The sequence below is a fragment of the Helianthus annuus genome, chromosome 5 (assembly GCF_002127325.2).
Source record: "Helianthus annuus cultivar XRQ/B chromosome 5, HanXRQr2.0-SUNRISE, whole genome shotgun sequence".
Lineage (NCBI taxonomy): Eukaryota > Viridiplantae > Streptophyta > Magnoliopsida > Asterales > Asteraceae > Helianthus > Helianthus annuus.
Genome location: NC_035437.2, coordinates 177,435,040 through 177,506,671, shown reverse-complemented (window position 1 = coordinate 177,506,671; position 71,632 = coordinate 177,435,040). Strand labels below are relative to the sequence as shown.

Below are 71,632 nucleotides of genomic sequence, written 5' to 3'. Positions count from 1 at the left end.
GAATAAATTCTTCAAAGCTTCATGCAACTGGGAAGCTTGTTGGATGTGGTTCTATAAACAGCTGTCTTTTGTCATTAGCACAAGGATGGGGGAGCAAGGAAGAAGGGTTGGGTTTATATTCATGTGTTGTTTCAAACGAAAAGACCCCAGACGATAGTCTTTCCTTATCTCCTTCTACTGATAGTGATAAATCTCAAAATCGCATGAGGTCGACTCTATATTTCGAGTTGCATGGCACACATACCCAAGATGTGGGTCCCTCCGCAAGTGTTATTCACATTCCAGATCTTCATACATGGAAGGAGGATGATCTGTTTATTATGAAGCAACTGGTGGAGAAGTACAACGTGGGTCCCGAACATCGGTTTTTGTTGCTGACTAGGATCAGGTATGCACACGCTTTCCGCTCACCCAGAATATCTAGGCTGTACAGCAAGATATGTCTTCTTGCCTTCAATGTTCTTGTTCAATCTGGTGATTCACATGATGAGCTCGTGTCTTTTTTTGCAAACGAACCTGAATATACAAACGAGCTAATCAGGCTTGTGAAATCTGAAGAAACCATATCTCCAACTATTCGTATGCTTGCAATTCACGCTCTTGGGTCTCAAGTAGCTGCCTATTCTTCATCTCATGAGCGGGCCCGCATTTTGAGTACAGGTGGAAGCCGTGTGATCTTTATTAATGTGCTGCAAAAGGAGATTTCATCGTTAAACAAGTCTACTGATCCACCGTCTATTGCATTCATTGAAGCACTCCTTCAATTTCACTTACTTCAAGTGATAACAACTTCAAGTCCTGGAAACATTATACGGGGTTCGGGAATGGTTTCAACTTTTTTACCCCTGTTAGATGACACCGAGCCCACGCACATGAATCTTGTCTGTTTGGCTGTGAAGACTCTACAAAAACTCATGGATTACAGCAATTCAGCAGTCACTCTTTTACAAGACTTAGGAGGAGTTGACCTTTTGACCAACCGACTGCATATAGAAGTTGTTAGAATGATTGATTCAATGAGAATTGGGGAGTCCTCAGACACAATTGATGATCATATTCATTCACAACACAGGCTTATTAGGGTTTTATTAAAGGCACTTAGTTCAGCTACTTACGCTTCAGCAAGTACTACAAGATCTCAGAATCCTCATGATATCTCCCTACCAGCAACTCTTTCAATGATCTTTAAAAACATGGATACATTTGGAGGTGATATATATTCATCAGCTGTGCAGGTTATGTGTGAGATGATTCACAAAGATCCTACATGCTATGCATCATTAGATGAAATTGGTCTTCCCAATGCCTTCTTATTATCAGTGACAGCTGGTGTTCTTCCTTCTTCCAAGTCTCTTGCATGTGTCCCGAATGGTCTCGGTGCGATTTGTCTCAATACAAAGGGGTTAGAGGTGGTAAAAGAAAAGTCATCATTGAGGTTTTTGGTTGACATTTTTACTGACGAGAAATATGTCCTTCCAATGAATGATGCTATCGTGCCTTTAGCAAATGCTGTTGAGGAACTTTTGCGTCATGTCTCTTCACTTAGAGTCACCGGTGTAGATTTGATTATTGAAATTATTAATAAAATTGCATCAATTGAGGACCGCAAAGGTGCAGAACAGTCGGGAAAAGTCGATGTGAGTAATGTTACGGATATGGATACTGAAGAGAAAGAAAAGTCAACCATGGAAGGAGATAGTAACGAGCCATTCATCCAATCATGCATTTTTCATGTGATGGTGTTAGTTCATAGAACAATGGAAAACGCTGAAACATGTCGGCTTTTTGTGGAAAAAAACGGTATCGACGCTTTATTGAAGCTTTTATTAAGACCAAGTATAACTCAGTCTTCTAAAGGGATGTCTATTGCTTTGCATAGCACAATGGTCTTCAAAAGTTTTACTCAGCATCATTCTGCTGCTTTGGCAAGTGCCTTTTGTTCCTCTTTAAGGCAGCATTTAAAGTCAACTCTAACCGGATTTGATCTTCTTTCCGGATCTTTTCTTTTGGATCCCAAATCCACCCCAGATGCAAGGGTTCTCTCTTCGCTTTTTCTTGTTGAATTTCTTCTGTTTTTAGCTGCCTCAAAAGACAATCGATGGATTACTGCATTGCTCCAAGAATTTGGAAACGGAAGCAAGGATGTTCTAGAAGATATCGGAAGAATTCATCGCGAGATTTTATGGCAGATTGCTTTACTCGAAGATACCAAGTTTGAAAAAAATGAGGATGTTAGTGACGGTGCTGCTGATGTGTCACAGCCTTCAGAATCTGAAGAACAAAGATTGGATTCTTTTAGGCAGTTTCTTGATCCGTTAATGAGAAGAAGAATGTCTGGATGGAGTTTTGAGTCACAATTTTTTGATTTGATTAACCTGTATCGTGATCTCACCCATGCCTCTGGCACACATGGTCCATCAGAACCACGTAGTGGTGCTGGTCAACGGTCAACCCCTTCTGGAACTTCAGACATGATACGGTCACTATCTATACACATCACCCATTTGTTTCAAGAGCTAGGAAAAGCTATGCTGCTTCCTTCTAGAAGACGAGATGACTTGGAGACTGTAACTCCTTCAAGATCTGTGGCTTCTACATTTGCTGCCATCACACTTGATCATATGGATTTTGAAGGACACATGGCATCCTGGTCAGCAAAATGTCGTTACCTGGGGAAGGTTGTAGATTTTATTGATGGCATTCTACTAGAAAAGTCTGATTCTTGTAATCCCATCCTGTTAAATTGTTTGTATAGTCGTGGGGTTATTAAGTCAGTTATGACCACATTTGAAGCCACCAGTGAGTTACTTTTCACTGTCAACAAAACTCCTGCATCTCCAATGGAGACTGATGACGGAGTTTTAAAGCAAACAGACACAGAAGAACCGGTTCATTCATGGATTAATGATTCATTAGCCAACTATGGTAAACTTATGGATCACCTCGTGACTTCATCTTTTATTTTGTCGTCTTCTGCCAAACAATTGCTTACACAACCCCTTGTAAATGGAGGAAGCATTCATCTTCCACAGGATCCCGAGGTTTTTGTTAGGGTCCTACAATCTATGATCTTGAAAACCGTGCTTCCGTTATGGACTCATCCTCAGTTTACGGATTGTAATGATGATTTCATCGCTACTGTAATATCTATCATCCGTCATGTCTTTTCTGGGGTCGAAGTGAAAAATGTAAGCAATGGCGGGTCACATCCGACTGCTCCTTTGAGTGAAACGAGCATTTCGACAATAGTTGAAATGGGGTTTTCAAGATCTCGTGCAGAGGAGGCTTTGAGGCAAATTGGGTCAAACAGTGTTGAGTTGGCGATGGAATGGTTATTCTCACATCCTGAGCAAGTCCCAGAAGATAATGAACTTGCTCGTGCACTTGCTATGTCTCTTGGTAATAATTCATCTAATGCAAAAGAAAGCGTTGCAAATGAAACCAATCAACAGATTGAAGAGGAAACTGTGCAGTTGCCACCTGTTGATGAATTGTTATCCACATGTAAGAAGCTTCTACAAGTAAAGGATTCTTTAGCATTTTCAGTTCGCGACCTTCTTTTTATGATATGTTCACAGGATGATGGTCAATACAGATCAAATGTTGTAACGTTTATCGTTGACCAGATTGCTGACAATGGAAAGAATACGATGATGATATCTTCCCTCTTCCATGTTCTTGCTTTGCTTCTTAAAGATGATAATGACTTGAGGGAAGTTGCTTCCAAAAGTGGTCTGGTTAAAGTTGCTGCAGATCTTTTGTCGGATTGGAACTCTGAGAATGAAAATATACAAACTGTTCCTAAATGGGTGACACCAGCTTTTCTCGCTGTTGACCGCCTTGCTCATGTGGACCAAAAGCTGAATGCTGATATTATTTCAGAGCTATTAAAGAAAGATGCTGTTGTGATTGATGAAGAAAAACAAAATAAGGTTCAACCCGATATAGGGCTTATTGATATAGAAGATCAAAAGAGACTTGTTGAAATATCTTGTCATTATTTAAAGAATCACCTTCCTGCTGAAACAATTCATGCTGTTCTTCAACTATGTTCCACACTTACAAGAGATCATTCTGTTGCTGTTAGCTTCTTAAATGCTGGTGGTTTGCCTTTGCTGCTATCTTTGCCTGCAAATAGTCTGTTTGTTGGTTTTGATAATGTTGCGGCTACTATCATTCGCCATATTCTTGAAGACCCACAAACACTCCAACAAGCTATGGAATCTGAAATAAAACAGAGTGTTGTGACAGCTGTCAATCGACAATCCAGTAGCAGGCTCACACCCCATAACTTCCTCTTGAATTTGACTTCTGTTATTTCACGTGATCCTGTTGTTTTTATGCGGGCGGCCCAGTCTGTATGCCAAATTGAGATGGTTGGTGACAGACCATATGTTATATTGCTTAAAGGCAAGTCCAAAGAAAAAGAAAAAACAGAGACTATGGCTGATGGAAAACTTCCTGAGGCAAATGTGAAGCATGTTAAAGCTCATAGAAAACCGCCTCTGAGTTTTGTGAATGTAATTGAGCTGCTATTGGATTCAGTTATGAATTTTGTGCTACCTGTAAAAGATGAGGCTGTGGCATTGTCTGGAGACGAGGCATCATTAACTGATATGGACATCGATTCGATATTAAACAAGGGTAAGGGGAAGGAACATGAAAATGAAAGTGGTGGGCAGGAACTTTATGCCTCGCTAGCGAAACTTGTATTCATTCTCAAGCTTTTAACAGATATTCTCTTGGTGTATGGTCCATCAGTTCATGTTCTGCTTCGAAGAGATGGTGAAATTACTCAAAAGGGTCATACTAGTATTCGTGGAGGTGGAGTATTTCATCATATTCTTCATCAGTTTCTTCCTTATTCAAGAAATTCTAAAAAGGAGAAAAAGACAGATGTTGACTGGAGACATAAACTAGCAAACCGAGCTAGTCAGTTTTTGGTGGCTGCGTGTGTGCGTTCTGCAGAGGCAAGGAAGAGAGTTTTTGTGGGGATTAATAATGTTTTTACTGATTTTGTTAATTCTTCTATAGTTCCTCAACCACCAGGAAATGATATCCAGGCTTTTGTTGATTTGCTGAGTGATGTGGTGGCAGCCCGTTCACCAACAGGCTCTTCAATTTCAAGTGAAGCTTCGGTTTCGTTTATTGATGTTGGTCTGATAAGGTCACTTACGCTAATTTTGCAAGTGTTGGACCTGGACCATCCCGACTCACTTAAGGTGGCACCTGGGATTGTAAAGGTTCTAGAGGTGGTCACTAAAGAACATGTCCATGCCGCTGAGAAAGGTGATAATACAACAAAACCTCTAGATCATACAGAAAACGAACAAACAGAAAATATTGGTGATATATCTCAGTCTAGAGAAACTGAGCCTGCTACAGATGACATGGAACATGATCAGGATAATGATGTTCCTCCAAGTGAAGATGATTACATGCATGAAACTTCTGGTAACACAAATGGTTTTGATTCTGTGGGAATAAGATTTGAAATCCAACCTGATAGTCAAGAGAGTCTAGATGAAGACGATGATGAAATGTCAGGGGATGAAGGAGATGAAGGAGATGAAGAAGAAGAAGAGGAAGAAGAAGAAGAAGAAGATGGAGGAAACAATGATCTTGAAGATGAAGTCCATCATCATTTGCCTCATCTTGACACAGATCAAGATGACAATGAAATTGATGAAGATGAATTTGATGAGGATATGATTGAGGAAGAAGATGATGAGGAGGATGAGGAGGATGGTGAAGGTGATGGTGATGGTAGAGTTATATTAGGACTGAGTGAGGAAATGAATGGGATTAACATGCTGGATCATATTGAGGTTTTTGGCAGAGATAATGATGACACATTCCACATGATGCCTGTTGAAGTTTTTGGTTCAAGACGTCAAGGTCGTACCACATCCATCTATAATCTTCTTGGGAGATCTCGTGAGACATCAGCTCCAGCTCAGCATCCACTTCTAATCGACCCTTCGTCACGTCCGGTTTCATCTCGACAAGCAGGTAGGATGGTTTTGCAGTCTTGGTTTGTGGAAAATGTATGGATCGGTGGGTTGGGTAATGCTTATTCTCCAACTACTTTTTATTAATTAGTGTGTCAAATATTATTACAACAATGATTATATATCAATAACAATCTAAGTTTTAGTATAAAACAGTTTTGGATGTTTATGCGTAAAAGTTACACTGATATTATTATTTCTTTTGTCTTACAGGCAACACTCGTGACAGAAATTTGGAGTCAACTTCATCACGTTTGGATTCGGTATTTAGATCTTTGAGAAATGGGCGCCGTGGACACCGTTCAAGCATGTGGGCTGATGACCTTCAAACGGGTGGATCAAACCCTTCCAGCATTCCTTCAGGTCTTGAAGATTTGTTGGTTTCTCATTTGAGACCTCCAACCCCTGTGAATCCGCCTGATCATGACACAGGAATAGAGGGTCATACACAAGATGAGACTGCTGGGATGGTACCTGAACCCACCACCGAGAACACTGGTAATAGTGACCCCGCAGTAAATGAATCTCAAACATCCATTAGACATCCTCAATCTGATCACAATTCTGCTGAAGGTGTGAGCCAAGAAAACAATGAAAATGAGACTACATTAGGAGAAAGTCATAGAAGCTTGGATGTGGAAATTGGAAGTGCAAATGCATCACTTGTGAATACAACTATAACATCAGCAAGCGGGTCCCTTCATAGTGTACCTGAGGTATCAGAAAACCATAGTCAAGAAATAGAGCAAGGTGCTGCAGCTGCTGATGCACGGATTGACCCTACATTCCTGGATGCACTTCCTGATGAATTGCGTGCTGAGGTTTTATCTGGTCAATCAGGTCCAGTGACACAAGTTTTAAATACTGAACATCAGAATGGTGGGGTCAATGACATTGACCCTGAATTCCTTGCCGCACTCCCGCCAGATATTCGAGCAGAAGTTTTAGCACAACAACAAGCACAAGCGGTACAACGGTCACAAGAATTGGAAGGTCAACCTGTGGAGATGGATACTGTCTCGATAATCGCTACATTTCCTTCAGAAATACGGGAAGAGGTATTTGTTACCCTAGATGTGGCAACTTCAACTGATTTACATGTGAATGGGTTGATTAAAAAAATAAGCTAAAAGAATGGGTCAAATGAGTTTGAATAAAGCAATCGCCCTGTACTCTATCGTCATACCAAATTGACCTTGTACCAACCTGACCACACATCTTGCCACTTCTAGTTTTCTCTGTAGATTTTGTTTTACTTATTTTGGGTGCAATAGTTTTTCTTTAAACATTTTGGTTCATATCTTTAGGTTCTCTTAACGTCATCTGATGATGTTCTTTCCAATCTTACACCGGCGCTTGTTGCTGAGGCAAACATGTTGAGAGAGAGGTTCCGACGCCACAACCGGACACTTTTTGGTATGTTCCCTAGAAGTAGGAGGGGTGAATCTTCTAGAGGAGGTGAAGGAAGCCTGGATCGAGTTAGTGGGACCATTACTCATCGGTCAACAGGAAGTCAGCCCATTGAAACTGAAGGAGCTCCTTTAGTTGATACAAAAGATCTTAAAGCAATGACTCGTTTGCTTCGAGTAGTTCAGGTAGCAGTCATATATGGCTCTTTTATATTTATTTTCCTGGAAAATCAATTTGATATGGGTCCGTGTATCGCGTATATTGTTTCTTATTAGTATGTTTTTAATGTGTGTTCTGTTTGCCAGCCACTCTATAAACCTCAACTGCAGAGACTGCTCTTGAACCTATGTGCTCATGTTGACACCAGATCTGCTATGATAAAAATATTGATGGACCTTTTGGTTCTTGATACAAGAAATCCCAACAGTGATTTGAACGCTTCTGAGCCCTCCTATCGCCTTTATGCTTGCCAGAGTCATCTCATGTATTCTCGCGCTCAAAGTTTTGATGGTAAAAATCTTTTTTATTGTTAGCTAATGTTTATCTTTCATCATTACACAGTCATGCATTAAAGGGTAATTTTTTGGTCCGGGTGTTGGGTTGACCCGTAAAATTTTTTGTCTAGAATTTAACTGTTCGTAGTTAGTCTGTCAAATACGTTTACAGGAGTTTTATATTTTTTTTATAGTAATTTCAGTGTGTTGGATATAATTTTTTAGTAACTGTTTGTAGTTAGTCTGCCAAATACGTTTACCGAAGTTATATATTTTTTTAGTAATTTCAGTGTGTTGGATATATTTTGTTAGTAACTGTTTGGCTCTTCTGACCCGCTAACTACTTTTTTTTTTGCTATTTATATATTTCTGTTAGAAATAAAATATAACTCTCATCAATATGTATGGTTAGCTCTTAGCACTTTTGTTATTTATAACTAATATTTTTGGGTTTATTTTAGGTGTACCGCCATTGGTGTCACGTCGCGTTCTTGAAACACTAACATTTCTGGCCAGGAATCATAAATTTGTTGCAAAACTTTTGCTACAGTTTAGAATACAAACATCTGATCAGGCTCGTGGGAAAGCTGTTATGATTGTTCAAGATGATGAATCAGAAAAACATCAGTATCATGATGGTGTATTAGCCATAACATTGCTGTTAAGCCTCTTAAAGCAACCGCTTTATTTGAGAAGTATTGCACATCTTGAGCAGGTTCTTATCGAATAAAATACTCTTTATGCTAACATATTCTTAAACAATGCAATTGACTGTTTTATATGTGTTTCAGTTGCTAAACTTATTAGATGTCATCATTGATAATGCCGAACGTATGCAAGTGTCGGTTCCACATGGGGAACCTGTTGCTGAAGAATCTGCTCAAATGTCAACTTTAGATGGCGAAACAAATCCGAATAGTAAATTATCCAAGATTGATGATGCCTCTAAGCCCTCATCCTCTGGTGTTCATACCGAAAATGAATCTCATACTATTCTGCTAAATTTGCCACAAGCAGAACTCCGTCTTCTCTGCTCGTTGCTTGCAAATGAAAGGTATATATAGTTATATACAACTTATTTTCTTTGAAAATGGTCATTATTTTGATTGCAGCTTGGTGCCTTTTTTTTCCTGCTAATAAATGTTCATTTCAGTTTATCGGACAATGCTTACGCTCTTGTTGCTGATATATTGAAGAAGTTGGTCGCTATTGCTCCTCTTCACTGTCATTTGTTCATAACCGAGCTAGCTGGCTCTATGAAAAACTTGACTAAGTTAGCAATTAATGAACTACGCGTGTTTGGTGAAATGGAGAAAGCACTGATTAATACATCTGGTTCAGATGGAGCAGCAATCCTTAGGGTTATACAAGCGTTAAGCTCACTAGTTGCTACACTTAATCAAGAAAAAGACAACGTAGCTCTTGAAAACGAGCAATCTGCGACCCTTGCTTTAGTAAATGACATAAATGCTGATTTGGAGCCGTTATGGATGGAGTTGAGCACATGTATAAGCAAAATAGAGAGTTTTACTGACACTACCCCTGAAGTATCTTCTTCATCATCAATAAACTTAACATCAAGACCTAGTGCATTTCCACCACTGCCTGCTGGCACTCAGAATATCTTGCCGCACATAGAATCATTCTTTGTGACGAGTGAGAAGTTGCATTTCGGGCATGATTCTGATGATGTCAATGTTCCCGAGAGTCATTTGAAACCGTTAGGGACTTCTGTAAAAGTTGATGAAAAGAATGTTGCTTTTGTAAGATTTGCCGAGAAACACAGGAAGCTTCTTAATGGTTTTATCAGACAAAACCCGGGATTGCTTGAGAAGTCCTTCTCGGTTATGCTAAAGGTTCCTCGTTTTATCGATTTCGACAATAAACGCTCGTACTTCAGATCGAAAATTAAGCATCAACATGAGCCTCATCATCATAGTGGTTTGAGAATATCTGTTAGAAGAGCATATATACTTGAAGATTCATATAATCAGCTGCGAATGAGATCCACTGAAGAGTTGAAGGGTAGGCTGACTGTACATTTTCAAGGGGAAGAAGGTATTGATGGAGGTGGACTTACGAGGGAATGGTATCAGTTGTTATCGAGGGTAATTTTTGATAAGGGAGCTTTGCTTTTTACAACTGTTGGTAATGAGTCAACCTTTCAACCAAATCCAAATTCTGTTTTTCAGACAGAACACATCTCGTACTTCAAATTTGTTGGCAGAGTTGTAAGTCATTCTATCTTTTCATATATGTATTATACTGTTAGCGGTCGCAAATTAGGCGGGTCGGGTAATGTGCCAACATGGTTAATTGTTTGTACGGGTCAGGTCAAGTTGGGTTTGCCTGAACACATTCTTTTGTCATTTTCTTAAACTTTGAAATAATCTGTGTTCCGTATGGTTAAAGAACTATAGCATTACAACAATAGTATATTTTTTTATAAAGCGATTTAGGAGAGGTTGCATGCATTTAAATACTTATATGTCAACTTTCAACCGATTTGATCTGTTTTCATTCTAGCGAAAGCTTTTTTTTTGTTTTATATTTTTATTACAATTACTCATTTGACCTGGCTGGTTAGAAATAAATATAACACATATCATCCCATGTATTAGTAGATGCGTTGAAATTATCACCTCAAGTATGTCTTTTTACCTATATTCTGCAGCTCACATTTATAGCATTTTTTAGGTTGGTTTTTTCCTAAATTCTGCAGCTCACATTTATAGCATTTTTTAGGTTGGGAAAGCACTATTTGATGGGCAGTTGCTTGATGTTCATTTTACAAGATCTTTTTACAAGCATATGCTTGGGGCAAAAGTAACCTACCATGACATTGAAGCAATTGACCCAGGTTACTTCAAAAACTTGAAGTGGATGCTTGAGGTCTGTTTTTTTATTGAAATCTATTCCTCATCTATTTGATAACCATTTATCACTAACTTCATTTTTTGATATGCAGAATGATATTAGTGATGTTTTAGACCTAACATTTAGCATTGACGCCGATGAAGAGAAGCTAATCTTATTTGAGAAAGCACAAGTAAGAATTCACATTTACCACAATGTAAAACATGTGTGATTTGCGTATCATAATTTATTTATTTAATGATATAGGTAACTGACTATGAACTGATCCCTGGTGGAAGAAATATTCGAGTTACAGAGGAAAACAAACATGAATATGTCAATCTCATTGCTGAGCATCGGTTAACAACTGCTATTCGCCCTCAGATAAACGCATTTTTGGAAGGTTTTAACGAGTTGATCCCTCGTGGTAATATATCCATCTTTCATGACAAGGAATTGGAATTGTTGATAAGCGGACTTCCAGATATCGACTGTGAGTAACTTACATTATTATCTTTGTTAAATAAATGGTTTGCTTTTTATATTAACTGTTAACAATGTTAATGGTACTTGTTAGTGGATGACATGAGGGCGAACACAGAGTATTCGGGGTACAGTGCTGCATCTCCTGTTATTCATTGGTTTTGGGAAGTTGCTCAAGGCTTAAGCAAAGAAGATAAGGCCCGTTTATTGCAATTTGTCACTGGCACCTCAAAGGTATCTTGTTTTGTATTATCTATGTGGATGGAAACTTTATGATTCGGGTTAACAGGCAAAAAAATACTAGTTTAAAAGGGACAAAATTCACCTAGTGTGAAATAATTTGTTTTTTTTTTGCTCATAGTTGACACTATATCTGCAAAAGATCAGTTAAAAGTCATGACCTGTTAACCCAAGCTGTGTTATCTGTTCATTTCCACCTCGTATGCTGATGCAAAAATGTGAAATAAGAACCCTTACACATTTAAAAGAAGGATAGTTTTTTTTTTTTTGTATTAACTGTTCCCAAATTTGCAGTGTTGACAGAATTTATGTGATATTTTTGAAGCTATATGTATGATATCGGTTGTAATAATGTTGTAGGTACCTTTAGAAGGGTTCAGTGCTTTGCAAGGTATATCTGGATCCCAGAAGTTTCAGATTCACAAGGCATACGGAAGCTCTGACCGTTTGCCTTCTGCTCATACATGGTAACCTCTTTGTTTTACTCTTAATTAATTATGTTTTATTTGCCAAAAAGGTGAATTCTTCTACATGCTGCCTGTATTCATAGTTCTCCATTTTTATTTCCACTTTATTTTATTGCCAAGTATGAATTTGGCCTTTAAAGTAACAAAATGTATTTGTATAATTGTTGGATATGCAGTTTCAACCAGTTGGATCTACCTGAATATCCCTCTAAGCAACACCTGGAAGAGAGACTCCTGCTTGCAATTCATGAAGCCAATGAAGGATTTGGTTTCGGTTAAAAGTTGGAAATGTAAGTAAATATGATATAATAAACATAATAGGTTGAACAACATAACATACATACATATAGTGTACAGTTTCTTTGGTTATATCAACATTATTATTTTTCTAACTTCCATTCTTCTGCTTTTGCAAATTTACATTGTTCCCACTCTTGTTTTTTATGCGTTTTGTGTGATATGTTCCCTTTGACGCCCAACACCTCCAACCTAACACTTAGTCTGTTCTGGTACCACTCTGTTAACTGAGGAATAAATCGATGCCTACGTGTCACCACCTTTCCTAGGGGTTTACAAGTTTGATATGGCAAAGGGTTTCGATTGCTGGATTTATGCCTGAACAAACGCCAACAGAAGGAGACATACCCTCGTCTCTACCCATATGACGGTTTTCAGGTTTTGATATGATTTTCATATGGTAATATCCATGTTGTAGCTGATGGAGGTACAACCGTCGGTTTTTCAAAGATGCAGTGGTGGTGGTTCCATGGTGTGGAGTTTAGAAGCGGCAAGGCAAGATGAGTGTGACGACAATCGTCTATTCCGGTCACTATCCCTACAACTTTCAATTATTAGCTATATTAGACTATGGGGCTTGGGTTGGGGCGTAACCATGGTTGCAGAAATCGGTCTAGGCGGCCGATTAATCGGCGCCTAGGCGCTAGGCGGTCATCTACTGCCTAATTTTGAGCTAGGCGGTCAATTAATCGGTCATGGTAGAAAATCGGTCAAAATCGGTCCTAGGCGGTCAAAATCGGTCCTAGGCGGTCAAAAATCGGATTAATCGGACAATATTAGTCGGTCAAAATCGATCAAAATCGGTCCTAGGCGGTTCTAGGCGGTCCTAGGCGGTCAAAATTGGTCAAAATCGGTCAAAATCGAACCATACTATCTGAAACTTGAAGTATTTATGTGAATTTTGAAGTATTATTTTTATATTATTGGGTATATATATATAATTTTGAAAAAATACATATAAAAATCCCATTCCGATTAGTCCCGATTAATCCTGATTAATCCCGATTAATCCCTAGGCTGTACCTCACCGCCCGACTAGCGTCTAGCGCCTAGCGCCTTCTACAACATTGGGCGTAACCATTGGGGCTTGGGTTTGAAGCCGGGCGTGGGGCGGGCTTGTGATTCGATTCGCTGTCCACCGCCATGTCATAGCGGGTTTGAATTTTAAATTCCAACTGTTTGGCCAAGCCAACCGGTCACCCCAACCCCCAACATCCCCTATAAAAGTAACCCCAAACCCCACCGGCTACCCCATCCCAAACCGTCGCTCTCCACCGGCTACCCCAACCATAACCCACTTGATCCCACGAACCCGCTACCCCAACCATAACCCACTTGATCCCACGAAGAAGAATTGGCTCTCGTCACAAACGTCGTTCACGCTATGAAGGAGCGGCAACCCGGCCAAACACAATATTGGCCGGAAGCATTCGCAAGCTACCGACATAACGTCGGACACGACCGGCACAACCTCAACGCATGCCAACATAAATGGCGCGAGCTACGGCCCAAGCTCGATCGTTTCAAGGCCTACTACGAAGCCGTTCCGAGCGGCGAGTTAAGCTACGAGGACCGGGTGGCGGTGGCGAACATTGAGTTTCGAGGCAAGGAGCGAAAGGCGTTCGACAAGCTCGCCCTTTTTGGAATTTACCTAACGCTCTAGGTTTTTTTATTTTGTAATTTTTAAAAATTTAATAAAATTTTAGGTTTTTTTTTATAAATGTTGTGTGAATTTTTTAAATTTTGTAATTTTTTTTAATAACCTACCAACCCAAGCGGTGCACCCACACCCTGCCATACTCTACGGACACGTCACTAGACGGTGGGGGGACTCGAACTCCACGTGTCAACTCATGCCCCCAACCCAACCCAAGCCCCACCATACCCTACGTTCTTACAATTAGCAAACTTTGAGAACAATAAGTTTATCTGATTGGATCACGTGCTTGACTATTACTAGTCCAAGTGTTATCAGTTTAGTGTCCACGTTGGAAAGATGATCATTCTAAATCGGTTGGAAAGTCAAAAATATTCCAATGAAGCTATTAATACCATAACAAAGATGAGATCTACAAAAATTCAAATGAGAAATATAGAGATCGGAGGGCCATAAAGCGGTAATGTATTGTGTTTGTGATCTGTGAGTTATGTTTCTCACGTAGTTTACGTTTTGGTTTTCGACCTCTTGGTTCGGGGTTGGGGGTTAACCCCTATAGTATTTAGCAAAGAATAATTCACTACATAATATTAAGAGTGAATTGCAAATTTTTTCCCTTATCTATATACCACATTTTGGACGAAGTCCTTTATCTTTAAAATTGTCAGAGTTTTGTACTTATTGTTTTAAAATTTTGCATGATGTGACCTTTAAGCCTAACCTAGTTACTTTTAACTGTTAAGTTGGGGGTAAATTAGTCTCTTTACTCATTTAAAAAGCTATTTAATAATTATATATTATATATAAAATATATAATACCCTCTCTCCCCTACCACTGTTAACAAAACCCCACCACGGATCTATAAAACCATCCATCCATTACCACCCTTCATACAATCTCATCTTCACATTTTACAAAACCCCAAATTTTCACTGATCCAAAATCCCCGGTTCACTCTCACCTCACAAATTCAATCCAAATTTATAATTATACAACAATGGCTACAACATACTCTAAGCAACATAATTAACTCATTTAAGGCAAATTGGATTTAAATAATCCCAACTTTCTCAATTTGGTCGAATATAACCCCAACTCAGTTATTTGTCAATAACCGAGTTGGGATTATTATCGGCCAAATTGAGAAAGCTGAGATTATTTAAATCCAATTTGCCTTTATTTAAGGATCAACCAAAAAAGTAAAGCAAACATAAGTAAAAAAGATTAATTATAACCGAATTCTGGTTAGAATATATTGTTCAGGGTGCTTTTCATCTACACGATCATAAATGAATGCAACTTCTTAAATCGCTCCTAGCCTGAATTTACCGTAACATCCAATAAAAAATTGTCTTGCACCTTTCCGTCACAAAGAATGCAATAAGATATACCTGAATATTTGTCAGATCTTGACACCCACCCAGTTGTCGATTTGGCACACCCGACACAACTACCACCACCACATATCATCCCCTGCCGCGAACCATTCGAATACAACCTCCACCACCAAACCGCCGGAACAATTGTGTCTGAATACCTCCAGATATTGCCGGAACAAGTTGGAGTAGCTTCGTCGTTCACTCGCCACCACCAGCCAACAACGCTCCCCTTTAACCATAGCTGAACGAGGTGACCGCTAACAAGTGATTAGGTGGACGATTGGTTAGGGTTTGGGTTTAGGTTTGTAATTGAAGGTCCAATTTCAGGTTTTAATGGAGGTATTGGAGGATTGGAGGAGTTTCCTAAGAGAGAAGAGGGAGAGAGTTTAGTGAGAGAGGGTGAGGGAGAGAGTTTTTTGGGTTTATATATATATATATACACACACACACATAAATATATATTAGTTTTTAATTAACATATATTATAATTGAATGAGTAAAATTACAAAAGTACCCTCATGTGACATATACATGATCTCACTTAACGTAAAAACAAACTGAGTTAAGGCCAAAGGCCATAACATGCAACATTTTGAAACAATAAGTACAAAACTCGTCAATTTTAAAGACAAAGGACACCGTCTGAAATATGGTATATAGACAAAATTTGCAATTCACTCTAATATTAACTAAAAACACAAGTTTAACCTCGGCATTTTAAAGCTAGAAAGAACTAATAAAAAAACCAAACCAGACAACCAAAATACGGCCAAGAAAATTAGTACTTAATCAACCCTAATATATGTGTTCATGTATATATATGTTTGTGTATGTATACATACATACATACATGGCAGCTACAAACTGTAGGCAAAAGTGACAAAAAACATACCTTAAAACCCTGATAAATTTAAGCCCTAGAAAAAAATAAGCTGATCCCATAAGCAGAGTTGACAAGGGAATCAACATATCTATGATTAAATTTATGGTGAGTATTAATTAAATATGTCCACAACCTAAGCACATAATAATGTACATGTATTTGTTTGTTAGCACATTCACCAGTTTCCAATTTCCTGCAGACAATGAATATAGCGTTTTGGTTTGAAAATCTCGGTATGTCATGTGGATATCCTGTAGTTTCAAATATAGTATAGATGTCAGAACACAAAAATAACAATAATTGTCATATATTATTCATAAATCTGAAAAATAGACCCGTCAACGTTTTCATAACCGGACCTCCAATGTCAAAAACCCAATGACGATACCCCTGACTGCGGAAGGGATCTCCCTTCCCAGTTCACCACCCGACAAGGATCCCTGGCGGCAAATACCCATAGCCATCAAAGAGGGGTAAGAAACATGTTTCGAACCCGAGACCTCGAGTGTCCTCGGTCCGGCTTAAAGCGGGTGTCGGTGGCCACCAAAGTGGCACTAATGGGAATTGAACTTGGGTCTCTATTGGAGAACCCAAGTCACTCCACCACTAGGCCAATGACGATATATAAGTTAAAACAAAATATGGAAACTACTTTTTGAGCACCGGAATAAACAAAATAAAGAGCCTGACGTAATAAATGAAAAAAGCATAATTTTTTTTAAATCCGATTCAACAGGTCACTGGCCAGTTCATATAGACTCAACCGAACCGGTTATGTACAAGTTCCCGGACCGTCCGGTTATGAAAACAGTGCCCGTTGCCCCAATTTTTTTTAGAAAAAAACAATAACTGGATAAAAAAATACCTCATGCTCATAGTAGCTGTTGGCCAACAACCATGCATACAATGATCATCATGTCCCAGAAGCTTTAATTTTGAGGCTCCGGGACACACTAGTCCTACGAAGATGAGGATTTTCAATTGAATAGACAAGAAGACTTCCATCTTTTGTCCCAGCCAAAATACATTCCTCTTGGGTCACAGTCAGTGACGTTATAATCTTCCCAGCACCACTATACCTTCCTATAATCTCAAGTGACTTCATAGACCGCACAACAACCTGTCCTTGATCTCCTGCACAAACCAAAAACTCACCACAACTGCTCAGCTCAATACAGTTCAACCGCCCATTTGATTCACAAGAATTCAGGTGTTTCCCGTTTATAGAATAAAGATGTAAACTAAGATCATCCTCAGCATAAAGTACAATTCTTCCGTGTCGAGATGCAACCAGTTTTGACAGCTGGCATCCAGATGGATGTTGAAGTGATCTTATGTATCTTCCTTTGCGTAACGTATGAAAAACACAAGTCCCGTCTTTTGATCCGCTAATAACCAAATCTAGTTCTACACTTGCGTATAAGCATGTAATGACGTCATCATGTCCACATAATATATGGAAAGGAGTGTCGGCAATCACACAGTCTTTACGGTTGTTGAACTCTGTTGGTATTATGTTGCGTGTTCTTTTTTCTGAGTTTTTTGTACGCAGAATTTCCCAAATCATAACGGTTGTATCATAACTACCAGTAGCAAGGATGCTCCCGTCTGATGTAACTGTAAATTAATTAATTTTTAAAACAAAAATGAAGACTAGATCATAAATTTCAAAGAAAAATAAAAGATCTGAAATAGAGTTTACATACCATAAACACAGCTAACGACATCCTTATGTCGTCTTACACTCTGCACTAATCTTCCATCATTCAAGGCGATGAGCTGAAAACTATTTTCCCAATTTCCACATGAAACGAGAAAATTTCCAGATGGTGTTTGCATTGTAGTAAAGCATTGTGCTCCAAGTTCGATATTTTCCGCCAAAGGACTACCAATTCTACGAGGAGAAACCACATCCGCACCAATAGCAAAGTAGGCTTCCTGTGAGCTAGAAAAGGTGAAGTTGCCACCAGATTGCAATTGGGTGGTCAACCACATTTTGACCGACATTGTCAGCCCCTGATTCACAAGGACAACATTTGAATCGGATATTCCCACATACAACACCGCTGAAGGTAGACTACTTGTACTAGAAACTATCGAATTCAATGTAATAGAAGAAGGAGCAAATCGTAAAGGATGTGTAATTGGAATTGGGGGACCCCTCCTCGGGTGTCTCTTGCGAAAGATTTGAATCGGTGTTTGACCAAAATTAGCAATCTGGTCTTCAATGGCTGACCTTTGCAATTCATCTTCCATTGTTTCTAAGTCAACAGCTCCCTCATAAGTTAAATAATAGAATATATTTGCTGCCTCGACTGCTTGTTTTCCACGTTGCTTGTAACCAAAAATTAAATCAACCCAATGGTGAAGATTGGAACTAACGTATTCACTTTCTAGGGCTTCTCGGTTTATACTTATGAACTCTTCAGGGGATCCCTAAGCCAAAAAAATAAACAAGTTGAAACAGATTTATCATGCTGGGATAAGCATCTATCTATATCATAGTTAATGATAGCGAATAGCGACAAGGTACGTAGCGACAGCGATGAAATAGCCCTGCTATTTCATGTTTAGCTATATATATATATATATATATATATATATATATATATATATATATATAGGGAGCCGCTAGAATGAGAACCACCTCGAGTGGTAAGAACCGCGAGAACTACACCCCACGGAGCGCCGTTCGCCGCGATTTTTTTTTTACAAGTAGATGTGTGCATTATAAACACGGCCGTAAAAAATCACGGCGAACGGCGCTCCGTGGGGTGTACTTTTTTACACCTCAAGTTTGGTGAAAAAAAAAAAGAAAAAAGAAAAAAAATTAAAAAACACCAAACTTGAGGTGTAAAAAAGTACACCCCACGGAGCGCCGTTCGCCGTGATTTTTTACGGCCGTGTTTATAATGCACACATCTACTTGTAAAAAAAAAATTGCGGCGAACGGCGCTCCGTGGGGTGTAGTTCTCGCGGTTCTTACAACTCGGGGTGGTTCTCATTCTAGCAGCCCCCTATATATATATAGAGTAAGGTTAACATACAAAAAGGCTTATCGTACATTATGTAGGCGACGCGCGCAACCGTCGGATCATTGCCCTAATCACGCATCAGACACAAAATAACGCATGGGATCTATTTTTTGGTGATAATCACGCATGAGTATGTTAATCACGCACGTTATACTGGCAAAAAAAATAATCACACACGTTATAGTTATTGTCGCGTACGATAATGTATGATAAGCGGTTTTGTACATTATACTTATTCTATATATATATATATATAGGGTGGGGTTCTAGAGTGAACGCTAGTGTATTTGCGAACTGAGTGAACAAATCCTGACCATTGATCTACACACGTGTATGGCCAGGATCTCATCATCAAATCGTAAAATACACTAGTGTATTTCAACATCAAATCCTGGCCATTGATCTACACACGTGTATGGCCAGGATTAGTTCACTCAGTTCGCAAACTACACTAGTGTTCACTCTTGAACCTAATCCTATATATATATATATATATATATATAGAAAAAGTGTATCGTACATTTTGGCTTAACGTACGAATCGTACGCAATGACAAATTCGCATGTTATAACAAAGGTCACATGTTGTAAAATTTGAAGATCGCATGTTTATAGAAAAAAAAACAATTTTGCATGTTTATAGAAAAAAAACAATTTTGCATGTTAATACAAAAAAAAATCGTATGTTGGTTCAAAAAACCAAACTCGCATGTTATAAAGTTTTTTTCGCACGTTTATACTGGATCTCCTACGCTTCGTAGGATAAGACATTTTGTACAATAACCGGCCTATGATATATATATATATAGGGAGGAGCTCATGCGAGAACCACCTTTATTGTGAGAACCGCGAGAACCAATGTGAACACAACCTAAAATAGCTAAAAAAAACCTAAAAAAAAACCTAACCCCCCCCCCAAAAAAAAAAAAAAAAAACTAACCCCTCCACTATATATTAGTGAACAACCCCCTTGATAGTGAATACTAGTGAACTAATCCTAGCCCTTGAATATCAATACACAAGTGTATACATCAATGGCCAGGATTTGTTCACTCAGTTCACAAATACACTAGTGTTCACTCTAGAACCCCAATATAATGTTAAATTTATACCTTTTTATGTATAAATTAATAAGTTTAGGGACCAAATGTAAGCTAGTGAAAATAGGGGGGTTAAATGTTTAAATACACAAACTAATTTTACAATTCTTATGTAAACTTTTACAAGTTTTAGGGACTAAATGTAAACTAATGAAAGATAGTGGAGTTAAATGTTAAAATCCATAAAGTTAATTAACCCAAAAAGGCTAAAACGCAAGAAAACACAGCCGCTCTTCTTCTTCCTAGTTTCCAACAAGTTTCTGGCAAAAATTGCAGGTTTCCAGCCGGAATCCGCTATAATCATGCTATGGAGTCGCTACTTAACAGATTGCGAGACATGGGCGCTTCGCTACAAAGCGCACGATAGCGAACGCCATCTTCGCTATCGGTAACTATGATCTATATTGTTTGTGTGATCATTATACATATAAGTAAAGCATTTATATATACCTTTGCCCAAGGAGGGAGGCCAACATCATCCAACGGGTCACCATCTTGTTTGACTCCAAAATGGTATGAATTTGAGTTAACAAGAAACTCAGGCATGTAAAAGAACTCAGGAACCAACTCCTTCACATCACTTGTGTTAGAAAGACAGTTCTTATATGTGCTCTCAATACTTTGAAAAAGCCGGTCTGCATGATCAAATTTACCACCCTATAATAAAAGAATTAACATATAAGGATTACTTTTACCTACAAACTTACAAATCTATTAACACCAATAGCATACATCTATGTAGCACGGGGACTCCATTTATGTGGCCGTACCCGTATCGGGTACTTGTCGGGGACGGAAACACCATGGGTACTCGTCGGGGATGTTTCCTAAACGTTTCCAATGTTGGGGACGTATCTGGTAGAAGTATCCAGCCCGTTTCCATTTAATTTTAGGGTTGTAACCCTTTCAAATTCCACAACCGGTCATTAAATAAATGGACCTATCATATTCGGCTTCTCTAATCTCTAAACTCTCAAGTCTCATTATCTCTAATTCTCTGTCGATTGCCGATCTCTCACTAAATGAACCGGAATTTGAAAATGATTTGATTATTGATAATTAATTACCTTTGGAAGATGTAGTATTTTTGGAATTTGTTTAATATATTTTTATTTTTTTATATTTTATTGACGTACCCGTATCTTGAAATTTTGAGTTTTGCCGTTCCTCGTTCCCGTATTGTCCCCGTACCCCGATCCCGTACCCGTTCCAGTGCTACTTAGGCATACATTCAAACATACCTGTAGTGTACGGTGCAGCCCCGTAAAAGGCTCTAGCCTAAGGAGATAATATAGCACAATACCCATGCTTGAGTAGTGAGATCCATAATAGAAACTGCAAACATATCATGGGTATTATTAGTTTATATACCTGGAGCAATGTTATATATAACCTTCTAAAAGTTTAATAATTCATATAAATCCTTTTAAATTTCATAATATCATACTAACCTTTTAAGAACACAATAAAAATCATATTTACCCGTTTCAATTTAAACAAAATAAAATCAAATACTAATAACAGCCTGTTTAACTAAATAAACGAAAAGAACACTATGCAATGAGATGATTCACATTAATGGCATAGTTTTCTCATTTGTTTATTCAGCAAAACAGGCTGCTATAAGTACCCGATTTTCCTTTATTCACTATGGAATAGATAATTATGATAGTTTTACTGTTTGAAAGGGTAAATATGGTATTATCAAAGCACACAAAAAAATTTTAATTGATCATATTTTATTTTATTGGTCAAAAAAGCGTGTTTTAGGCCTTGCAAAATTAAGTAAAAATAACCTGGGTATATCAGGGTCAGAAAAGTTAAGGTATCTATCTTCAAAAACCTGCAAAATAGTTCCCTTAGCATCACCAAACTTGTATCAAGAAAGCATCAAATCTAAAAATCAGACATAAAATTTGAGATAAATAACCTCAAACCGTTTTTGATCCAGTGCTCCAACGGGCTTCGAAAGATCACGAAAAGTAGAGGACTTGTTGAAATCAAGTTCGTCAGACGAGTAATCTGCGAGCACCCATGGAAATACAGGATACTGAGTCAAATCATTATACGATCGGCCTGCAAGAGTATTAAGAATCATCAAATATTCGAAGTTTGTAATGTCTCTTCTTCTCCAACTTTCTTTGGCAGTTTCAGCAAGCTCCATAGAAACACGTCTATCAACAAAGGAAATAACTCCAGACTTGTCTTTGTGTCCCTTGACAACAGATTCATTTCTAGTGGATACTATCAAGCTTCCAACATCTTTGGCTTCTTTATTTGATGAAAAATTGAAAAATATTGGAGCAGATGAATCATTAAAGTAAATCTCTATGGCGGTGTATCGGAGCAAATAGCGAGTCCAATGGACAGCCTTTATCTGTTATCAGAATACATATACATATTTATATATTTCTTATTCAAAAAAAAGAAAAGAAATGGATTACTCAAGATTCAAGAAATTTTTTACCTTGGAAATTTCCCATCTTCTATGGCGCTTGATGTTTTCAGATTGCTTCTGAAGAAGATTACCCAAAACTGCATTTACATTATCAGAGGTTTCTCCTTCTGAAGTTAAATCTAAATTAAGTGGCCATTTGAAAAACTTTTGTTTCTGCATCCCTACATTATCAGTTTTGTTCAAATCAAAACTGGCAGATGCTTGAATGCTTTTAAAAACAGATGAACCCCCTGTTCCTTCAACCAAGAACTCGCCGAAAAAATGTAGAACCTTCTTCATGACAGCCAAACGCCCCGCTAGTTTTCTTTTTGGGGTCACGAGTACACACGGAAGAGACATGAGGACCTCACTATCTTCCGACTCAATTGAGGCAGACGGATGATCTTTCCGCTCATGAAGATCCTTCAGGTCATTTTCGTCTTTTGAAACCTCAGGTAAATCCTCACTGGTAGAGGCCTTTTGCTCAGTGACTTCAGCATCGAGTTCTACGGATTCTAGAAAAGTTTCATCCGTTATCCTTCGAATCCCTTTAAGCAGAAACTGTTTCATTTGTTGTGGAATGTGAGCTGCAAACCCTGATTTAGTTTCAGTTGTAGAAGGAAGGGTCCCGTTAGTTGGAAGAGTGGAAGGAGGATGGCAAAGCTTTTGATTAAAATGGTAATTTTGTCTTAATTTCTGCCTACGGCGCCAAGTGTCCTCTGTTTTGTCAAGCTTCCAGTGTGTAACAATCTTGTTAGGGAAAGGATTAGCTGACCACGGACCTCTCTCATCAATCAGTGTGCGTAGCATATGTATCCAATTTTCCTGTTACAAATCAATATGCAAATGGGAATCACATCCATACAAAAATGCAATTGTATAACCCATAAAGTTGTAAGCTTACAGCAGTCACTTGTTGCTCCTCATCATGAGCAAGCTGGAATGAAGCTCTTCTGCTATCATCGGAGGCAAGAATAACATTTAAGCTACTTTGTATTTCATCTTCAAAAATCCCCAACTGGTTTAAATCAAAAGATGAACTTTCATCCATCCTAACATGGAGTTCATCAATTTGTTTTGCTCGATCCACAGCACAATTTTTTAGATATCTAAACTCATCAGAAACCTGATAAGATCCAACAGTATTGCATTAGAATTTAAATTAGATATTGTATACCATAATAATTAAAGCCACCTGATTGTAAAATGACAGAACATCCCGTGAATCAACTAAAAAGAACAATGGGTGGTTAAAACATATTTGAGTAGATTCGTGGGTATTTTTGTCATTTCACAACTCCTGATGTATAAAATGCAGTCATAAACATGAAGTAGAAGGAAGGAAACAAGACATACAGCAGCAAGCACACGGTCTTTTTGTATAAGATTCTGAATAGTTCCGGTTTCCTTTGAGATGCTACCCATGTCTGACGTGTCATTACTGGTTGCCAACATCAACTTCCCACACTCAACAGCTTCACGAATCAAGTGTGCAATAACATGAAACCGAGCACCATCATCCAACATCCCAAACTTTGATCTAACAGCAAGCAAGGCCCTATATGGAAAGCTTAGCATTGTCACATTCACTAAAATTTAACAAGTAAACAGTTTTAAATACTGAAAAAGAAAAAAATACCAGATAAAAAGTTGTAGTCGGCTTTTGCTTTGGTCATCATCAGCAGTGAGAAGACAAGGCAGTATGGGAATAAACTGTTGAACACATCTTGAAGCTCTTTCAAGTGAAGATTTACACAAATATAAAACCATAAGTCGAAAAGCAATTCTTGAGCATTTTTCTGGCCTTAAAAGCATGGCTTTGTCAATTACTTTGTGTGACTTTCCACCAAAAGCATTACTTATTCCACCCGATACAACCACCGCAGCCATTTCTGCAGCAGGAATATTCAGTGACTCAACCAAACCACGTGCTCTTTGACCAAACGATGGGCCCACGGTAGACGTTGACTTCTGTACGAACCTGCTTGGACCTTTCCCATGCATCTCACTAATGACAACCCATAATTTGTCATATATATCCCACCATGATTCATCAATCTTTTCAACTTTACTGACTGCTGGCTGAATATGAACCTTAGGGTCTCTGGAAGAGAACACTAAAATTTTATTTTCATCATAAAATAAAATTATCTAGAATGGAAGATAAGGATGTAACTAAAAAGTACCTTGAGATACGATCATGATTTTCTCCTTGAAGGGCCTCGTACAAAGCAGAGACAAGATCTTTATCGTTTTCTAACTCAATGCGTTCAGGAGAGAAATCATAGCCACATGCTGGAAACTGTAAATATATCATAAAACATAGGTCCAATAAGGTAGTAATGTGCTAGAACCGTCAAAAAATATGCATGCAAACCACTGTCAAAAATATGCATGCAAAATTGCAAACCATATGGTGGCAATTATACAACAGTTAGCGAGATGGTGCAGTGTATAAATGGAATGGAATGCTAAGCAAGAGGAAAAAAGTGTTACAAGCTATATTATTGATAGTAATCTGGTGCATATGGCTGCAGAGAAACGGAACCGTATTCAACGGCAAGAGGGTATCAATCACAAAGGACTGTGGAGGAGATCAAGGTAGTAACTTTCGAGCATAGTTGTCAATAGCGAGTGTAGCGATCGCTATAGCACGCTACGTAGAGTATAGGTCTAGGCTCTCTATAAGGGTTGTAGCGATAGACAACGATAATAGCGACGGTTTATTTTTTGTTTTTTAAATATAAAAAGCAATTAAATATAGCTAAAAATAGCTGGATTTTAGGTTTTTGTTAAATATACATGTAAAATAGCATATATACCAGGGTATTTTGATATAATATACATATAAAAGTTTTTTTTTTTTTAAATTCTAGTATATCGCTATTTATAAACTAGGCGCCCGCTATTTATCGCTATTCGCTATGTAGCATATAGGCACCTTATCGCAATTTGTCGCTATTCGCCATTAACAACCATGCTTTCGAGTGGGTTCTGCAGCGGTCAAAAATCACTGGTGTCGTCTGGAATGATTGGAGAAATGGAGACTTTTCCTTTTAAATTTTGTTGTAATTATGTTTTTTACTTTCACTGTTACTCTGAATCTTGCTGCAGAGCACTTTGCTGCAGTAAAGATTTGTTTTGTTTTAAAGTTGAATGAAGTGTCCCGTTTGCAGTTCAAAAAAAAATATGTGTAATAGCAAACTCTATATAGTGATATACCTATTTATCAAAATCTAGTAGGTATCTATGTGTAATAGTAGACTCTATATAGATACCCTTCGCATCCCTAGTATAAACACAATAGATATACAATTATCCTTCGTGGTTCAATTTGGTATCAAGCTGTTTATGGACGAAACGGCGGCGGCTTTGCGGCTGTCATCTGATCTGAGGTAGGTGGTGGCGGGGATGAGATGCAGCGGGGATGAGATGCAATGGTTTTCCGAAAAGAGATTTAGTGATAACGGCTGGAGCCTAGAACCGAAAACTTAAGACTTTATTTAGAACGGAACTGAAAACTACAAAAAAGAATGGTGGCCGGATAGGGCAGCGGCGGTGGTAGTCTAGGGCTTTTCTAGAGTGGTGACGGTTAGGGTTTGGTTATTTGTGTGTGTGACGCAGCGGTGATGGTAGAGAGCCTAGGCTGGCTCTGACACCATGTACGATGGTAAAAGATTGAATCATAGTGGTTAAAAGCCATCGCCTCTTGCGCCTAGGCCCATTTTTCAGGCGAGGCGAGGCATTTGCGCCTTAAGTCGAGGAAATTGCGCTTTAATTCTCCAGGTGATGGTTCAGGTGCACATTCCGGCAAGATTCCTAGATTCCGTAGAGTTTCCAGCCAAATTTTCTAAATTTCGGCAAGATTCTAGCCAGATCCATACTTTTATCCACGGAAAACTACTTTTCTACACTAATACACTAATATTTTAGAACTTTTGGTACTAAATAAATGATATAAAGTGTTATATAATAGATTTTGTTTATTTTATTTAAAGAATAGTATTCTTTTTCTAATACATAATATATTTTTTTTTCATTATGCGCTTTATTTTTCTCAGGCCCTTGCTTTTTTTGCGCTTTGCGCCTAGGCCCCAGGCGAGTCCTATGCGCCTTGAGTGCGCCTAGCGCCTTTAATAACTATGGATTGAATGATATTATCGAATGGCTAGGTTACTATATACCCTAGAAACCTAATCGATCCCGTGGGCTCATACTAATAAACCCTAGTATGATAATACAGTCCAATAATATCAAATATCAAGCACTCATTTTGTAGCCTTCATTTTGGTACTTCAATCAATTCTAAATTAAGAGGAAACAACAACCATCCTTTCTAATCTTTCTTTTTCCTTTTTATTCAATTTCAAATTCAGATCTACATACATAAAGGCTATTTACTAATTGATTTATTTCTTATAATATCACAAATATCTTCCTTGGAGTAAAGAAATAAGTATATAAACACAAATGGCATGCAAAGAGAAACTGTGGTATAAATGTACCACTAATATAATATTAAAGAAGTAAGAACATACCGGAAGATTGTTATCAAGTTCAGAAATGAGCATCTCATCAATTAGTTTGAGAAGGTAGAATGTGTTGTCGCGACATGGTTGCAAGGAAAGTACATTTTCCCTAGAAGATAAGTCCACGAGATGCTTCATCAAATCCTCATATATATCACGAAGCATATACCAATATGATTTGCCACCCTGTACAAAAAAGTAAAAACTGATAGATGCAAAATCCTAAATCAAATTAAAAGAAAAAATTCAAGTAACATACATGTTGAGCTTGCATGAGGAAGAAATTGACAGTCTCTTCCAAGTGTTGCCAGCCACCTTTTATAGACTGTACATTATGACGAAGAACTACAGAAAATAAGGTCCTCACATAGTTCTGCTCAACTATCTCACTTTCACTGTGAACTTGTGACTGCATTTTGTAGTTTCTCATCACATCAAGCTTCATAGAAGCCACTAACCACGCATGCCATCCATATTCCATAAATGCCTCAATGTTAGAGATATTTGAATCAAGCAACACAAGCAGATCTCGAAATATTCTTATTCTTGCTTGCACATCCTCACAGCCAGACAAAAACTTAAAAATGAGAACCAATATTTGTGGTACGAAAAACTGAGAGTTGTTTCCCTTCCTCTCAGGCAGATTATGTCCCTGCATGACCTGCAAAATAATTACAAGAGAGCAGAATGTGTAAGACAAAGACAACTTTTTCTTGGGAAATGTGAAGGCACACGGTCAAACTAATCAAAGCATTAAAACTAATTTTCAACCCTAAATACAATATATAATTAAAGAAAGAGAACCTGTTTTGGGCTAGCACCACCAAGAAGAACATCAAAAAATGTTGCACATAAAGCATCTGATTGAGGGAATTTGAAGAGCCTATCTGACATGGCAGAGAAAATGGGTTGCAGCCTTAACATAGGGCCTTCTAGAGGAGACTTGGATCTTCCAATAGCCAAACTAAAAAACTTCGACTCCTTCTTCTCAGATGGTATACCACCCAAAAGTCTTCCCAGGAATTGCAAACCAAGCAATCGGACCGGCTCATAGTTCCTGCATTAAGAACAACAAACTCATAAATCGAATCGAAGTGGAAGAGGCTGTGAACTCAAGTTCACAACTTGACATATTTGCCAACTGTCATAGCAATATCAGACATACATCCATTTTATTTTAAAAACTAATGTCCATATTTCTAATTTAATTTATCCCAAAGAAATTGTCCACTTACAAAATGGATAGTTATATTTTACTAATTTCCCCATTTACACTTAATTACCCATATCATTAAACCTTGTAAGTTCAGTCAGTTGGAGTCTTAAATTCTTTAAGGGTAAAACCGGCATTGTGCTAATTAGAAACAGCATGTATTGTACGCATTTTAAGTTATGTTTTTTTTTTCTTGACAATAATTCTGGTACAAAGGGAATAATATGTTTGGAAATACAATACAATACAAAACAAAATGAACCAAACAAATACAAAAAAAAAAAACCCAAAATAGCTTTGTTCCCTAGTAGATCAAAATGGTTGAATTCATACAAATACAATCAAATATACAATACCTTCATTGGTTGAATTCATACAAATACCATTAGTTAGTTATTCAAACTCAAATACTTTTATGTAAATTTACTATTTTATGTTGATATTCTAAGTTGATGGTTTTATTTAGGCAACACACAGCAAAATGATAGTTGCATGCTCGTAAACCAATGTTTCTCAGGTGTGCTTAAATAAGATATTAAGTTGCAGATATGTGGTTTAGTATATATAAACACCCTATTACAACATATAAGTTATGCAAAAACCGAAAATGGTGAAATATGTCTGCAAATACAAACGACAATGTCACATCACATAATATTAATTTATTTGTATGAATATGACCACATGACATGCATACCTTTGAAGCAGATTGACAAAAAGATGACAGCCACCAACAATATTGACTTGATCAAGAAAAGATGTGAGCAATGACTTTTGAGAAAGAGCTCTAAGAATCATATGTAATATATCCTCAATGCATGCCATGTCTTGACTTGTCTCAAAAAAGGATACAAGTGATTCAATATCTGACACTGCAATATGCTCCCTGCAACATCCACTCATTTTAATTAAACTTTGTATTCCCAAGAGAATAAAAATGGTAATACAATAATAAGAGAAAGTATTATAATGCTGATGTATGATGGGTGAAGAATATAGATACCTGAGACTCATCTCACCAATACTTAGTAAAAGGAGACGTATTTTTTGTATTTCTTCCTTGTTGGGCCTCTCTCCAAAATCTTTGTTTGTTATAGGCAATAGAGGTTTGTTTCCAGTAGTGGGATGTGATGGCATGTGATCCCAGTAAAATTGGTGGATGATATCAAGCACGCGTGGAAACCGGCATAGACTCTTGAGAAGCCTTGGATCATTATCAAATTGCTGAATGAGAAACATGTAGAGCTCCCTTTGCACTTTGTAGTCAGCATATACCCAAATGAAAGGGTTAAGAAATACATGTGAGATTGCATCATTGACAAGTACTTCACCCAACCCTGGAGAGTTATCAAACATCTTGTTAAAAAAAGATGGTAAAGCGAACAAACAAGCAATTATTCCATGAAAATTTTCAAAGGTTACCAACCGCTATTTGAAATAACATTGAGCATATGTTTCAGAGCTGATAGAGTTTCCATATTAAGCTGTTGTGAAGGAACCGATTGCAACAAAAAACCAAGAATCGAAAATCCAGAAAGATTGAGCATCTGTTGTTGGTTAGACAAATTCTCATCTAAAACAGAGGCAATTAGCTCAATGATTTCAGCAGTCAAACGTTCTTTTGTTATGGGTGTAAGCAAATTGTATCCAAGCTGTTGATTGTCATCCCCATATAGGTCAATACGAGTGAAAAGAGGGAAAAAGACAGAAACACCCCCGGCACAGTAAATAATCTGTTGTAACAAACGGCGAGAACATAGTTGGGTCCCAGTTTTTACAGTTGCCTCAAATGAACTCTTGTCAAGCGCATGATCGAGCAAAGGTGAAACATTAAATAACGTCCTACGATTACTGGCCTGTGCATTAAGTCCAAAAATAATTTTGGAGGCAAGACCATCTCTAGCGTCAAGAACTCCAATGGGCAAGGGGTTATCACCAGAAACTACAAATTCATTATCAAGAAACGAGTACATATAACTCGGTCCTAAGGAAAAGATTCCCTGAACTTGTTCAGAAGTGATGACATCACTAAAGAGATAGAGTGGACCGATTTGACCAAAAAACGGATACGACTCTTTGATAGAAGAGGAAACACCGTCTTCTTCAAAAGTATGCAAAATCGGTGCTCCTATCATGCAACTGGTCAAAGGTTCATAGACTTTGGGATAGCTGTACAAATAAACATAAGAAGATGAGCAAAATTATTTCCTAGATATGAGAAGAGAAAAACACAAATATATTTATATCTATAATGGGCAAACTGCATCAAATAGAGAACTTTACTCCTGTCCCAAATTTTAGCGACAAACGTTTGAGTGCGCGCAAAAAAGAAACCAACTTACAATTATTACTAATGTTAGCAACCAACTTTATTTTTTAACTGAATTTACTTGTGAAGTGTAGGTGTTACATCAGCTTAGATGGCACAAATACAAACAAATGCTTATGTGAAAAAAACAAAAATAAAAAAACAACACCGTTGAAAAAATGATCTTTTGAGCCTTATATTTAAAAATAGTTATTAAATTTCAATAGTCAGATGCCATATGGCAAATACATATACAATAAAATGACAAATAAGAGTATAAGACCAACATTAGCAGTTTAAAAAGAAAAACTAAAGAGTGTATAGTTGGTTTTCTATTTTGTGCAATTTGCCCAAAAAAATAAACATTTTTTCTCTAAAAACCAACATAATACATAACCTGCACTTTTCTGAAGAAACAAGAACTCCATCCAAATAGCATTTTAAATGACTCCCTCCTGAGAAAGCTCTACCAATACTATGTGTTATGCACAGAAAATGCCATTTCTTACCAATAAGGTTGATAGGAAAGGAAACACATTGCCGTTTCTGATAAATAGACTGCAAAAATAAAGAACAATTATAATAAATAAGATGCCATCCATGGGTATTGATATAGAGGAAACACTCGAAAGGAAAATAATCATGATATTGATGGACAACGTAAACCGCTGAAGAAAACAAAACTTAAAAATATACAAGTTATACAAACATATCATTGTACCTCAAATAATAACCTATCCTTTGCAAGGACAGCGAGACATCCTTTTCTACTTTCTGAGAGAAAACTAAAGAGCCCCATTCTTCCACTTGTGGGAAAGCTTTCTACACGTACCCAGCAAGAAAAAGAAAATCCCTTATAATTAGGCCACTGCACCGGTGTGTTGATTATTATTCCCTGCAAGAAAAAAAAAAGTCACAATGTCCGTCAAACTTTGGTGGAATGCATATTTGAAGCAGATTAATTAAATGCAAGAAAACTTACAGAATCATGTCCGTCAAAATTGAAGAAGGCAGTTGGTCCTTTTTCATTTAGCATTGAAGAAATATTGGTTAACAATAGTGAGCAGTACTGTTGGCGGGTGCCCACTTTCTCACTTCGAAGTAGAGCAAATATTTTGCGAATTTCTTTCCCAGAAACACTATGTCCACCAGTTACCTGAATTAACTGCCCAATTTTCAAGACAACACTATCATTGTCTTCATAAGGAAACCAGTCGAGAAGAAAGCTAAGCAATCCCACTCGAACACATGAAGCCCTATTTGATATGGAATCTCTTAGTAGATGAAGAAATATGTTCAGCCCTTCATTCCGCATTGACTCACTGCTCTGCCCAGTTTTAAATTTCCAAAGTAATCAGTTAGATCAATTTGTGTAACCAACACATTTAAGCAATAATATCAAGTAGAAGATGATTAACCAACCTTCTCCAATACACTGAGATAAAGCAAGATTACATCTTCATTCTGAGGCCAAAGAAAAAACAAACATTAAAAACAGACGCCGAAGGCCAAACACACACAAAAGTAAATGAAGAAGCAAGATATAAGACCGATTTCAAAATATTTCATTTCCAAAACAAGGTTTGGCAAACATACCCTGATAACAGGACTCTTCTTGAGATCAAATTTCCCATCAACAAGCATATCCAGCAGAGCAGATAAAAGGCCTGCATTTGGTCTTCTTTGACACAAGTCCAACAGCAAAGTTTGCAGTGTTTGATAACCCTTACCAACAAGAGCTCGGAAAGCAGCCTACACAAAATCCAGCTATCAATAATGTTTGTGCCAATAAACAGAAAATATATCATACTTTAGCACGTGAAAGAAAATTAGCTATTATTACAGTCATCACCAGTCAAAGATAGGTTCAACAATCATAAAAATAATAGTGACAATACAGCATATTAAGTGCGGCATCCCTTGTTTTGATAGAAAAAAATGAGGCTTTCAACGGTAATTGTGCAGTGTGCACAATATAACCAAAATTAATGAATAAACATGTGTGTGCAATAGGTTTTCTGAATCTACTTTACAATGGAGATAACTGTAAACGTCAACACTTTAAGGTTAAAATATTCACTTTCACCACATTCTTTTTATGGATTAAAGTATATACAAAAATCATAGCGGCATTACTATTTATGAACTCTCTACCCATCTCTTTTCAAAACAAACGTGACATAATCAACCAAACCTATCGTATTTTACCTCATTACTAACAACCTATGTTGCTAATTAGAGATTTTAAAATCAAGTTTAATAAAAATGCAGGAGGCTAAAAACACAGAATACGCAAACAAGCAATTTGAAAAAAATAAGAAATTATGCACAAAGAAAACGTAATCAGCAAATGGAGCGTATATAGCACGCAATATTATTAGCAGAAAAGTATATTTAAGAGTAAAGAGCTTCTACAATGATGAGAATAAATTTGAGTGAAAGACTAAGGATATAAATAACCAAAAAGACTAAAAACATAAATAGAATAAAAATATGAGTTGTTCATAACTTGTCGATTCAGAACCCACAACAGAATACTACCATGTGAATGTTCTTTCTCAACTCAGAGCTATAAAATTAAGCTTGTCATCATTTGCTTATAAAAAACACAAGGATTAACTAAAATAATACATCAGTCTAGATAGGCAAACTTATGTAAAAGAGCTCAATTCGAGCCGGGGGTCTCACTGGAAGCAGCCTCTCTATTCCTACGAGGTAGAGGTAAGGCTATCTACATTCACCCTCCTGAGACCCTACCTTAGCTTTGCTATTGATGGGATTTACTGAGTATGATGACAATGATGATGATGATGATGTAAAAGAGCTCAATTATGCTAAGTGTTACAACTGCACTGCAAAATTGTTGCAAAAGCGGAAGGGACAGAAAATCCTACACTGTGTATAACACTATAAAAATAAATAAAAAAGCAAAATGAAGCTTGTACCTTTGAAACATCATTACCCGTAAGCAGAGAGGTGAGAGTTTGTAGAACATTAAGAACCAGCTTTTCACCTTCTTCATCTTCAGGGTTCCCATGCAATAAAGATACAACATGCAGAAAACACTCACCCTCACGGAATAAAGTCTGAAAATACTGAAAATATGTACAAAAGCTTGTAAGACTCATTTTACAACTCCACTACGCAAAATACATTATGTCCAAGCAGTCTAAAAAAATACAATGTATGACCAAGAAATATACCAGGCGATCTTTCAAAAGCATGTCTCTCATCCCAACCAGCAGATCAACTGACAGTTCAGCAAAGTTTTTCTCCCTTTCTTTGACTTGTGTAAAGGTTTCCAAATATTTAGAACATAAATATAACTTTGCCTTTTGGTCATCTTCAGAAGATGGAATGAACTACAAGTCAGCCCAGATCAAATACAGTTACATATAGAAACACATATATATGTGTAGATATATGTATGGAATTAGAATTTAAAAAAAAAAGAACTAAATACTCGACAAGAACCATATGACCCAATCAAATTATTAAATTTGAAACATATACGTTGGCAGATTCACAACCATATATCTCCATTAGAGTGTTTGACTGAACATTTGAAGCATTTTCCATTTAAAAATGTCGAAAAAGTCACATTTGTGTATATGTGCATCTGAATTGAACTTGCTGGTTTATATAATTTAAATTAATAAATGTGATTAGTTCTTAATATTACATTGGATCCCTCCCTTAAACGTGTTAGATACACACACACATATATATATTGCGGGTGGATGTGTATGTATGTCTATAGACGCACACACGCACACGCCCATGCCCGCGCCCGCACACACACACATACATAGAATCAGGTTCAAATGAAAAGGTAATTATACATGAAAAAGCATGAGAAGCAAATGATTCACTAATTTTTTTATCATTGATTCACGGTTTTGTGAATCTGTTCAAAAATTTAAACTTGTGAATCGAAGTAACAAAATTAGTGAATGAGTTTGCTTCTCATGCATATTTAGTTTCTAGATGGGTCCTACCCATAAAGACAAAATACATACATGCATGCATAGAGAGAGAGAGAGAACTCTCAAAATCCCAAATGACATGATAAAAGTAATAAATAGAACAAACTGATTACCTTCATCAGGGCAAAGATATAAGAAAGCATGGAACTTCTCATATGTTCTTCCCAGAAAAGATCGAACAAACAATCAATACAAGTAGAGCTATTCAAAACCAAACATTTTGCTTCTTCAGTAACCGAAAAGTACTCTGCAAAGAGCTGAATGCAAACTTCCATACAACCACGCCAACGATGAAGGGACTCTGGTGAATTTGATTTCATTTCACTAGAATCAGTTACAAGTCTTTTGGAATCTTGAGCTTGTAAACAAGCAACTTTGAGCACTCGAGGAATTGCATCGAGTGCCTTAAAAGAGAGAAACGTTTTCTCGGGTGCAAGCTGCAAAACGTGGAGTAGACACTTCACTAGACCAATAGCTACTTCAGGGTTAGAAGCAAATAGCTCAAGAGAATCTAAAAGCACAGAGCATTCAGGCTGACAAAACAAAAACATTACACAGGTAAGCAATATTTTCTGATGAACTTAATAAAAACTAAAATAAGTACCGGACACTAGAAAGAACTCACCATATTATGTGAAGTTGCATCTAGTGTTGCAGCGAACTCAACAACTGAAATTACATTTGTCTGAAGGATATCAGCTTCATTACTTTGTACTTGTTTGTTAAAGGATTTTGAACGAGTATAAGGCTCATTGCTCCAGGGACGCACATCACTATAGTTAATATAAGCTTCAGGAATTACTGTCGACCCACTTCCGAAATAGAAATGCTCTGAAAAGATAAAATCCCAAATCCCTTCTGACCGGAATATATCCAGCAATGAAGGGGATAAAACGAGAACTTTTCTAAATACGAAGAGTATGTAATGCTGCAGTGAGTATAAAAATATCCTGAAAACAGATGAGCAAGAAGAAAAATATTTAAGTGGAAAAAACAATCATCTCATTGAAAAGAATACTTGTGAAAAAAATCATTCACCTTAAGTGGCTTGGAAGTTCAGTTTGATTTGAAAAGGCCTTGATACTTGGAAATACAGTCTGAAGAACCCTCATGATGAACTTTATTGAAAGTTCCCCATATACAGAAGAAAACGGGAAACTGCTTCGGCCAGATGATTGCACCTGATGTGATTTTAAATCCTCTATTGAGAGAACAAAGGAATATAGGGCTTTGCTCAAACTGACGGTATAATTACTCCAATATTGACAACTAGGAGACGAAGAAGAAGTTTCTGGTATTCCACCAGAGGATGGGTTTTCCTGCATAAATCCTTGAAACACAAATGCGGGCAAACAAAAGCTGTTTGCAAACTTGTGCACTCTTCCGTTTTCACAAAGAAATTGCAAATTGTTCAAATTGCCAAAGCTTTAACATGGTTAAGTGCATCAAATTATAAGAAATAAAGTCATAAAAGGTGCAATGATGTGTCATGTAGTTTATTTGATTATTTTTAGCGTTCACTGATATGGCATAAATGAAAGGATACACAGCTTCCCTGAGGACCTCCAAAGAAAGAAGATGGAGCTGCAAAATCCACATTAAAGGATTTCCATCTCTGATAAAACCATAACAGCCAATGATTAGGTCAAATGAAAGATAAAAACAGTAATGATAATGATAATAATAATAATAACCTATATTACCGTCTGTTATCAGGAGAGGAATTCCTTGATTTTAAGGAGTTAATTGAGGAAACTCCTAAATAATCCAACAACACTTCAAGTCCGCCAATGCTTCGAAAATGGTTTTGACCACGTGGGTTATCAGTTAGTGCCAAGTGAAGAGTTCTCAGAGTCAAATACTGAAGAGATGAATCCGTCCGTTGTTCTTTCAAGCTTAACCTTCTAATCACACGCAGCAACTCTACAAAACATATCCAACAAATACTTTCCTTAATACAACCACTAATTTAAACTGTTAAAAAGGCACTCAACAAAAGGTTAATGTCTAAATTTAGTAATGAAAATTCTTATCCTTAACTTGTAACATTCAATTTCAAGATAAGCATCCATGTGTAACTTATGACTATTCAAGTGCAACATTGGCAAGTATTACATCGAGGCAATAATAACCTTGTTTATCTCAAATATTCAGCTTTCTTTGGTTCTCTACATACTAACCAATGAAGAAAGTAAACCTGAAAAGATGCATACCTTACCTACTAACCAATTAAGACCTCCAGCTTCCATCACTGATATGACTGCCTTGTGATGCCACTGCAATCTGTTTTCAGAAAGTGGGTCCCGTGAAGAGGTGAAAGGTTCTGGATTTGTGGCGATTCTTTCAACAGATGCCTCCAAGTTGTCAACGTCTATCAGAGCTTTTCCATGTACATCTACTCGTAAATTGATAAAGCCACATACAATTGATATTACATGTACAAGTATCTTTTGTAAAAAAACAGCTTTTTCTACATTAGAGCTTGATAAAGTGTCATCAGCTGAAAGCGCTCCAGCAATGGTTTTCAATTGGACAACAGCCGCTGTAACAAATAATATAATATTACAGGAGAATCTGAGGAAAAAAAAACTTCTATTTAATGAAAAAAGGGTAAAAGTTAAAAGAGATAGCATACCTTTCATTAGTGCTGTGAGCTTTTGAATCCCACCATAATAGCCCAAAACTTTACAATTTTGCATTGAGCGATTCATGATAATCAAAGCATTCAAGACAGCAAAACCTTCAGATGTGATGATCAAGCTACTTGAAGTCCCTGATATGTCTGTCGGTGATGGCAAACCATATATGTTTATTGAGTGCAAGAAATATGAAAAACAAAGAGATGAGAAATTTCCATTGAATTTAACGAGTGCCTAGGGTAACTCATCTGCTTAATTTAGAAAAGAGATTTGGCTAAGCAATAGGTTCAACATATACTGATTTCACAAATAAGTAGTGAAGATTAATAGATAGACCGTGAAACCTTTGTTGAATGTATTCGTTTATGCGGTTCTAAATGAACTACCCCATGGTTTACCTCTGTAAACAATCTGGCCCTAAATTGACCTCATTCCACATTCAAACCTTCTTATCAAAACATCTTATAGGTGCTACCCTAGTGATGCCATAAATTCTACAAAGACAAATGAATGTATTGGTGGCTAGAGACTATGTGAGGCCTAGCATGAGTGATGACCCCTTGTTCATATCCCTTATTTTTGTTCCAATAATAAAGGAACATTGTGTGTGTTGATTGTAGAGACATTAATAACATTACATTCATATATAACTACCTTGCTCATAGATTGGATGAATAACAAGGTCATTTGTGTGATATTTCTCTCCATAACAATATATTCCATGAAGATTAAAGGGTAATAAATTGCAACTTACATTCAGTGACCATAGATGTGATGTGTGTAACTTCTTCTACTAAGGCAACTATTATTTCAGCAGGATGTGCAGTCAAGCAGCCGACAACAACCTCATCAGGATTTTGAGAGTCCTCCCCATATGAGTCGTCTGAATCAAACGGCTCCCAGTGCTTGTATATTACAATAAACTGTTTAAGAAATATATGAAAAGCCTGTTGTCTTTCTACCTGGAATTTGAGACAAGAAACGATCAGGTGTTGCAAGACAGAGTTCAATATTAACTGATAACAAGATTATGAAGTAATATCACGATTCGTGCTTCTGAAGAACACGGAAATGCATTTACCTATACTTTCTGCACATAAAAATATTGATGAAAAACAGAAATCTGGCTCTTCTAAGAAGATTCTTAATGGAGTACTATCTTCAGTTAGATGATAATTTTAACCGGTAAGGGCTGATCCTACTTAATAGAGGTATTCATGGTGAGCAAGAATGATGGAGCAAAATATTATAAACTGGTGACTCTCTCAGTCTCTCTAACTAACAATCATAATTACAAAATGTAGTGTATCTATCTAGGGATCCTCCATGAAATTATGTAACCCAAATGACACAAAACAAAAAGAAACACACATCACTATAGCGATTCAAAAATAATAAGCTGCAGAGGGGTAGCCTGTTATAATATCAAAGCACAACATGAAACTTTGCCAGGGACACTTTGATATCAAGTTTACAGTATCATACAGCTACCACGAAAAGTGAAAAGTGGCGACCACTAAATAACAAGGATGTTCACAAACGTACCTTATCTGCGGCATTTTGATATCTCTGCCATAGCGCCGCTAAGATTGCCTCATCACCAATGTCACTAAAAATATACAAAACTGAAAGCCTTAGTTTAAAGAAAATGTTGAAGCTAAAAAACGACTTTAAGTTAGAACGAGATAAAGAAGGCTAAAGGCTACACAAAAGCAGCCCTTGTTTATTGCATGTAAAAATCAATCTCTCATTTTACTTCTTTATCACCAGTAGAATGTATCCTGGTCTGGACGGTGAACAGTGAAAGAAAAAGTAAGGCATACTAATGTTGATCTCCCAATAAGGCAACACATTAACTAATTTCACCCTTATTTAGTTTATGGTTTAAAAAAATCGGAGAATAAATACATCGACTTACATTTCATGGGAGGCGACAAAATGTCAAAATAATAAAGAAAGAACATATGCTTGGAGAAAAAATTATATAAGCCATTTTTCCTTCATTAGCGGTACAGAACAGAAACATGTCCATCGGTATGATTCCTAGTAGTTTAGAATGAATCTAACAAAATTTTTAAACAAAAGCTTATCAATTTCAGATAAGCATGTGAGTTTCAAACTTCTGATCAATCACAGAAGAATGCCATGTCTCAATTAAAATCTAAGTCTGATCTAAAACTCCTTAATGCCTGTTAGCATTTATGTTAACATTGAACTAAATAGTACAGCATTTGGCTAACGCTACAACAGACTATAGTAATTTGGTTCTCATAGTCACATGAGGACTCGAACTAGTCTATACTCCTATCGTTAGCTATGGTTGTGTTTCTTTTAACCTAAAACCCTGCAGACAGTGAAAAAGAGCCCATAGAGTCACATCCAAGCTCAAGCAACTCTGTTCTCTTATTGTTATACATCCGCATTTCCACAATGACTCGATTAGCAGTACACTGGCTTGCATCAGTTAGGATGACTACCATATGATATGATCCAAAGTCAACTCTTAAAACCTATTGTGGAATTGATAATATTTAGGAAAATGAATAAGAAGAAGATACCTGAATTGAATTTTAGGTGCTGGAACAGGGAACCTGTGAGAGAGTGAACCTCCTACACCATAGTCAGCGCCATAGCCAGATGTCCTCCGAATAAGACCGGCAACACCTTTAACTATGTTCATCCTTCCAGCAGCGCCCAGCCAATATCATACACAATTCAAGACTATCAAACTTCAAAAAAATATAGAAAATGGATATTAAAAGAAAAGAAAAGAAATCCAAGACGAGTGATGATCAGTAGTACATCTTGAAACAATAGCACATGTAAACCAAACCAAACCGCACAAACATACAGACAACTTTGCTATTCCTACAACGTAAAAAGTTAGGGTATTACTCAAGGAGTCTTCAAGTTATCAGTTGAGATGGTCGGTGTAAGTTAATTTGCGTAAAAAGTAAAACACAAATTGTATGTTTGAATAGAGGAGGAAATAATACCTAATTCGGCGAAACTTGGAAGATGAGGGTCCTTTCCGATTGCGGATCATGGCATGAAGAGCGAAACCATGGAGAAACTGAAATGGTTGAATAGATCTGACGATGACGATGACGATGATCAAAAAGCAAAGGGGGGAGGAAGGAAAGATCGAGGAGGAGGAGGTTGAAGAAGATGGCGTTTCTAATAAGCACCCTTTACTTTCAACTCTTTTTCATTCATCATTACTCTTTTTTTCTTATTTGCGATTAACTGCCTCATCTCTCCCCTTTGCCGGGACGAGCATGGTATCCGTTCGGTATTAAACCGGTACTGATACCAAAAAAATTGAGAAAAGTGGTACCGGTATCGATACCGATACCGAATACATCGGTTTGGTACCGGTGTTTTACCCATAAGTACCGGTACCGAAAAATAGAGAAAATGGGTACCGGTACCTGGTACCAAATGTTCATCCCTACTTTCGCCTTACCTTGCCCACGGTTTAATTTTTAAGTTTTAACCGAGTTACGTGAACCAACGCTTTGTAATGGGCAACGATTTTTTTCAGAATTCTTTTGCATGATTTGACGGTAATTCAGTCGATATCGTATCGAGAAATTCAACCTAACAATTTGTACTTTTATAGTAAGAAAACCTCTGTCTGAGAGAAAAGTGATTAAATAATTAAATTTTAATTTACAAAAATAATAATTTTAAAAGTAAAACAAAAAAAGGGATATTGGCCTCTAATAATCCCTACTAAACATCATTGGTCATTTACAGTTTCACTTTTTTTTATTCCCCTGACAGTCCTATCTTTCAACTATTTTTCCTCCACCGGTTCTCAGTTAAAAAAACTTAAATTCCGAATTACAAACTGACGTTTTAGGGTTTTTGATCAGAACGAAGATACAAGTCGAATGATGTAAAACTTACCTTGAAATTGTGCTCCAAATGACGAAAACGGTGCTTCAATTCGGATGCTTAAACTTCCAATTAACAAATATCAAGTAGATTGGAGCACCATTTTGAGGTAAGTTTTACATCAATAGATTTGTATCCTCGTTCTGATCAAAAGCCCTAAAACGTTAGTTTGTAATTCGAAAAAAAAAAGTTAACTCCGTTAAGTTTTTTTAATTGAGGACCGGTAGAGGAAAAAAATAGTTAAAAGGTGGGACTATCAAGGGGAATAAAAAAAGATGGGACTGCCAATGGCCAATGATGTCTAGTAGGGATTATTAGAAACCAATATCCCAAAACAAAATAGGAAAAAGCAAAAACTCAAAGAGAGGGAAGGGGTAAATTCCTAAAAAATACAGATGTAGTGGGTGTTAGCAATGTTAGAACACGTAACAACTTGTATGGAAATAAATGCAACCAAACGACATTGTCCATGTTGTTTTTTGTTGATTGTTTTGGCTCGTAATTGATACGTAATAGAGAAAAATGCCCGGATAGTCCATGCGGTTGCTCCGTTTTCACCTATAGTCACTACACTTCTAAAATTACAGTTATAGTTCCAAACTTTTGTAAATCCGTTCTCGGATAGTCCCTGAAGCGGGTGGAGGTTATATTTTGGTGTTAAGTGGGTGTGAAATGACTAATTTACCCTTAATGTAACTAAAAAGTTAAAATGAAATTTTTTTAATATATTAATTTACGTGGGACCCACCACCCACTTTATCTTCCACACCCTAAACTACCCATCACCATCTTCACCTTTCACCACCACCACCATCCACCTTTCACCACCATCTACCCACCCCTATCCACACCTTCCCGTTAATTGACTCTAATTGCCCTTGTTTAGGTACTCGATCTCTGTCCAGCATGTGAGATTGAATGATTAAAGGGGTCTTTCGAATTACAAGCAGAAGCTGCTTCGTTAGAAGACAAAAGTAACATCAACTTCATAGATACCAGTTTTTTTAACGGCTAAAGATATTTCATTCAAAAAAACAGAACAAGCAACAAGTTAAAAGCTAAATACAGATCAAATAGAACCAGGATTCAAACTTTAAACTTACAACAATCTTCTCAATCAAATGAGATTTCATCTTAAATTTCTGATAGCTATTCAAAGCAACAGGAAATTAACATTCATTCTGCACCCACCCCCACCCTCCATTTCCTCACACCTCTCTCCGGCACCGGTCATCTTCTCATACGAGTTCATTTTTCTGGCAGCATGTGAAATAATATTGAAAACTTCTTTAAAATCAAAATTCTATCTGTTATAACTCAATCATTCTATTTTTTCTTCTAACTTTACTTCACAACGTCGTTAATTTCTTGGATGTGGTGTTAGGTGTAAACACAAAGAGATTTGAATTGGAAGGTAAAAGATGTAACATCTGTAGTATGTGCTTCTCTACTGGTTTCTCTTCAAACATGGTTGTGATGGTTTCCAATTGAATTTATTTATTATTTTGCAACTAACTTTATCAAGAACCTGAAGGCAAACAGTTAGGGGATTTAATAGTTGTTCAACCGTAACAAGGTTTCATATCACAAAGTTCTTACCGGAGTATGTGGGATTTAGAGACCTGGGTCTGCAAAATAGCATGGTGATGGTGGGTTGCAAGTTGGAGGTGGTATTTGCAGGTGTTTGTAGTCGGAGAAGACAGCGGGCGGTGGCGTTAAGGTGGGGGATGGTGGTTGTTGGCAGTCGTGAAGGTGGTGTCTACGATGGGTTTGGATGGTCTGGTGGTGAGAGAGAATTGCAGGTGAGAGGTGAACGGTGGTGGTTAGGGTGGTCGAGTGGAGGTGGTGACGGGTGTTTATGGTCTGGTTTTATAAAGAGAGAAAGGGACCCCCCCTAATTATATATATTGAATAATTTTTTAGTAAGGGCATTTTAGTCATTTCACACTCATTTAATGGAGAAAACTAACCTCATCCACTTCAGGGACTATCCGAGAACGAATGTGCAAAAGTTGGGGACTATAACTGTAATTTTAGAAGTGTAGGGACTATATGTGAAAACGAAGCAAACCACAGGGTTTATCCATTATCCGCGCATTTTTCTCTATAATAAAAACAAAATCATATAAAAATAAAAAATAAACGACTAATAGTGAGACACATGAGCGGGTGAAAGCAAAGGAATATAGAAACTTTTTTGCTTTATACAACACATGAACAACACAACCATAGAGTTTTAGGTTGAAGGATTACACCATGGTGTTTCATGAGTTTTAAATATGCATGGTGTTTTTGGTAACATAATCACATGCAACAACAAACTATGGCCTTTCATGAGTTTTAAACATGCATGACTTTTTGGTCACTATTAACCTCACTTCTCCACATCCTTCTCTATGTTTGTCTTTTCTTTTCTTGTGTGAGCATTCTCTTCATCTTCTTTGCCTGGACTCTCCACATTGACGTGAGCGGGTGTGCATATAAAAGATGGTACATTTTTAGTTGTTTTTTGCACTAGTTTAAGTTTTAATATTTATAAAAGTATGATAAAATACTATCACATGACATTTCACGTTGGGAAAGTGTACCCATCGTTGGCGTAATATAGTGATGGTAAGATACCGAGATCATCAAAGGATACAACGAGTTTTAGTACCAAGTTCTCGTCGGCTTCTAGTCAAACTCAAAAGTTAAAGTTTAAAAATGGCTCAAAATAAAAATAAAGAGGTAAATAAAAAGGTAGTAATCAATTAATAAGAAAAGGGGGTGTTTAGGATTAACATACCTCTTGATGCTTCGTTAACTAACTCTTACCATGGTCCATGGGGTAATAAGGGCTCGATTATCAAACGAGGAACAATGTGTCTAATGCATAAGGTTGTGCAGTACTCGAATCCTAACACACTCGAGCATGTCGCTTTGAATCCAGGGAAATGCCACTTGAGGCCGGAATCAAACCATAATGGTACCGCCCAATCAGCAAGGAAAGTATGTACCACTATGATTTAGTATTAATTCATTAAATTGTTGAAGGGAATTAAACTACGAGTCATTTGATGAGTTGTCAAAACTGGCTTGTTGGTCAAGGTACATGATATGAGAAGAAATACAAATAGCAAATAGCAGGTCAGAAAGGCCTCCGGATGAAATGGGTAATTTTAGTGCAGGCTGAACCGGACGTGCCGGTTGATAAAAAATTGTCAGTAGTTTTAGAGATAATCTGGATAACTAAGGTGTTAAATATGATTAATAGAAATTATATTGTTACAACAGGTGGATAACGGGTCAAAAAGATTTAGTGCAGGATAAAACCGGATGTACCAGTTGTAAAAAAAATTACACTGTTTTGTTTTATTGAAGATATAAGTAATAAGTTGCTATATATGATTAAAAGACTGTTTAGTACAATAATAATCTAACTTTTTGAATAAAACTCGTAACAATTTAACTAGAGCTTAGGACATTTGGCCAACTTTTCTAGTGGAATTTTATGGTAATTTGAACAGCCCATAATCAAACAACTGAAAAGTTAATATAACATTATAGACCATTAGAAACAGTTTAACTTGGGCTTAGGACATTTGGGCAGATTTTGCAAACAACAAACATTTTTATCACAAACTAACTATAGTTTACATTTATCGTAGCTCAAATAGACACTTCTTATGTCCTTATAATTTAATAAAATGGTTCATCTGATTCGGTGGGTGCTTTGATTAGTTTACATTTATAGTAGCTCAAATAGACACTTCTTAATTCAAATAGACACTTCTTAATTTAACAATATTTATAATTTTAATAAAAGGGTGTGCTTTGATGTCAAATAAAATCAAGTTTTGATGTACATCAAGTTATGTAAATTCACTTGAACTCATCTCCCATCACATATTAATATAACAGTATTTATTCTCCGCAAATTCACTTGACCAAAATTTAAGCATGAAAATGATAGTAGGCATAAAACAGTACAAGAAAGAAAACCCATAAAGAGACTGGCAGTTCTATTTGCAATTACAAAAGAAAACACACTAATAATTACAAGAAGAATCCCTACAATCCCATCCCCTAAAGATAAATCCCAAAAGTAGAAAAACACCAAATAAAAAATTTAACATTGCACCACTAAATATGCCAGGTTTGGCCTGCATGCTACACCTTAAACTAGTAATTTCAAATATAAATACATCTAAGCTCAAATAAAAAGGTTGTATTTTGTTTTTTTTTTTTTCATTTATTATTTCGGTTTGGCGGGTGTGAAGTGATTAATTAGTTTTCTGGCTTATTTGATGATCCTAGATTTGTTGGGATGAGGTGTCGACTAATGACTCTTCAAGTGATTCGGACTCTTTTCGATTACCGCCATCACTTTTTTGGGATGACTGGCCTTTATTATCAACGGTCTCCAGCTCATTTGTCATTTGATTTCGTTTTTCTTTCAAAAAACTGAGCCTGTTGGTTATTTTTGAGAGTGCTGAATTTGTATTAGCTGCCTGTCAAACCACATACATGACAAAAGTTAAATCATGAACCATCTATATTCCTATTCCTATAAAAAATAAAAATAAGTGGTGACAATAGTCATTTGGGTTAAATAAAAAGATTGTATTGATCTTACAGTTGTAAGATCTTGGGTATTTGGGGGGAAAATCTTTTGGGTTGGTTTAATAAGATTTTGTCACCTGTTTTGTCGCTATTTCTTGTGTTGATTTGTATTTTGTATTTGATTCATAAATTTCTACAAATATAAATGACACTCCTAAACTGTTGACAAATTTTCAAAAAAATCATTAAGAAACCAACTATTACCAAACTATATCATGCTAAGTGTAAAGCCTATACAGCCATGGAACCAAAGAAAATCTGAAATAGTATGTATGCTTACCTCACCCCTCGAGTTGGATCTCTTGACCATGATTGAAGTTGACTTGCTCATACTCGGTTCCTTTTTGCGTGTTGATAGAGAGTGAAAGCCCTGTCACAAACAACAAAAGTCAATCTATTTGTTTTACATTACATTTCCAAATTTGCATTTTATCTTATATGATTCGATGAGATGAATTGAGCATGCGATTAAGTTTCCTAAAGATTTGGTGTGAAGAGATTTCGGATGATACCTAGGAAATATTAGATACTTGTGAAAGCAAATAAAATTACATGTGTTAAAGAACACACCACCAGAACTATAACCATGCTGCTAGTGTTATACCTTACTCTTACGTGCATTCGAAGCTTCACGGTCCTTCTCTTTATCTTTTCTGTATAGAAAAAAAACACAAAGATTTAAAATAAAATACGCTAGACAAAACAATAGTCAAAAGGAGACATTTGATATATAGCTTTTTAAAAGAAAAACACAAAAGATGTGGATTTATTGACGCCTGAACAAAATACTATTTATATGCATACATGTTGCACATATAATGTTTAGTGTTCACAATTTTTTGTCAATGAGTTAAAACATATGTAGTTAGCAGGAAATAAAAAAGAAGCTTACACTTTTCCTTGATTTAACTGCATTTCAAGATCATCAAGCTTTTGTTGTAAAGTGATGACTTCAGCCTCTGCTTGAGCAACATCCTCAAGATCTACCTTGGTCTTTAGAACTTTAAGAAGTTAATAATTTACACATACCAACACTTAAAAACAAGATGAGTGAATTGGCTAATGGGTCACTTTTGCTTTATGTAAATGGGTTGGGGTTACCCATAAACACTTTTTTTTATAATCTATCTATAATCAACGTATTAGTTATAACTAAAGTACAATCTTGTTACAGTAAGAATCTAAATCTTTTAAGAAACTAGTTATGAGGTTGTATGCATTAGAAGTAGACTCAGGTGACTTTTAAACCGTTGTACCCTAACTTGTTTACGTTACCCATTTAACGTAAATGGGTCGACATTGCCACTGCTAAATTAGTAACATAATACCTTTTCATCAATGGAGCCAGGTAAGAGTGAGACCTTCTTTGACATCATGAGTCCAGCCTCAAGTACTTTCCTTAATTCTCTCTCCCTCTGCAACTGTTCCTTCAATGTTGTCACCTGCATGCATGCACCTTTAAATTTATCAATCCGGAAAGGAAATTTTAAGGATTGATACACGTTAATTGTTTCTTGTAGTAATAATACAAAAATTAAAGCTAAGGATTCTATCTAGAGGTGGCAATGGCCAGGACAGATGGATCGGGTAACGGGTCCAAATGGTTTGTGTCAGAATGAGTATTCCTGTAGTACGGGTCGGGACCTGTGTTTGGTTAACCCAACTCTGTCCCTGTTTCTCAAATTCTATATATAACTAACGTGTAAAATCCAAAATCGATATTGTTAAAATACTACTTTTTTATTTGTTGAATAAAGCAATCTAAGACGTCGTAAGCAGTTGAACCTTCTTTTTCATGTGCATCCAGTTGAACCTTTAGAGGTAACTTGGTTCACATTTCCACATTCATTAGAATGAATATTATAAGTGTATATATTAAGTACGGCAAGATATTTCTTAGTCGTCCCACTTTTGTCCCTTTTTTCTTTAATTTTATAACTAATGTATTTAATTTGGTTACTAAAATTATATTGTTGAAATACTAATATAATTTACTTGTTTGAATAAAGTGACTATAAGAGATTGCAAGCTACTTTTAACCAAATGGTTTATTCATTTGACCAAATAGAGGTAAATATAACGTGAATCAACCCGTTTTAAGGTAATTGGGTTAAACTCGCCACCTCTATTGCAATCTATATATGATCTACAACGTACCTCCTGCTCAAGAGCTAGACGACGGTCCCCTAAAGCATCTTTTTTGCTTAAGAGTTCTTCTTTAAGAATTGAATTGTGTCTTGTCTGTAGTCAGAATGAGTTTATATTTATAGAATTAGCATTTACTAGATTCAGACTTATCTGAAGAGATAGAAAAGGACATGACAATATTACCTCTTCTTCAACTTTCTTCATTAAATCAGCTTTAAGGCTCTCAAGCCTGAATATTTCATCCCTAGAAACATTGGAATAAAACTGACCATTAAGGAGTTGAGAATGTTAGGATCAAAGAACGCACGAACACAATCAAAACAGTATATCACAAGACAATTTACGTTGTTTGGTCGGTGTGATAAAAACCACCAGTTTTGTTGCTTACAAAAGAGTATGCAATAAAAGTTCACATAACCTTTATGAAACCCTATTCATCCACTACAATTGTTTGCTTTTATCCAATTGGCAAGAAGATTAAAGGTGATGGATTACCTTTCTTCAGCTATCACTTCGACGTTGTCAATGTTTGCTTTCTTCTTTGCCTGCACTCAAGTAAATTTGAATAAGAACTGTAGGACAAAAGCAAAACCTACAATGTAGTACCTAAGGCCAATGTTGTAGAAGGCGCTAGGCGCTAGTCGGGCGGTGAGGTACCGCCTAGGGATTAATCGGGATTAATCGGAATGGGATTTTTATATGTATTTTTTCAAAATTATATATATATACCCAATAATATAAAAATAATACTTCAAAATTCACATAAATACTTCAAGTTTCAGATAGTATGGTTCGATTTTGACCGATGTTGACCGATTTTGACCAATTTTGACCGCCTAGGACCGCCTAGAACTGATTTTGACCGACTAATATAGTCCGATTAATCCGATTTTTGACCGCCTAGGTACCGCCTTTGACCGACTTTGACCATGGCCGATTAATTGACCGACTAGCTCAAAATTAGGCAGTAAGTGGCCGCCTAGCGCCTAGGCGCCGATTAATCGGCCGCCTAGGCCGATTTCTGCAACCATGCCTAAGGCATTGGAAATACGTTAATATACATGCCGCATGCATAGATGATATTAAGTCTTTAGAATTAAAACACCAAAGCCTAGTAACACGTAGTCATGAACCATATTTTTATATGGAATCTTGATACAACAAAGTACCGTTTATCATGCGATCGTTTGGAGAATAGTATACCACGTAGATAAATCACTAGCACTTATATAACAAATGATTGCTAAATTAGTAAGTGCATAAATCCAACCTTGTTGCGGTGTTGATAGTTGTCTCCATCATCCTCACTACTATTTGATGCACCATCAGATGAATAATCACCATCTTCATGGTCATCATCTTCGTAAGCATCATCATCACTAAGTTCTTCACTTCCACTTCCACTCTCATCTGAGTCAGAGTATAGATCGGATAACATGTCTCCTTCCTGCAAAAACAATAATGTTATTCATCAGATTCCAAAAGCAAACAAATAAGATTATTTCAACATGTCTAAAAGATGAACTATAGGCTTGTGCTTTTTAGCCTTCTTCGAGAAGTGTGCATTTGCTCATCGGGCTGCCACATGGGCTCCTTTCTTCCATTCCTTTAATTCGGTCCGCGTGTTTTTACTTTGTAAGCAACACGACAACATTACCCAAGATTCCAGTTTGTCGCATATATAACGATAACCCTTGCAATAGTAAGCAAGTTGCAATGATTAAATCATAGAGTTTCTTTTACAATGACATCGGTTCTTTCTACAAAAATTACACTTCCTAGTCCATTTTTATTTTGAGTTCTCTTATGTGCCATTATTGGTAAGTGATAAAATGATAATATGTAATACTATAGTCCTTTAAAAGAGCATAAGAATTTGACAAATATGTGCTTCTAATACACAACATAATATGAGCATATGCAAGTGCACAATGGTTTAACCATTTTTTAAATGTTAAAAAGCACTAAGGAAGTTTACCCCAAATATATTGTCATATTCCTCTAGCAGGGTGATGATGATGGCTTGAGCATGGTTAGCTGCTGCAGCAGCTTGCATAAGTTGAGCAGATCCATCACCGCCCATATTGAACTCATTATCAAGCTCAACTTCGCCAGCCAAAAGGGGTCTAAGAAGTAACGGTGACATGCAAGCAGCAACAGCCGAAACACTCATGCGATTCACATCCTTGTTCTCAGCAACAACTTCCATTGTCATCAAAATTCTGCCAATGTCAGTAGCGAATAGTGATCTAAGTTGGAGAAACATATTAAAAAAACTTAATGAAAGAGAATTCAGTAACTACAAATGGAAATATGACAGATCGATGGGGTGGATAATGGACCAAAATTGGTAATTTTTTATGTAAGTTGGGTTGGGTTGATCCACTAGAGATAAACAATAAATAACCATTTTATCTGTTGTATTTTAAGTTTTTTACCCAGTTGGTGTAAAGCATAACCCAAATCAACAACACACACATAAGTAAATGGGTCAAAACTCACACATATACTAGTCAATGTTATCAAGTATGTACCTTTGTAACAGACGGCGATTTGGTTCGGGAAACGTGTCGCATATAGCTGCACGCATCATGTTGACTCTTGAGCACCGATCAGTTCCTAACCAGAAGCAGTTAATTACTTGATAATGCATAACACGAGCTAAAATACAAAATAACAGACCATGGAAAGCAGTTAACAATGTTAATAAGCATTCAGATATCAAGTACAAGCGGAGAACATTATAGGTCCTGTTGTGGGCAACAAAACATATACTGGAATATAACAAAGTTCTAGACAGTGCGGGTTTGATATTGTTACAAGAAAGAGATAAACACATGGTACGATTATTCAGATAATGATGATATATGGAATATCTATCATCGGTTTGGTGTAATTTGTATATGACCCATGCATATTGCATTCAGTTTGTAAAAATACTACAACACGTACGATATGCTTGTAGCAGAGCTTTGCAGCAAGAAGCTGGAACTGGAGATGATGGTAACTCCCGAAGAACATACTGAAACAATATTGTAGAAAAAAATCAAATAAACAAATAACATATAAAGAAACATAAAAAAAACTAAAAAGATGGTGAGCGTACATAACCATTTTTTTTATTTAAGGCATACCTTGATACAGTCTCCAATAACATGTCCATCCTCATCTGCAGTGAATTCTATTTTTCCTGTTCACCAAGTTATATAATCATCACCATTGGCGTAGCTTAGTGGGGGCGGCCAAACCCCCGAACTTACGTTTCTAATATATATGTGTATCAGTCTATATATGTATGTTTATACATATATATATATTTTCATGCCACATATTTCATGTGTAGGAATAGAATTTAGAGGGAAACTATATGCATAAGCATTCAAATTCCACCCGTGACGTTTGTGACATGGCTCTTACACTTATATCTATACTATATTATGATACATATAAGGTGGACAAAAAGGTAGTTTAACATGATTTTAAGACTTTAAATAATTACAACTTTTAAAACATATGATATAATCCTTTAAAGCTTAACTTTTAAACCAACTTATCCGAACGATCTTTAAATGGCGATAAATAACTCATTCATTCATACATTAATATTTTTTAAATATTGCAAGATTTTGTGAAAATAATCAAAATCATAATTTTACCTAGAATACAATAAAAAGACAATCATTAATTTATTTGGAATTTTCATTTGTAGATAGAATGATGATTTTAATTGTTTTTCACGAGTTCATAGTTCTAACTATATTTGGAATTTTCATTTGATTGCTTGAATCTAGGCCCTTAATTATTTTTTTAACCTAAGGGACCTCTCGTTCTCAAGTTAATTTGTGTGCACATAAGGATCCAAAGTTACGCACCTTGTTCATATTCTCGAATTCGACGCTCAACAAGTTCTACATCTGCAGCCTGCCGTAGTATTCCTTCTACTTTAATTCCTGGAAGATTATTTTCATTTAATCAGTCACAAAACTTGTATATTGGAGTACATATAAATTACAAAAGTAAAACTATGGGAAAACTTAAGATTTGTCTATATGAACTTTCTCATATTAAAATCTACAACTAGTGAACCTATCCTAGAGTCTACCTTGAAAACCATCTAACAAATGCATTAAGTAGAATACACATAACAAACATGAATACCACTTTTAATCGCAATTGTCATGCTAATATTTAATAAACTTTTATCCATAAAGACTATCAGAATCTTACCATGCTCTTCTACATATCTAAGGGCTTTCTCCAAGAAGGATGGAGTCCCATCTACATCTTCCAATGCAAGTAAGACCGGTCGACCAAGGACCTGAGATTTTGGAGGCGAACGATCTTTTGCTACTGGAATAAAGAAACAACCAAAACTAATAGTCAATAGGCAAGTACATGGATGTCTTCTCTTACTGAAAACATAAATGACACACACACCAAAAGAAAGAAGGAAAGTTAAAAATCCACATCAAGGGTCCTGTGACTTCTTCAACAAAACAACATACTCTTCTTTCGATACTGACTAGATGTCGCACGATTGGGAGTGGGTTGGCTAATGGGTTTAAACGGGTCAAAACAAGTTGTACATGGTTGGGTTAACCAACAAAAGATTTAGTTTATGTTGTTAATTTTTCACAAGTAGCTAACACATTGATGAAGATTACAAAAGTAAATATCATTTTAACTATTGAATAAAAATTGATTTAGAAGATTGTATTGAAAATAATATCCTTGGCGTCCATTTGCCCAATTTGACCCGTCTAAGAAAATGATGACCCAAGCCGGCCCATCCATAAATAAATGGATAAAGATTGCAACATATAATAACACTACAAAATCTAACATTTTATTTTGACATATAACCATGAGAAGGAGAAACTTCAGCTGTACATGAGAACCAACAAAATCTCACCCTTCTCACTTTTTGAATTCCCAGTTTGTGTCGTCCCTGTGCTAGCGGTAGTAGGCGCATTTTCTAAAGCTTCCTCCAATGCGGTCTTCCATTCGTATAAATCATCTAAAGTTTCAGCCTATAATAATAACATTCAATAAGCAGCAATAGGTACAAGCAATAAAACCAATTAAACCATAAAAATAATTAGAAAGAAAAAAGTTTTTCGATTTCTAACTATCTAATCTATATTATATAATAAAATAAACCATTTACGGGACATTTGTCATCATATTAGGCTATGTCTCTTATGGATAATTATTATTTAGTTTAAACTCTTTTAAATAAAATATTATCCTTAAATTTAAATTGTTAATTTAAGAAACTTTTAAATAGCCAAATTATTTATCATCAAAACCAAACTTTGTGATAATATGTTATTTATTTTTATTTTCATTATTAAAAAAATTTTATATTGATTTTATTATATAATTTTGAGTAAATTGCCAAAATCGTCCCTGAGGTTTGGGCATTACTTTATATATAAAATTAGATTTATTACGGGTTTTTTTAAATATAATTTATATTTTATCACTCAAATGGCTGCTTTTTTTTTTGCTTATTGAATAACATGTTTGACCGCTGTATCTTCTTTTCAATAATCATCTCCGTAATCACTATATCTATCGTGTATTGAGTATATCCATTAGTTTTTTTAAATATAATTTTCTTATTATTTGGTTTATAAAATAATATTTATTCAACATGTGTAATACACGAGTGTTTTTAAAGATATAACGTTTTTATTATTTGGTAAACAACATTACATTTATTCAACATGTGTAATACACATGGTTTTAAAGATATAATTTTTTTTATTTGGTATATAAAATTACATTTATTCAACCCGTACAATACATATGATTCTTATAGATATAACTTTTATTGTTTAATATATAAAATTACATTTATTCAAACCATGCAATAAAGGAGGTTTTTAAAGATATATTGTTTTATTATTTAGTACATAAAATTTATTTATTCAAGCCCGTGTAATACACGGGGTTATAACCTAGTTATCTATAATTAAGTAGACAATGGAACTAGAAATAATGGTTGACATAGTGTGACACAATTAGTGTAATTTCTATCTATCACCAACTAGTCATATAATTCCATATATACTGTATACCGAGTAAGTAAATCTTATATATTTTGGGATTTTATAATTAACTAAGTGGCACTAATAAGGGGTAATTAGACAAAGTTATTATCGTATTATTTTATTAGGATCCTTGATTTACCTAACCTATTTACTTTTAAATTACAACACATCCTTTTGCCAAGTGTACATTTTTCAAAATATATATTAGCAATGTGAACATCACTTTTGGTGGTGTACAAATCACCTCCCCTATATATATATATACACACATACACACATATATCTTGTAACCATACTCATAAATCAATCAATATACAAAATCATTATTCAGTTTTATATGGTAAATAGAGACAAGCACCTTGAGAGTAAATGACCTCCCGTCACGACCATCAGGGAATAACACAGTTAAGAGCTTCTTATCTGCTTTCACCACCACACTGAAATTCAAATAAAAAATCACTACTATGCAGTAAAAAAATATTAAAATGTTGATTATCAAAAAAACAAGTAATTTAGTGGAGGGTGGGACTTAGAAAGCAAGCCAACCTGCCTGAGCTGTTGAGGTCTATTCCACCAAGGGTTAGATTTGCCTCACCACCCCCCTTTTCAGTACTAGCATTCTGTAGCAATAAGAAACAAATGAACCATCAACATTCAAATACTTTAGAAAGTAAATAGATGAAAGTTGAGGGCCACTGCTAGATGCATGGTTCATCTATTTTTTTCCTTTTTATAAGGCAGAAGATCTATAAATAAATTCACTTTAAAGCAGCAGCTAACACCAAACTTATGAAATAAACGCGATTTACTGAAAGATGTAAGTGTGTTATACGTATAAGTGAAAGGAACTTCACCTGAATAGTATAACCGTATAAGTATACAAAGATCTATGGTTTTAAGGACGTGTATAGACCACATTGATAATAAACAGAACCTTGTGAATTTCCATAAAAATGGAACATTATGATCTGTAACTTACTGGATCACTTCGGAAGAAGACCAATGAGGTTTCCGTTAGAATAAACCACCTTTTCTTCCATGAGGTCCAGCCGATCCCTACATAAGTGAAAATACTACTTATGGATACCTCAATAAACAGATGTCAAATATTCTATGATAAATGTTAGTCTGTGATATGTTTATTTCCTTTCTTGACATAAAATGTTGTTAATTACTATAAAATATGCGTGGCAAAGCGGGCTCGGGTCAAACAGGGTAGGTCGAAATGGATCTTCTTAGAAGAAAAGAGCATCAAAATTGGTTGACCTGCTATATTTGTTTTCATGGCGGCTAGTGGCGACAACGAGAAAAGATAGTGGTGTGCGGTGGTTGCAACTGTGGTAGACAGTGGCAGGTGAGGGTCATTTGGATCTGTTCTAAAGTTAGCAAGTTTTATAGGAGTAACTCATTTCAGCATATTGTATAATTAAGTGACCCAAATTAACTCATTTGTTGAAACATTCACAACCTTGCAGAATTACTCTTCAAGGTTGTAAGGCCAAATGTTCCTATTAAAGATATGGCCATGATAAACGGCTAAAAGTAGCACTAAAAAATCTGCATTGCTATGCATGCAAATTAAGATTAATGAAAAAAGTTAAACATTACATGATGAAGAGAATTCACCTTTTGATGACAGAAACAGTGGTCCGCTCTTGTAAACCTGCAAATTATAAGCTTAAGAGTAATTTTGTGCTCAAACATTGGCTGTGCCACAACAAAACTCCAAAAAAAACACTTCATGTTCCTTGATATAAGAAGCCACCATATCTATTTTGCAAAAACAAGCCCTTCATCCCAAACTAGCTAAGGTATGTAAAATTTCTTTTCTATATAATAATAATAATAACAATAATAATAATAATAATAATAATAATTTAAGAGAATAAAAATAACATTAACCTATATGCTACATTTCTAGAGATACTAGAATCATATCCTTAGGACATATTTAATAAGTAGACCGACATATTCTGCAATGATAATTTGAGGAAGATCCAACAGAAAAGGAAGTAAAAATAATAATCAAAACCTTGTTGTCGTTGCGAGAATTTTGCCTCTCGAAGGATTGAGGAGGTGGCAAGTTACCACCACTGCCATATCCCTGCAACAAACAAACAAACCACCCCTCAATTAGTAATCGTGGATAATTGAACGTGTGACTAGCTTCGAATTCAAACCTGAGGCGGAGAAGCCTCAGAATCAATGTTGTTTTTCGAGTCACTGTCTTTTCTGGAAGTCGAATTGTTTTTCGTCAAATCATCATCATTGTTGTTGTCTTTCTGATCAGCATTATTGTTTTTCGAATCAGGCATAATTCAATTCCACAATATAATCAACCGCTAATCAATTCCAAAACCTGCATCCAGAAAAAAAAATGCTTATATCATTGGTATAAAATCAGAAAATGCATTTTGTCAAAGAAAACATTCCAAATTCAGAAATGCATGACATCATAACTGAATAAGAAAACACTTACATTTGTTAAACAAATTGAAAAGTTGACAAGAATTCAGAAACATGCTAATAGAATTGAAGAGCTGTGAAAGGAGGGAAAATGGAGGAACACTTACATTTGGGTATTTTATTTTTTGATGTATGTTTTGTTCTAACAGAAATCCGATGATCACGCATCTAATCATTCCTTACCTTTCTTTCTTTTGGCTCCTTGTTCTTTTTGTCCATAATAATCGCAAATCATTGTTATTTTTAGAAGATTTTAAGGTAAGGAAATTATCTTTCGGTTAAAATAATTCACTAGATGTTAGGTATATAAAATGGTAACTAGTGGATTGTTATTCGTAAATATCAATTCGGTTCACTACGCTACTAGTGCTCGGTATATCAACAATAAAACTATAAAGTCATGATAAGATATTAACACATGTTTTACATCGGCCGAAAGGCATAAAAATGAATACCGGTAATGGTTCTGATACCCATACCAATATCGATGTTGTTTTGACGTAATCGATTTGGTTCGTCACGACACCAATACGTTACTGGCACTCGCTATAGCAATACTGTTTCAACATTGTTAGAGTGGAATCAGTTCGGCCTCGCTACCCGGTAGGAACTCAATCAGTTTTTGTTCAGCTTGTTACGCTACCGGCACTCGCTATAGCAACTGAAAAAAATCCCAAAAAAATAAAGTCGATTGAAAACAATAAAAGAGTATCAGTTCCTATAATACTGGTATGGATGTTGTTTAGTCAGAAGTAGTTCGGTTAATCACGGTATGAGTACTTGTACCTATATAGTTATATAGTTGGGACAATATCATTTGAAATTTTATAAAGCATTACATTATATTATTAGAAAAACTAAAATGGTAGATTAAATAATATGTGTGTTTGTGTTTCGGTTAGTTTTACATCACTATTAACAATTCGGTTTCAAAAAAAGTTATATCGAGACACAGGTGTACATTCCGCTCATTGCGGCAGGCTGTGCTCAGCAACTTACTTTGTTAAAAGTTCTGACTTGATTGAAGTTCAAGGATTGTATCGTAACTTTACGAAAGTGTAGGGGTAGCAAAGTACATCGGCTAATAAAGAGGAAAAAAACAAGCGTAGGGAGGTTTAGAGCATGTTTGGCTAAGCTTTTTCAACCAACTTATTGACTTATTGACTTAATCAAAAAGCCACTAAAGAGTTTTAGTGTTTGGCAAATGCAAAAGTCCTTTTCAAAATGACTTTTTGAGAAGGAGAAAAAGTCATCAAAAAATCATTTTTGAAAAGTTAGAATGTTGTGACTTTTTGAACTAACTTATTGACTTATTAGCTTTTAGTCATTTTACATCAATAAGTTAAGCCAAAAACACTTTTTAAAAAACAACTTATTGACTTATTGGCTTTTCCCACCCCATAAGCTAATCCAAACACTTTTTTTAAAAACTCATTTTCAAAAAGTCATAAGTCAATAAGTCATTTACCCAAAAGTCCTTTTTAACATAAATAAGCTTAGCCAAACATGCCCTCCGTCTTGCGATCTTGAGAACAATAATCATTGTTAGCCTCGCCTATAACCTGACTCCAATACGAGCGAGACCAAGTAGGTGGAATCAATAGGTGTAGTGTAAACCATGGAGTGAGGGGATGTGTATTCAACGTGTACTTTGTTAGTTGATACAATGGTACTTATAGCCCGAATGAGGAAGAGAGTGTGAAAGGGTCATTAGGCTAATGGGTGTGGAGGAGGGTAGTCTCTTAAGGATGATCCGCTATGTAGGCGTCTACGTCAGCGGGTGTGGGGGATGAGCCCCTTTGTATATACATATGTATATATGTATATATTTGTGTGTGTGTTGGAGGACCATCGAGGCAGGCTTGAGGAGGATGGGGACGGGCTGATAGGGGCGGTGTAGTCGGCCCTAGCCGGAGCTCGCCGGCCCGTGGACGAGCCCCACACCCCATGGCCTTAGTGGATCATTTCGTAGCCACCTTAGACATACGGTGTGGAGTAAATTGCTAAAATAGTCCCTAACGTTTGTTCATATTTGCTAGATTCATCCAAAAATTTTTTTTTTCTCATATGAACCACTGAGGTTTCAAAAAAGTTGCTAAATCCATCCAAACTTCAGGGACGATTTTAGCAATTTAATAAAACAAACTTTTTTTGGATGGATTTAGCAAATGTGAACAAACGTCCGGGACGATTTTAGCAATTTACTCTATTTTTTTATTATCATCTTTTTATTATATCTCTTAATTAACATAAAATCTATATATTTTCATCTTTTTATTAAATTTCTTATTTAACATAAAATCTACTAGTTTTTTTTTCTTTGAACGACGAATTTCTACAACAGGCGATAGATTCGCACCTGCTTTTGCAGGCCCTCCACCCCAATCTGGTCAAGACTATCTTGTCTTAACCGGGCTCATGCTTGGCATCAGAGTTTGGCTTGGCACTCCCCGACAAAATTTTCAGCCTACTGCCATATGCGAGTAGTTGCACCCTCCACAAGAGGCGAAAACTCTCTGGAGTAAATGCACTGTAATAGAAAACTCGGGTGTGCTATGCGGGTTTCGAACCTGTGACCAGGCCTTCACCCACTTCATAATAAAGATTAATCATTTATATTTTACAATTATGAATACGGTTTTAAATTTATAATCATCTAACCAAGTCTTTTAAAATGTAAACATTTTACTCATTACTAATCCTTTAATAAAGTTAATTATACGACAAAATGTTTTCAACGGTTTAATTTGTTACCTGTTTAGCAAGAACGTGTATTTTATTTTATAAATGAACAAAAAAATACTGCGTGAAGGCCTGGCCAAAGGTTCGAAACCCGCGGAATACACCCGAGTTTTCTATTACAGTGCATTTACTCCAGAGAGTTTTCGGCTCTTGTGGAGGGTGCAACTACTCGCATATGGCAATAGGCTGGAAATTTTGTCGGGGAGCGCCAAACCAAACTCGATGCGAAGCGTGAGCCCGGTTAAGACAACATAGTCTTGGCCAGAGTGGGGTGGAGGGCCTGCAAAAGCAGGTGCGAATCTATTGTCTGTTGTAGAGTAAATAGAGTAACCGGGCTAAAATCTATCGTCTTGGCCAGAGTGGGGTAGATCTTATGTTAATTAAGAGATATAATAAAAAGATGAAAATAAAAAAATAGAGTAAATTGCTAAAATCGTCCCTTACGTTTGTTCACATTTGCTAAATCCATCCAAAAAAAGTTTGTTTTATTAAATTGCTAAAATCGTCCTTAAAGTTTGGATGAATTTAGCAACTTTTTTGAAACCTCAGTGGTTCATATGAGAAAAAAACTTTTTTTGGATGGATCTAGCAAATGTGAACAAACGTTAGGGACTATTTTAGCAATTTACTCTACGGTGTGTGAGGGTATGAAGATGGGGCAACCACGTCAGCAAGGGGGCATAGTAAAAAAAACATGGGGTGGTGTTGGATGTGGAAAGGGTCCCACCTTTTGTTTAAAAGAAAAATTCATCAATCACAAACCTCCTACCACAAACCACTAAGTAACACTATGTTGCTCAGTCGGATCATCTCGTGTATAACAGTCAATCTCTATTCTTCACTTGACGATAAGCCTAATTCTTCCTTATCGATCCTGCAAAACGAACAACACTGGTGAACTCGTTACAAGGAGGAGAGGTTGGGGGTTCTCCTTGTAACCACCCTCCGGCTTGAGAATAAGTAATCGTTTTGAGGATATAAGTGTGTGTATAGAGTGAGAGAGTAAAAACGGATCCTTAAACATAGAGGTCAAGCCTTCTATTTATAGCCGAAGATTTGTGAAGGAGAGGAGACGCCAGCTGGTAGCTTGTCAGCTGTCCGACCAGGAAGAATATCCATTTTGCCTTCTATGACATGACCAGGTCTTGTCTTGTACCAGAGGTCACGTGGCGTATGGACATTCGTTCCAGCTCAGCGTCCTTTTGTACCTGCTACCGGCTGGTCTCTCACTGCCCTTTGAGGATCTTGTGACAGGTATTGGCATCTTACGATTGGTGCCACCCGTCTTCTTTTTCTGTCTGCTAGGAGCATCTTTCCTGCCGCCAGATGCATTCTTCTAGATCGTTATGTGTGGCAAAGTCGTGTATTTAGAGCGGTGTGGTCCCATTAATGCGTGCTTACGTGTCGTTTGGGGCCATTTCTCTTCACTTATTAAATAATATTTAGGATTATAACAATTTCACGTTTCCTAATTGTCGTTGTCTTATAGTTCACCATAGAGATGGAGACAAGGTTGTGTAGTGTGTTGGTTATACATATCATACTAATATATGATACTTTTGTCTGTATTTCAAAGATATCTACGTCCATAAGGTTGTTTAAAGGATCCATGTTCGTGTCACATAGATCTGAATGTTCTTACATCATTTATTGAATTATGCTTCCTACATTTTTAAATGTTCTGAAATCATACTTAACAGCCAAAGCTTCTTCCAAATCAGATAAATTGTTTAAGGAGCCTTTGAATAAGCTCTGAACCTCGCCGCCGTCATCGGAATCGCAGCCGCCGCCAGACGCATCACTGTTATTAGTTTTCGCACTAAAAGGCAATGAGCTCGCACTAAAAAGCAATGAGCTTGCTTTACATAAGGTTATATGAACAAAATCACAATGAAATGATATAACAATTTTTGCTACTATTCTTATAGGAAGTAACGCAAACATCTTAATGTGTGTGCATTAATAATATACCAAGTCAAGTCATTTTCCACTGGTTATGGTATAAAAGTATTTAGATAAAGGCAAAATTTACAACCGGAAAACATCGTGAAGAAACAGTGATCTAATTAAGGTATTAATTAGAGGGGTTTATGTTCCTATCATAGTGGTTAATCTTCCTTGAGGTATTTGAGCTTCGACTGGTTAATCAACCTGCAAAACAGAACACCGTTACTCGTTAAGAGGGGAATGTGGGGGTTTCCCTCTTAACCGGGCTCCGGCGTGAGAATAAGCGACTGCTTTGATAGTAATTAAGTAGTTAAGAGTAAGAGCCGAGAGAATAGGATGAATAACCTGAGGAATGAAGGTCCCTATTTATAGCCGGAGAGGTGTAAGAGGTTGTGGGCTGATGGGCCTTGGGCCAGAAACGGACAACAACGAATATGCTCTTTGCCTTGCTGGCCTCGACTGCTTAGTGGCTTCTAGATGCTCGTCGGTGCTGGCGCACCTTGATTGGAGCCACGTGTCATTGTTGTCGGCCTTGTTGTCCCTTCTGTCATCAGCAGACAAGTGGAGATCGTGGGACAGTTGTCCCCGTCTCTTGATTGGTGCCATGTAGGCGTCCTTGTGTACTTATCGTCAGAAGATCGTGGCGCACGATTGAACAGAGCCTGCTGGACGCTCATTGGTTCTTTTTACTGCCACTTGTACCCTGTGTACCTCTGTAGGTAACAGCGCGTCTTCCTATGGAGAGGATTTTGTTTGATGGCAACTAACCCGCGCGGGGCTAGTGTGCTCACTTATGCCGTTGTTTTTATGCTAAGTGTTGCTATCTGAGTTTATTATGTGCTCTTCCTCGCGCGGGGATAAGTCACAATGTGATGTGAGCCGCGCGAGGTTGTTATTTTCAAGTTGTTATGCTAAGGAGTATGGTCTCACGTGCAACCTGCTATGAGGTTTGCGCGACTTTTTGGGACCATACCCCTTCAAGTCCCCCCAGTCCAGTGCTGCACCATGCGCAACGCAAGTGGTTGGAGCTCTGGACTTAATAAAAATAAGAGAAGGGAAATTGTCCTTTTGGTCCTGACTTGTAAGGCGCGTGTAGAAAACTGTTGTTTCGATGCGCAGGTACTAGGCAGGTGTCGAGTGATATCTTGCTTGTCCTTTTAAGCGCGCGAGGTATTAGTAGTTTACGTATATCTGGCGCGACTCATGTGACTTCTGCATGAAGTTACTTGCACGTTTTATGGCGGGAAACTTCGAAATTTGAACCTCTGACAGGTTGGTGAGATAAGTCGCTGAGGACGACGTTTGAGTTGACCCCTGGCACGGGTGTCATCATGCCGCCTGCGGCGGTTGCACTTCATGTCAGGAGAGTGGGTGCCACGCGCGCGTGGTAACCGTCGTCCCTGTTTTCCCGCTCGACGTGGCAACCTCTCGTTGGTTGCCCTTGCGGCTAGTGCGGCACGGTTACCCATCGCATTAAATGCGATGGGTATAAATATCCGAAGAGAAAGGTGAGAAAGTCACTTTCTCTTCGTTTCTTCTCCGATTTCCTCTCAAATCTCTTTGAATCTTCAAAGTGTTCTTCATTTTCTTCAAGATTTCTACAAATCTTCAAACCCTCTTCGAGCCTTTTTTCCAGATCATCTTAAAAACATGAGTGAAGAGCATCAAGAGGTTCCTGCTAGTGAGGAAGGACCTGTTCCAGTCCTTAGATGGGACTTAGGTCTGTTCGAACAGATCGTTCGGAGCTTCAGATTCCCACCGGAGTGGGATGCCCGGTATCCGGCCCAGGGCCAAACCGCGGCTGATGCCCCACCCGGCTATATTACCCTTTATGAAGATTTCTTTCTTCAGGGTAATTTCCGGTTGCCGGCGACCAACTTTCTGGGTAGTATCCTTTCTTACTACCAGTTCCACATATCTCAGATGAGTCCACCTGGGATGGTGAGGGTGCGACACTTCGAGTTCTTATGCCAATCTCATGGCATCGAGCCAACTGTCGACAAATTTCGATCATTCTATCAACTCCAAAGGACGATGGGGTTCTTTTCGTTTGCAAGCCGAGGTGCGGCGAAGAAGATCTTGTTGAATCCACCAAAGAGTTTCCATGACTGGAAACCCAAGTTCTTCTTCATCAGGGAAGAAGTCGTGCCGGTCGCTATGACCTTTAGGGAATGGACTGAGGCCATACCCAAGGAAGATCTGCCGATCCCGAAGACGGCTTTGTGGTACCAACAGCTGACCTCAACCCCTAACCGGGTGTTTGGGGAAAATGTTCTAGTTGCAGCAAAGATGAGTGACCAGTGGTCACCTAGCAGTAGGGAGGTTCCCGTTTTAAAGCTTGGCGATCAAGGTTAGTCGTTTGTTTGTTCTTTTTCTAAGTATGATTTCTTTGATTATTGCTTATGTATCTCCATTTATAGAAGTGCAACTTTACCAAGCTGCCTTCTCTACTTTTGGAGGCTCCATGAGCGTTCGCCCAGTGCGCGATGATGAAGAAGGCTGGTATGACCAGATTAAGGGGAACTTCATGTTTCCAGCTGCTGATGCCTTTGCTTCGCCGCCAACTGCTACTGAAGGTGCGCAATATCCAAAACCTCGTCCATTGCGCTCTGTGACTCTCGCTGGGAAAGAAACTTTCTATCTTTCCAGCGACGAGTCCGTAGGATCTTCCAGCGGCGAGCTAAGCTCTTGGTCTAAAATATTTGCAGGTGTGTTGCGCGACCTGGGGATTGACCCAGAGGAGAAAAAGAAGAAACCGGTGAAGAAGAAGAAGAAAGCGGAGCCGGAGGTGACCAGCAAGGGCACTGGCCCTAGTCGCGCAACAGCTGCTGCTGGCAAAGGTACTCTTCGCCTTCGTCAACGTGACTTGGATGATTATGTGATCATCAGTGACTCATATGAAGGTTTATCTCATGTAGCTAAGGGAAAAGCTGGTGCTGGTGGGTCAAAGAGTTCTGGGAGCGCGGGTTCTCGTAACCCCGATGCTGGCGCGACCCCCAGTTTTCCCGAAGATGTAGAAGAGGAGGAAGATGCTGGTGCCCGACTTATTGGGCGAAAGAGGGGTAGGAGCGAGGCTACAACTGGTGTGGCCTCCGCGCCTCAATCTGTTGTGATCCCTGCGATAGGGAAGACGAGCAGGCTGCGCTCGTTGTATCAATTTTCTCCTGGTATGTTCTTTTCTTCTCTTCTTTTCTAAAAAACTTCTTTGCTTATACTTGCCTTGTTTTGTAGAGATCAAGAAGAAGACCCCTGAAAAGGCGGTTACATTCGTTGAGGCGGGGGTAAAAAGGCCCAAGATAACCGTCAAGCCCACTGACGCTGCAGCTCAGGACGCCGCGAAGGCGGCTGAAGCGCAGCGAAAGGTGGAGCAGGCGCGTAAGAGAGAAGAAGAGAAGAAGATTGCGGAGGAGAAGAAGAAGAAGGAAGTAGAGGAGAGAGAGAAAAGAGAGGAGGAGGAGAGGAAGAAAAGAGAGGAGGAGGAGAAGAAGAAAAAGGAGGAGGAAGATAGGAAGCGCAGGGCGGAGCAGGAGAGGCTGGCTGAGGTGGCTAAGAAGCAGGCCTTGGAGAAGGAGATGGCGGCGAAAAAGGCTATGGATCAGCCTTTGAAGTCTCAAGGTCCTGAAGTCACCAGGCCAGCCAGCACTGGCCCTGTTAACATTTCGAAAGGGTCCGGCCGCTACTCTTCTAGCGGCGCGAGCTCTGGTGGAGCTGGGGGTTATAACCCCACTGTGGTAGGGGCGAAAGATACCGTTGGAGATATCTACTACAAGACATATACTGAAGAAGAGCGCGGTGATGCCCTCCATCAAGCCCCCTGGAGCTTAAAACAGAAGGATACATTTGCTGAGTTTAGCGCTTCGCGTGAATGGTTTTTGAATTCCTTCCCCCCTGGTGAGGTTAATCGGCAAAGGGCAAAAACCCATGAGATGTTATATCGTACTTATATTCTTGGGGAGGCCAATGCCCGCTCTGCCAACCATCAGATCGTTCGCGAATGGCGGACGATGGTCAGAGAACGTGCCGATTGGGAGGGTTACCGCGAGCGTACTCTGAAGCGAATTGCGGAGTTTGAGAAGTCGAAAGCTGCGCTCGACGAAGAAAGAGCCAAGTTTGAGGCTGACAAGAAGGCGGAGGAGTGGGGCCGCGAGGGGCTGCAGAAAAAACTCCACAATGCTGAGGAGCAACTGGCCAAGGAGAAGGCCGAGTTCAAGCGTATATGCGCCCAAGACAACGAGCGTACTTATGCTCTACGACAGAAGATCGTTGGTCTTGAGGCTACAGTTGCGGACTTGACCTCAAAGGTGGAGGAAGCGCAGGGTGAAAAAACTGCCAAGCAGCAGATGGAGGTTAGTTCTACTGATTCTCGCTCTTCCTTTTTGTTTACGAGATTTCTCTAAGTCAATTCTCAATGTGTTTGTCAATTTTTAGGTTGAGCTGACTGAAGCCAAGGTGCAATTGTCTAACAAGGACAAGGATCTTCATGCCAAGGACGTTGAGATAGCGGAACTCAAACGTCGCTTGAATGAGCAAATCGACAGATGCGAGTCCTTGGAGATTGACCTTGAGGCTGAGAAGGTCAAGGCTGCTGATGCTGAGGAGGCGCGTGCTGTGAGTACTGCCGCGCTGAATGTGGCTCAAACCAACTACTCTGAGGCTCAAGGTATCGTCGATACACTTGTCTCAGAAGCGGAGTGGATGCGCACTCGTGGCGTAGTGATGGTAAGTGCCTTGTGCTTTTTTCTTAAGTTGATTTGAAGAGTTTTTTCTTTAATGCTTATCTTTTTGTTGAAGGTTGCCAACTCCATCTTGAATGCTAACGAGCTAGATCGCGCTGTGGCGGCTCTGACAGATGCGGCGCGTGCGGTGGGTCACCGAGGAGGTTACCTGGAGTGTGCTGATCATGTTGAGCAAATGCTTGGGCAAGAATTTGACACAAGCCACTGCTCAGTAACAGACCGTGCCGACGCTGCGCTGGCAAGTGCTGAAAATTCCTATGACAACCTCTCCTTGCCTATCATGGAGTTAGTTGTCGAATCGTTAAAGAAAGACGACTGGTGCCAGCGTCTTAAGGCAATCCTCGATCCACCAGTGACCGTCGAGGTGTCTGACGAAGAACCTACTGGTGACGACGGTGATGATGGCAATGATGATGATGGTGAAGACGACGGAGATGATGGTGATGATGGTCGCGAAGGATAGGATAGTTTGTTTAGTAGGTAGTGGATAGGCATTTGTGCCTTTGTAATTTCTTTGAAAAATCTTATGTATGATGCTGCGCGGTTGCGCAAGTTGTTAATGAAACACTTTGTTTTTTCCGTTGCAATTCTTGCATTGTTATAAAAACTTATGCTAAATTAGTTCGAATAAATGGAAGCGTTTTCTAAGTATAAGGTGGCCACCCGGTCTCGCGCTTTGTTTGCGGAGGACCTTGGAGGTGGTTTGAACCATCTCAAAATGCTGGAGTGTTTTCGCGCTAATCAGAAGTGTAACATGCATTTGTAACGAAAAAACAATGTAATAGAACATGTCGTATGTTTTCATTCAAGTCAGAAGTTGGCTCTTAGGCCTTCATACATATTTGCCAATGGCTCGTAGCCGGCGTGGCGAAATTGAAAAATGGCGCAAGGCCGAAAAGATTACATATAGCATTTGCGCAATTGTTGCGCATTCCAAGTTCTTGGTAAGATGTGGCCATCTAAGGTGCGCAATTTGTAGGCCCCTTTGCCCAGGACCTCATGAATCAGATATGGGCCTTCCCATTTAGGTGCCAATTTCCCTGGGCGTTCTGCATTTGACGCTTCGTTGTCGCGAAAGACGTACTCCCCTGGATTGAAGGTACAAATGCGAACCCTTGTGTTGTAGTACCTTTCCAGCTGGGTTTTGTATTTGGCCTCTCTGATTCTTGCGATTTCGCGTCGCTCTTCTAACAAGTCTAAGTCTAGACGCCTTTCCGCTTCATTGTCAACCGTGTTGACCGTGGTCATTCGCGGCGAGGGCAGGCCAATCTCCGCCGGGATTACCGCCTCTGAGCCATAGACCAGGCTGAAAGGGGTCTCGCCGGTACTCGTCTTTGGCATGGTCCGATGAGCCCATAAAATGCTTGGGAGCTCATCGACCCATCCGCGCCGCCTTGTTCCTAATCTGGCCTTTATCCCTTCGACGATGCATTTGTTCACACTTTCCACTTGTCCGTTGCCTTGTGGGTGCGCAACGGAGGTGAAAGTGTGTTCAATGTTCATCTCCTTCATCCAGTTCTTAAGATCGTCTGAAGCAAAGTTGGTGCCATTGTCTGTCACAATCTTGAGCGGGAGGCCGAATCTGCATATGATGTGCTCCCATATGAACTTGCGCACAATCATAGCCGTGGTGGATGCAAGGGCTTTGGCTTCTACCCACTTCGTGAAGTAGTCGACAGCTACTATGATGAACTTTACGGCGCCGGGGGCATCCGGGAAGGGTCCTACCATGTCAATTCCCCATTGTTGAAAGGGCCATGCGGTGGACACGGGGATAAGATCATTTTTAGGCCGCAACGTTTTTGGAGCGTGCCTCTGGCAAGAGTCACACTTGCGGATCTCCTTCATTGCGTCAACATGCATACCAGGCCAGTAGTAACCGGCGCTCATGATCTTCGCGACAACCATCCTTGGTCCGGAGTGGATACCGCAAATCCCTTCGTGGATTTCCCTTATCAAATAATTCGCGTCCTGGGGGTCCACGCAGCGCAGTAGTGGTCCCAGGAAGGATTTTCGGTATAAGATACCGCTGTTCATTTCGTACTGTAGGGCTTTGTTTTGGATCTTTCTTGCTTCCGCTTTGTTCTCGGGAAGCACCCCCTCTTGCAAGTATTGGATGATGGGGGTCATCCATGATGTCTGCCCTGTTTCGATTACGTTAACTTGGCGCAATAAAACCGATGGGTTCTTGAGTACCTCTATCCTTACATCCTTGGCGAGATGTTGAAAGGAAGTCGAGGCGAGCTTGCTCAGGGCATCTGCGGGCTTGTTTTCTGAGCGATTGATATGTATGACTTCGTGGGTTTTGAATTGTTGGAGCAGTTCTTTCGCTTGTTCCAGATATAAAGCCATGACTTCACCCTTCGCGTCGTATATGCCATTTACTTGACTGGCTATCAGGAGTGAATCCACATGTGCGCGCAAGTTTTTTGCTCCCATCTTGATGGCGAGGCGTAAGCCTGCCAGAAAAGCCTCGTACTCAGCTTCATTGTTGGTGTTTTTGAAGTCGAGCTTAATGGCGTAAGTAAACTCGTGCTTTTCTGGGCTCACTAGACGTAAACCTGCTCCCGCGCCATCTTCATTTGATGCCCCGTCAGTGTAAAGCATCCAAGTTTCCTCTGCTGTGCTTTCCTTGGGCGTCTCTATCATCTCACATTCCTTGATTTTATCAGCCGGCACTTCTGTGATGAAGTCGGCGAGGACCTGCCCCTTAATGGCTGGGCGTGGCCTATACAAGATGTTATGGCCGCCCAGTTCAATGGCCCATTTTGCCAACCTGCCTGATGTCTCAGGCTTCTGAAGTATAGTGCCAATGTGGAAGTTGGTAAGCACAGTTATCACATGGCCTGTGAAGTACCGGCGCAATCTTCGGGAGGCGTGTAGTAGTGCAAGAACCAGCTTTTCCATTGTGGAATATCTTGTTTCCGGGTCTGTGAGTACCCTGCTGACGTAATAGATCGGGGTTTGCACGCCATTCCTGTCTACCAACAATACTGACCCTACTGCCTTATCCGAGGAGGACAAGTACAGCACAAGGGGCTCTTTTTCAAACGGTGCCGTCAGCGTAGGGAGTTCAATCAGACACGCTTTCATTTGTTGAAAAGCTGTTTCGGCTTCCGGGGTCCATTTGAACTCTTGCTTCTTTACGCAATTGCGCAACGTGCTAATGAAGGGATACGACTTTGCGGCGTGATTGGAGAGAAATCGATTTAGCGCGGCCAGCCGGCCGGCTAGTCGTTGCATTTCCTTGATGTTTCTTGGTGAGGGCATTCGTTCTATAGCTTGTACCTTCTCTGGATTCACCTTGAAACCGCCGTTTGTAACGATGAAGCCCAGAAACTTCCCTTCTTCCATGCCAAAGGAACACTTGGCTGGGTTTAGCTTCATATTTACGCCGCGCAATGAGTTGAACGTTTTTTCGATGTCTTTTAACATTTGGTCCTCCTCGGGACTTTTCACCACTAGATCATCGATATAAACCTCAATGTGCTTTCCGATGTCGCCTGCGAAGGTTTTGTCCATCAAGCGTTGATAAGTCGCGCCTGCGTTCTTCAGACCAAAAGGCATCTTTGTGTAGCAGAAGATTCCAAGGTCTGTTCTGAATGCTGTCTTGTCTTCATCTTCTAGCTTCATCTGCACTTGATGGTATCCTTTATAACAATCCAGAAAGCACTTCCATCGGTATGGCGCGAGAGAATCAATTTTTTTATCGATCTCAGGCAAGGAATAACAATCCTTTGGGCACGCCTTGTTGAGATCAGTGTAGTCTACGCACATGCGCCATCCACCATTTGATTTCTCGACCATCACAGGGTTCGCCACCCAACTCTGATATCTTACTTCTCGCAAGATCCCGGCTTTAAGCAACTCGCATACCTGCTCGTTCATAGCTTTTGTCTTATCTGCCCCTAGGCTGCGCCTTCTTTGGACCTTTGGCTCGACAGATGGGTACGTGTTTAAGCAATGCTCGGTGATGTTGCGCGGGACACCGGTCATGTCTGCCGGCGTCCAGGCAAATATATCCATGTTTCGAAACAGCAGTTGCTTTAGACGTGTTCTGATGTTAGACGAAATGGCGTGGCCAATTGTTACGGTCTGCTCGGGGTATTTTCGGTTTAAAACCCATTTTTCTGGCTCAGTCATAGAGACCTTTGCCGCTTTTGTTGGGCGCAGCTCGTCAGTTGACATGACTTCCTTCTTGGCGTATATGATTGCTACTCCTGTTTTGGTTGGGAAACCTATTGCAGAATGAGGCGTTGACGTCACCATGTTTAGCTCGCCTTGTGTTTCCCTCCCAAGAAGCACATCATGCCTTGATTTCACTGGCATTACCATGAAGTTCACATTTGTTGTTCTTGAATGTTTCCCGTCAGAGAGCGTGACAGGGAAACTGATCTGTCCGAGAGGAAAAACCATCTCGTTGCAAAATCCAGACAAAGGATAATCGACGGGTTCGAGACGCGCTTTATCCTCTTCATCCAGCTGATTGAAACATTGTTCGTAGATGATGTCGGCTGTGCTTCCTGGGTCGATGAAGATGTACTCTGTTTCATAGTGACCAATTATACCAGTAATGACGACGGGTCGTGTAGCGCGAGGACCGCCGCGCACTACTGGGAATATGACTTGTTGTTCTTGCCAAGAAGGCTCGTAGGGCCGTTTGCCTTTTTCTCTCGCGGTGTATCTTGGTCCGTTGACCATGTGAGTCTCTAGCCGTCTCACCTTTTTGTGGCTGCCTTCATCGTGACGCTGGAGCTGACGGGTGTCCTTGCGCACATTCTTCACTAAATGGCTTAGCTTGCCGCTTTTGAGCGCTCTTTCGATTTCCTGGCGCAAACTGTAGCAGTCATCGGTCAAATGCCCCGAGTCTTTGTGAAAATCGCAGTATAAGTTAGGGTCTTGCCCTTTCTTGTTTGTCATCGGCCTTGGCGCCTTGAAATCGACATTCTCCGTCATCAATACCTCCTTTGGAGTTTTTGTGAGCGGAGTCCAGTGTTTGTCACGGTTGTCGTCTCTGACTGCTTTCTTGTAACCGATTCGGTCAATCGTATCTCGCGCATCTTCTCTGTAACGTGGCCTGTCGTCGCGGCCTCTGGGTCTCTCAGACTTCCAGTCATGACTCTTGTACTTGTTGCGCTTGTTGTTGTTGTCGCGCGGCCTCTCGTTTGCTCTTGAGAATCGATCTTCGGAGTAATAACCCTTTCCACCAGCAAGGGACTCCTCGGTTTGCGCGACGATCTTTGCTGCTTCCATCAGTTTATCCCACTCTTTTGGCATCCCATCTTTGCCTGTGATGGTTCTAATGAGGCTATCACAGCGTATAGCCTTCTTGAAGTGGCAGCGCATGAGTTGCTCACTGACGCCGCCAATCTCTAAACATTCTTTGTTGAAACGCGTGATGAAGTCCTCCAGACCTTCACCATCCCTTCGCCATATATCTTCTACTTCCGCCGTATCACGCTGATAGCGACGTTGTTGGCTAAAATAGCTTAAGAATTGTGTCTTGAAGTCTGTCCATGACTTAATTTTTCCGGGCGGAAGGCTATCAAACCAGGCGCGAGCCGCTCCGGTCAGCGTTTGAATGAACAGGTGGCACCACATGGGCATGTTC

At 38.2% G+C, this 71,632-nt stretch overlaps 4 protein-coding genes and 1 long non-coding RNA gene across 9 annotated transcripts in view; 3 read left to right on the top strand and 2 right to left on the bottom strand.

Moving 5' to 3' along the window:
• LOC110942425 (E3 ubiquitin-protein ligase UPL2) overlaps positions 1-12,357 on the top strand; it is a 14,430-nt gene extending 2,073 nt beyond the window's left edge. For both annotated transcript variants that reach the window (XM_022184188.2, XM_022184187.2), the window contains exons 5-17: positions 1-6,012; positions 6,225-7,069; positions 7,319-7,606; positions 7,727-7,931; positions 8,377-8,630; positions 8,707-8,969; positions 9,069-10,146; positions 10,661-10,807; positions 10,884-10,964; positions 11,039-11,264; positions 11,349-11,488; positions 11,855-11,961; positions 12,138-12,357. The exon at positions 1-6,012 is cut by the window's left edge and continues 76 nt beyond it. In XM_022184188.2, coding sequence (XP_022039880.1) covers positions 1-6,012; positions 6,225-7,069; positions 7,319-7,606; positions 7,727-7,931; positions 8,377-8,630; positions 8,707-8,969; positions 9,069-10,146; positions 10,661-10,807; positions 10,884-10,964; positions 11,039-11,264; positions 11,349-11,488; positions 11,855-11,961; positions 12,138-12,240 — 9,749 coding nt within the window. In that variant the 3' untranslated portion in view covers positions 12,241-12,357. The remainder of the gene's footprint in view (positions 6,013-6,224; positions 7,070-7,318; positions 7,607-7,726; positions 7,932-8,376; positions 8,631-8,706; positions 8,970-9,068; positions 10,147-10,660; positions 10,808-10,883; positions 10,965-11,038; positions 11,265-11,348; positions 11,489-11,854; positions 11,962-12,137) is intronic.
• A 3,716-nt stretch (positions 12,358-16,073) lies between these two features.
• On the bottom strand, positions 16,074-40,622 carry LOC110942424 (BEACH domain-containing protein B). 4 transcript variants are annotated; one of them, XR_004893725.1, is made up of 37 exons: positions 40,421-40,622; positions 40,227-40,292; positions 39,983-40,105; positions 38,970-39,033; positions 38,179-38,386; positions 37,421-37,567; positions 37,004-37,327; positions 36,489-36,708; positions 36,332-36,400; positions 35,824-36,210; positions 35,411-35,735; positions 34,899-35,318; positions 34,003-34,161; positions 33,745-33,894; positions 32,396-32,551; positions 32,222-32,263; positions 31,782-32,126; positions 31,521-31,694; positions 31,197-31,357; positions 29,918-30,660; positions 29,495-29,828; positions 29,189-29,377; positions 28,083-28,335; positions 27,538-27,939; positions 27,288-27,464; positions 24,936-25,051; positions 24,389-24,853; positions 24,106-24,307; positions 23,654-23,875; positions 22,780-23,574; positions 22,243-22,689; positions 22,109-22,155; positions 21,554-21,647; positions 20,763-20,947; positions 17,885-18,614; positions 17,044-17,795; positions 16,074-16,429 (listed from the first exon to the last, which is right to left on the bottom strand). XR_004893725.1 is itself a non-coding variant. In XM_035990455.1 (37 exons), the coding sequence occupies exons 1-36, from the start codon at positions 40,468-40,470 to the stop codon at positions 17,092-17,094; spliced, it is 9,717 nt and encodes a 3,238-aa protein (XP_035846348.1). In that variant the 5' UTR covers positions 40,471-40,616; the 3' UTR covers positions 16,074-16,429; positions 17,044-17,091. The 4 variants fall into 4 exon arrangements, 3 of the variants coding, with proteins under 3 accessions (XP_035846348.1, XP_022039877.1, XP_022039878.1); XM_035990455.1 differs by having other exon boundaries at positions 20,763-20,969; positions 40,421-40,616; XM_022184185.2 differs by lacking the exon at positions 40,227-40,292 and having other exon boundaries at positions 20,763-20,969; positions 40,421-40,616.
• Positions 40,623-45,616: 4,994 nt separating this feature from the next.
• Positions 45,617-56,445, bottom strand: LOC110942423 (rho GTPase-activating protein REN1). The gene is made up of 22 exons (XM_035990088.1): positions 56,311-56,445; positions 56,163-56,234; positions 55,757-55,793; positions 55,110-55,186; positions 54,677-54,750; positions 54,489-54,567; positions 52,977-53,104; positions 52,302-52,447; positions 51,947-52,024; positions 51,209-51,264; positions 51,027-51,096; positions 50,609-50,693; positions 50,053-50,296; positions 49,345-49,521; positions 48,570-48,619; positions 48,258-48,318; positions 48,084-48,167; positions 47,255-47,368; positions 46,819-46,919; positions 46,531-46,579; positions 46,207-46,296; positions 45,617-45,814 (listed from the first exon to the last, which is right to left on the bottom strand). Exons 1-22 carry the CDS (start codon positions 56,443-56,445, stop codon positions 45,617-45,619), a joined length of 2,205 nt encoding a protein of 734 aa, XP_035845981.1.
• A 7,820-nt stretch (positions 56,446-64,265) lies between these two features.
• Positions 64,266-64,566, top strand: LOC118492445. Its single transcript, XR_004893724.1, has 2 exons — positions 64,266-64,452; positions 64,517-64,566. It is a non-coding gene; the product is annotated as an uncharacterized LOC118492445 (long non-coding RNA).
• Positions 64,567-64,857: 291 nt separating this feature from the next.
• LOC118492223 lies at positions 64,858-66,484 on the top strand. Its single transcript, XM_035990087.1, has 3 exons — positions 64,858-65,631; positions 65,714-66,004; positions 66,077-66,484. Exons 1-3 carry the CDS (start codon positions 64,858-64,860, stop codon positions 66,482-66,484), a joined length of 1,473 nt encoding a protein of 490 aa, XP_035845980.1.
• Positions 66,485-71,632: the final 5,148 nt, after the last annotated feature.

Coding starts and splice junctions, on each gene's coding strand:
- LOC118492223 (XM_035990087.1), top strand. CDS start 64,858: ATGGCGGCGAAAAAGGCTATGGATCAGCCTTTGAAGTCTCAAGGTCCT. Junction 65,632..65,713: donor CTGCCAAGCAGCAGATGGAG/GTTAGTTCTACT, acceptor GTCAATTTTTAG/GTTGAGCTGACTGAAGCCAA. Junction 66,005..66,076: donor GCACTCGTGGCGTAGTGATG/GTAAGTGCCTTG, acceptor TTTTTGTTGAAG/GTTGCCAACTCCATCTTGAA.
- LOC110942423 (XM_035990088.1), bottom strand. CDS start 56,445: ATGCCTGATTCGAAAAACAATAATGCTGATCAGAAAGACAACAACAAT. Junction 54,568..54,676: donor GACCTCAACAGCTCAGGCAG/GTTGGCTTGCTT, acceptor TTTGAATTTCAG/TGTGGTGGTGAAAGCAGATA. Junction 47,369..48,083: donor GTCTAGCTCTTGAGCAGGAG/GTACGTTGTAGA, acceptor GCATGCATGCAG/GTGACAACATTGAAGGAACA.
- LOC110942424 (XM_035990455.1), bottom strand. CDS start 40,470: ATGATCCGCAATCGGAAAGGACCCTCATCTTCCAAGTTTCGCCGAATT. Junction 35,736..35,823: donor GAACTTCCAAGCCACTTAAG/GTGAATGATTTT, acceptor ATCTGTTTTCAG/GATATTTTTATACTCACTGC. Junction 33,895..34,002: donor TGCTTTTGAAAGATCGCCTG/GTATATTTCTTG, acceptor ACATATTTTCAG/TATTTTCAGACTTTATTCCG.